This window comes from Phaseolus vulgaris, chromosome 8 (assembly GCF_051622355.1).
Source record: "Phaseolus vulgaris cultivar YP4 chromosome 8, ASM5162235v1, whole genome shotgun sequence".
Taxonomy (NCBI): Eukaryota; Viridiplantae; Streptophyta; class Magnoliopsida; order Fabales; family Fabaceae; genus Phaseolus; species Phaseolus vulgaris.
Window position 1 is genome coordinate 10563691 of NC_143505.1, and position 72089 is coordinate 10635779.

Here is a 72089-nt window from a genome sequence, read left to right on the forward strand (position 1 = left end):
AATTTGATAAATAAATATCACTATTTGAGATGATTAGAAAAATAAAGTTGCTTGGTTTTGGAAGATAGTGTTTGTTTAAAAAAAACAAAAACTATCACTTTTGCAGTTGTATTTATTAATTATTTATGTTTACAGGTGTATTTATTATTATTATTAGGTAAGTTTGGCAGTGAGAAAAAGGAAAATGGTTTTTTAATAAGTAGAGTATTACACTATTACTCTAACCTCAACATATTTTAATAGTAAGTAAAAGTTGATTGAAAACGAAAAAAGAGGAATTAATTAATTTATATATGAAATGGCGAAAACCCGAGGTTCTTGGCTCCTAAAAAACCGCATCCCCAGCCGTTACCGTACACCATCACACACCCTCCTTCCACTCACTCGCTACTCACTCACACTCATTCTCACTCTCCTACTCTTCTGCTGCTGCTGCTTCTTCTTCATCTTCTTCTTCACCTTCGTTTCAATCACACCTTCTTTTTCGAAATCACATTCTAGGGTTAGGGTTTCCGCATTATGATGTGAAAGGCTAGCACGCCTCGTCGACCATCTCCTCCCAAACCCTCCCCTCCGCCGCGATCTCCGCTTCTCCTACCATGGGAAACTGCTGCAGATCCCCGGCCGCCGTGGCCCGCGAGGACGTCAAATCGAGCTTCTCCAACGCAGACCACCATGGCAAGCGTGGTTCCGGCGCTGAAGCTGTCAAACAGAAGGCGCCGATCACGGTACTCGCCGGTGTGCCCAAGGAGAACATCGAGGACCGCTACCTCGTCGACCGCGAGCTCGGCCGCGGGGAGTTCGGCGTGACTTACCTCTGCATCGACCGCGACACGCGCGAGCTGCTCGCGTGCAAAAGCATATCCAAGAGGAAGCTCAGGACTGCCGTCGACGTCGAGGACGTCCGCCGCGAGGTAGCCATCATGCGACACCTGCCTGAGAGCCCCAGCATCGTGTCACTCCGCGAAGCCTGTGAGGACGACAATGCGGTTCACCTCGTCATGGAGCTCTGCGAGGGCGGCGAGCTCTTCGACCGGATCGTCGCTCGCGGTCACTACACCGAGCGCGCTGCTGCCGCTGTCACTAGGACGATTGTGGAGGTCGTGCAGCTCTGCCACAAGCACGGGGTCATCCACCGCGACCTGAAACCGGAGAATTTCTTGTTTGCAAACAAGAAGGAGAATTCGCCGCTCAAAGCTATTGACTTCGGGCTTTCCATATTCTTCAAGCCAGGTACGGACCGTGAATGAATTTAGATTTCCTTGAGTGCATTGGGCGAGTTTGGTTTGGAATGGGAAGGTATAGTTGAGTTTGTACTTGATTAATGAGGTTATTGTTTGGAAGACTATGTTGGTGTTTCTGATACCTGTGATGGTGTCAGTTTGAATGATTTACTCTATAAACACTCGTACGAGAAGATTTTTTTTTTTTGAATCAAAGGTTAGGGAAACTTAACCTTTTGATGTTAAACCGGAGAGCTTATATAAAAAGTAGTTGAGTGTTATAAGTTGCTTATAGCTTACCGGAGAATATCAATCAATTTATTTCTTTTTCTATTACAATTTTTAAGTATTTATAGAGAAATTTATTCAATCAAGGATTTTGTTTAGTGTACTTGAAGTTGGTACGGTTAGGTTTTGTACCGTCTACATTACATTCTGCGCCTGCAGAAAGGAGAACTAAGATGGTTGTTTTGTTGGTACTCTGTGAACGGCATTTATGTTAATGAGGGTGCTTTGATTAAGTGCCTGGTTATTTATGTTTTCTCTCACGGTGATTGGATTTAACAATGTGATTTTGAGTGAAAGATGAGAGGGCGCATAACAAGTGGTCAATTTGTTGTATAATGTTGAAATTGTGGAGTTTGTTGCAGTAATGGTAGATCAGCTAACTCTAAGTTTGACAGTTGCTTTGTTTGTGTTGGATTAGACCATGGCTATTTCATTTTAGTCCCATTTGTGAATCCTTTTATTTTCCCTTTCTTCTAAACCCTATTGCCAAATGTGGGATGAAGTGTAGGCTTTATTGCAACTGTGCTGGGAGCTGCCACACTTCATTTGGATAAGAAATAAGTACTCTAACACTAAGGTGGTCTTTTTCTGTGGCTTTTGTATGGTTCTGTTCAAACAACACATAGTGATTTTGGTTCTGTTTTCATGGTTATTTTTGAAATATATGAAGGTTACTGGTTGTAGGCTTGGGCTAGTACATCAGGACTAGTAAGTAGTAGTAGGAGCACTAAGTTTATGTATTAGACCACATTACTTCCTATAAATTAAATTCAGGGTTATTAGTTAGTTCTCTCTCTCTCTCTCTCTCTCGGTTCCTATCTCTTAACACGGTATTAGACCAGTATCATTCTTTATGAAAAAGGAGGTCTTTCTTGTTGTGTTGAGTTCACCAAACTTGGTTGTACTTGTAGATTCGCACATCTGTTTCTAAGTTGGAATTTATTCTCGAAGAAGTGGCTGTTGGTTGAATCTGTTCTGAAATCAGAGTAGAGTCACTTCTGCTTGTGGTGTTTATAGATTCATTAATAATAGATGGTTCTCTTGATGACCTCTGGGTGAGATCTTAACATATCCTGTGTAGAAGTTTTGATTTTCTGTTGACTGGAACACATCCTGTAGGGTATTATTGTAATGTGACAAGTGGCAATATCCCAAAATCTGAGCGCATGTGGACTCTGGAGCATGTGTACTTTCGGACATACTTAATTTTGTGGTGTCTGTGTGTGGTGTGGTGGAGGTGTGTAGATGGAGCTGCCTGACTATGGGTGGAGACTGCCCTGGTGTCATGGGTGGCTATGAAAATGGTGATTGGCTGGAGCTCTGGCAAGTTCAGTTAATATCACTTTTAGATTCAATTTTTACTTGTTGTTTTCTGTCTCAGATTTGGCCTTTTTTCAAGTTCTTTGGATATTTAGGTTATATTAGGGCATTGTGTCAATCAGTGTTTGAGAGAACTTGTCATTGCTGACTGCATTTGTGTTGTCATTGGTGTCAATTTTGGCAATGCAAGAGTGGCAGGACCTTGGGACTTTCTATGCAGTTATGTCTGGCAGTGTGTGGTCAGTGACATGTTCTGCCTAGATTTGGCCTGTAATTGATATATTTGGTTGGTGAACTGCTGCTCTGGTCCTTTTTGGCATGTTTGGTTGTTCTTTCTTTATTTGATTATTTTGTCTATTTGGTATTTCTTTGATTTTTTTAAGCTGTTTGGCGTTGAACTATACCGGTTGAAGGATTGGAGTAATTTTGTGTAGTCTAGCTTGTTAATGATATTCATTTTGAACTTTGAAGACTTTGCACCCTAAGGATTCCCCTTCCCTGGTTCTTTTATGCTTTTGGATGGTGTGGTACCTGTGACACTGTTTTGGAGATCAATTGGGAGGTTGAGAAACTGCTGAAGGGAAAGGCCTAAGACTCCAGAAACCATCTCATTTTCTTGTGATGTGTAGTATGGAGACGCCAGGAGCTTTCCTGCCAATTACACTGCCATGTTTTGTGATTTGGTGGCGTTGTAGGGTTAGGGATGTGTACTGCTTTTCCTATTTTTGTTATGGAGACCAGATGCTGCTCTTTGTTTTTGGCTTATGTGTTATAACTTGTATCAAGCTTAATGCTTAGTAAGAAGTAGCTTGAGGGAAGTGCTCTTTACTTTGGTGCCTAACCTAATTAGTCATATAAATAAAACATTAGGTTATTCTTTTAGTGTAACGCATTATATCTTACCAATAATATTCAGTTTTATTATAGTTATTATTTTGTTTCTTGCTTTCTCTCCTTCCCTAACGATAAGCCTGTAATTCTTGACAGTTATAACTTATAAACTTGAAAAGGGCATGTAATACGAAATCCATTTGGCATATTTAGCTCAAATTATACATTACCTGTTTGTCAATCTTTAAGAAAGATTTTATTTAGGCATTAAGGATGCTCTCTCTGCGATCACAATTGGACACAGTAGTGGATCATGTTGCACTTCAGTTACTAAGAGGGTGTCTGATATGTTTTCTTATTTTCATTTTTTCATTAAAATGACTATAATACCAAGTTATGTTCATTTTGATTTCTATTTCAAAATTTTGGAAGGAAATGCTGAAACAATCAAATATTGGGTTGTTTGGTTTCAATTCTTTAAAATAATATATTATAAATAAACAAACCTATCTCTTCCGATTGTCTTTTTATCTGCAACAAGGAATTTCTCTTCCAGTTGAAAGAGGTCCACATCATCCCGCTTCCTCCATTTCCCTTTTCTTCCAAACAGAGGACCCTTTTCCCAATGCTTACCTTCTTGGTTTTGTGAAAGCACTATGGTGCCACATTGTATCAGAGTATCTTTTAGGGTGTTTTGCCAATGGTGAGTGGATTGGTGCAGGAATTTCAACAAATATGAATTTGTGTAGTGGTGCACTGTTGCTTCCTTTACTCATCTTTGTATGTCCACCAACAAAGTTCAGGAGAGGGTCTTGTCCTATATTTCCACATTTCCAAAAAGAAGTCTAATTGGTGAAGGAATTTCAACAAATATGAATTTGTGTAGTGGTGCACTGCTGCTTCCTTTACTCATCTTTGTAGGTCCACCAACAAAGTTCAGGAGAGGGTCTTGTCCTATATTTTCACATTTCCAAAAAGAAGTCTAATTAAATTAACTTTTGGGTTCGAATGTGATTATGTTCTGTAATTTGTTCAATTGTCTGCAAAAATGTTGCACAATTTTTCTCCATTATATTGCTGTCTCATTTGACGTGTTAAAATAATACTAATTTCTAAGACGATACAAGATAAAACCTACTTTATTTGTTATTGTAATGGGGACATGCTGTAAATGAAAACAAAAACAATTTTAACGCCCTTTAATGTTGGCTTACTTTCTTAGGAAACACACACCCTGTTTGTATAGAGCAGCACTATATAGAGTATAGACATTAATCTTAGGGTTGACCATACATCATCTCTTGTTAACAGTTTACCGTCATATGGCACATTTTATTGCTATCTACTCATGTTTCAATGTGTGTATTTTATTTTTCATTCTTGCCATATCTGACTTATTTTCTATAATCTATTGTGGTAATATAAAAATTTCCAGGCGAGAGGTTCTCAGAAATTGTTGGAAGTCCATATTATATGGCGCCAGAAGTTCTCAAGCGGAATTATGGACCAGAAATAGATATATGGAGTGCAGGAGTAATTCTCTACATCTTACTGTGTGGTGTTCCCCCGTTTTGGGCTGGTATAAGTCGTTATATTCTTACAATACTCCTTATGTATGCCTTCTTTTTTATGTGCATTAGCGTCTATAAGCATTCACGTGCTAATACTTGCATGCTTAGACTTTTTGTTCTTTTTCTAAGGTTTGTGACACATACTAATTTTTTCTGGCAAGGTTTTAATCTGCTAGTTGTATTTTCTTTTGGTTCAAGCATATCATGAGTTTTGTGCTTTTTTAGCTTAGATCTTTTTATTATTTCATCAGCTCGTAAAAGTTCTTCTTATTTTCTTTCCTTGATGTTGATCCTATGCAGAATCTGAGCAAGGAGTTGCACAGGCCATTCTTCGAGGACTTATAGATTTCAAAAGGGAACCTTGGCCAAGTATTTCTGAAGGTGCTAAAAGTCTTGTTAGGCAAATGTTAGAACCAGACCCTAAGCTTCGATTAACTGCCAAACAAGTGCTTGGTATGTTTATCTCCTTCCATGTTCATTTCATATTACTTTTAAGAGCATTTTTAAAATCTCAATTAAATGTCAAAAGTTTTAGCACATGTATGATTATGAAATCAAGTGAAGAAAAAAATTTGGTGGAACCTATCTCCTTTAATGGGAAATCAATGCATATCTCATTAATTGATTCTACAATAAATCAAGACTATAGAATGAAATTAGCAGTTAATATATTTGGAAGTGATCCTTGTTTCTTATAATTAGGACCAAAAATTTGTTCTATATATACGACGAAAGGTAGTATAAATATGGGAAAATGTTCCAAGTTCTATTAATATATTATTGTTTGTCTCTCTTCCTCGCTCTATACCTCCCATAATTTCAACATGGTATTATAATGGTGTCATCCTTTGTGAACTGTCCTGTCACCACCACTGTCCAGGTCCCTAAAGTTTGGAGTACTAATTTAATTGCATGATTCTTCCTTCAAGTTAATTGTCAGTCCCCTTGCATTTTCACTCCCTTTTACGGTGATGTTCCTTCTAGTAAGTTCATCTAGCTTTGTGTCAGGATCCAATTGCAAGGTATGAGTCCCTCATGGAAGCATGAGATTCTGGTGTGGGTTTTATAAGGCCTTGGACTCTCTACTACAATAGCTAGGTTTTTTGTTGTGGTCCTCCCAAGGTTCTTATTCTTTGATATTAAAGTTGGTTGTTGATGTTTCGGCAAAGGCTACCTGTGGAGAATTCTTACTAGTGAAAGGTTTTGACCAATGAGAAATTTGAGTGAGTGAAATATTGTAGAATCTGAGCCATCAAGATGTTGGCACTTAAAGGAAGTCCTATGATGGGCTTGGATATTATGAGATGCTGAGGTCCCTCATCAAGTAGTCTGAGATGCTTGGTGGAATATTTAACTACGTGATTCTCCCCCCTTAACAACTAGTTTTAAGGCTGGTTTCCCCAATTGTTTTGGTGCTAATCAATTGGTATCACTCCTGCTTCCTTCTTCAACTTAGCCTCTATTTTCTGACACATTTCTGACAGTTCTTTGGGTGTCATGTCCTCTTTCTGGCAATTTCTCAATTGTTATTTATTTTGGTCATCTCCTTCATTGATTTGTTCTACCATCATCAGGACGTGTTTGGTATCTTAGATAATATCAACTCAATCTCAGTTAATATCTTAACCCCTTAATTTCAACATAAACGTTACTTCTTCTAAGTATGTTGATGACTTTTCAGAACAGATAACAAGTTTCATCTTTTTTTTCTTGCCTTGCAGAGCATCCCTGGCTCCAAAATGCTAAGAAGGCTCCTAATGTTCCACTTGGAGATGTTGTCAAGTCAAGGCTTAAGCAATTTTCAATGATGAACAGATTCAAAAGAAAAGCCCTTAGGGTTAGTTCGTGACATTTCTGGTGATAAGTGATAACTTAAGCTATTGCTTGTATAACTTGTCAGATCTAAGATTGCACATTTGAAAACAGGTCATTGCTGATTTCTTATCCAATGAAGAAGTTGAAGACATCAAAGATATGTTCAAGAAGATGGATAATGATAATGACGGCATTGTTTCCATAGAAGAACTGAAAGCTGGATTTCGAAACTTTGGGTCTCAACTTGCTGAGTCTGAAATTCAGTTGCTTATTGAAGCTGTAAGTATGGCTAATTTCCCCTTGTTCCTCTAAATTATTGTGACTGAACACTAATGTTGTTACTTGTTACCTGCCACATCATAAATTGGCCAACAAAAGTTTATATTGTCAATTGAAATCCATGGGGTACAATTGTTATATATTTTCCATTACAATTTTGGTTGGGTTTGTTCAGTTACATTTTGAACCGGACAAAATATTTTAGCTTTAAATTGTTCTTGTTTTGTATTTTAATCATTGTATGTTGATAACAGGTAGATAGTAATGGTAAGGGAACGCTAGACTACGGAGAATTTGTTGCTGTTTCCCTTCATTTAAAAAGGATGGCTAATGACGAGCATCTTCGTAAGGCCTTCTCCTATTTTGACAAAGATGGGAATGGATATATTGAACCAGATGAGCTACGGAATGCCTTGATGGAAGATGGAGCAGATGATTGTACAGATGTAGCAAATGATATTTTCCTAGAAGTAGACACGGATAAGGTGATATTCGGGAGTTATTTCTTTAGATATGGTATTGATTAGGGAATTGTACCCTCAAATTCTTGAATAATTGCAGGATGGACGTATCAGCTACGATGAATTTGTTGCTATGATGAAAACTGGAACGGATTGGAGAAAGGCATCAAGGCATTATTCACGTGGGAGATTCAATAGCTTGAGCTTAAAGTTGATGAAAGACGGTTCTTTAAACTTAGGAAATGAGTAGTTGTCTGAGTGTTTGCCTATATTCAATCTGGCTTTCCAAATAGTGTAATATTCCTCCTACAATATGGACTTGGCTTCTTTGTGATGATTATTTGGTTCCACTTTTAGAAGGGTTCCTTTCCACCTGGTGCTGTGCGAGTTACGAAGGATTGGGTGCGCCAATTATACACGCACTTTGTTACTTGTGTAAAACATGGTGCCTTGGAGCCACTGGTGTGACATGACATGTATGATTCCACTCGTTTTAACCACTCCTGCCTTCTCTTCTGGTGTGACAATGTTGAATCAAAACTGTTTAGTGCAGTCAGAATATGTTTATCAAAGTGCGAATATCTTGTAGTTCGAATTCTGGACTGTTTTGGTCATTCTATCCCTCCTACCTTTGTTTTCTCCAAGCTGCTTACTCTGGGATATTGCTTGTCTCGTAGCATCAGCTTGTAAGATATTCTGATTCTGGCACTGTGCAGACATGGAACCGTTGCTGTTGAATTTGTGGGTACACTGTGTTGGCTAGGAAATACAAGTTGTATCGTTAGACCTGCTCTGTGAATGCAACTGCGTAGGGAATAGGAAGACCATTAAAACAATTAGAGCAAAAATTGTGGGAAGCATGTTTTACCAATGCATTTGCAACACTCTTGTGTCACTGAAGTCTTTCCAGAGTTTAGGGTTTTTAAGCTATCCTTCATTAAGAGAGGCTTATCTAAAGATCTTCAGGTGTTTCATCCATAGCAACGATAACCTCTGTAATGGGCCTAAAAGATTTTAACTTTAATGTCACAGTATTATATTTCATATTCACATTTTAGTTTTTGCTTTTCCGTTTGCACCTACCTTTAAACCCCTTCTTCCCATTTTTTAATTTATAATGAATTAAGCCAGTAAATTAAGAAATGCTTATAAATTAATTGACTTGTGACATTTTAGAAACTGTTAACTTCTCCATAAATCGATAATAACTTTATGTTCTTGATTTTACTATATTTGAATTTCAGTTTTGTATGTGAACTCTAATCACATTTTAATGTTAATGTATTTATAATTTATATCTATAATAACTAATTGGGTAAATAGATGGTTTAGTACAATCGTTTATGTAATTTGTTTTCAGTAAAATAGAAAGAACAATATTGATGTATTTGTTTTTAGTAGAATTAAAAAAACAACAGTTTTAATGCAAAATAGGTATTGATATGTTTTTTTTTAGTAGTACAATTTATTAAGAAAAATTAAGTTAATGTGAAATTAAGAATTATTATATTATAAAAATTAATAAAAAAATATACTAATTCCTTTGTATCGGTTTTTTTATACTCATTCTTTTACTCTCAGAAAATTATAAGTGCTCTTATTGTAGAATTATAATATTATAAAACTTAATGAAAAAAAATTATAATTATTTTTTATGTGTATAATTTTTATAGCTTCAATATAAATTTTAATAATTACTTTTTTATTACAATTCTTTTTTTATTCTAGTAAGAAGAAAAGAGAGACGGGCCTAATAAACACCTGTGCTTTATTACAAGGAAAACAAAAACATTACAAGAATAACCATCAAATTAAAGAATTTGACATGCTTCGTTAAGCACGACTAAATAACCATATTAGCACTAAACTATGGACAGTTTGGTTTTGCTTATTTTTTTCTTAAAAGTGTTTTTATGATATAAACAGACTTTTAATTTCTTTTTACAAGTATTTGTCTTACTTGTTTATTTTAAAAATAGACGGTTATAAACTTATTTTGATAAACAAATCTCATCTGCTTTTAATAAGTGATATTTTTGCAAAATATTAGGTAAAGGTAGGTGTTCTTTAAGCATAATTGACTAAGATTAATGTAGTTAATTCTGATGTATACCTTTTTTTCCCCAAGTTCAATGTTTAATAACCAATATCTTTAGACCTAAAAAAACCTTCTTATGTATATCTAATAAATTAAACATGAACGAATTCAGCGTATGGTTGTAGTCTTGAGTCAAAATAATTGTAGCCACCAAATAATTAGGGATAGGGCACCTCAAAACTTATCTTAATCTTCAGGTTAACTAAAACATAGTGGCCACCACATCCAAAACTCACCGTCCTACGAAAAATATTAATACAAGAAGAAATTATATTTTTTAAATACTATTTCCATCATAGTTTTTTTTATTCTTAAACACGTTTATAAACTACTCTTAATCTTAATTTTTAAATATATGGATTTTATTTAAAAATCAAGCAAATTTCACAATTAATCTTCTACAGTTCTCATCTTTCCTGTTCTGTCATCTTTTCCATTTTTATATATATTATATTTTGATATTATTTCTAATTAAAATTAAAGTAAAGTTATTTTTTTGTTCGACTATTATATTTAAAAAAGTAAAGTTAGTTTTTAAAGTCAACTATTGTGCATCGTGAGTGTATGATGCATGCTAAGAAAACTAGTCATTAAGGTAATCTATTTTCTAGATTAACATAAACCACTGGCTTCTGGTTAGCTCTATTGCGCAACAAAAGATTCGAAATTTAAAGTTGGATTAAAGTAATTATAAAATTTTAAAGTAAATAATTTGTTTGGTTAATATCGAATAAAAAGATTTTTTCTAAATGTCGTAAAGACATTTTGATTCCATTTTTAAATTATAATTAGAGCTGGATAATAATGAAAAAGTTCGTTTAAAATTTTATTGGTAAATTTGTAGTGTGAGTTTTGTTTAAGAAATCAAATATTTTTTTTTCTATTTTCTATTGGTTATGAACTATTTAATAGATGTAAATGAGTCTAAAAATCTAAATATATCTAAATTATTATTTATTATAATTATTGTACTAAGTTAACCTTCTCATTTTTTATTTTAACAAGCTTTTACATCTAAGCTACCAGGACTTCGGTCGTACTCCAATAACCTAAATATTAAATGAATTAAGCATCCAACCAGTAAAGTTCTAAGGTTTTAATTAATTAATTATAGTAGCAAGCATATGCTATAAAGATTATGTATCTATAAAGGGTGAGGGATCCCGATTGTACCTTTGACTGGACGTACAATTGTTGATGTGTTGGTGATCTCCTAATTACTTCAAGTCTCTTTCTTCAAATGTTGATGCTTGGTTGGTCGGGGGTTACCTGCAAAAGGTACTTCGCGCTCAAGTAAATGTTATGATTTGAGTGTGTTCTAGTTAAAAATGAGAAAAACGTAATCCTAATGCCAAGAATCCTCAACATGTAGAGTCCACTTGGAATCCTCCTGCTCAATCGGTCGAGGGCTGAGCTTAGCTGTAAAATCAGCTAAAGCTTGTGATATAATTGGCCCTCTAGGTTGATATTGAATATAGAATTCTGATAATTTCACCGCCCATCCTATTATTCGTCCATCCAAATCTGGTTTTGCCAGTATCTTCATTATGGGATAGTCGGTTCTTACTATAATGCGATGATTATGAAAATACATACTAATTCGTCGTGCGATTATTACCAAGGCCAAGGCGACCTTCTCAATCATCTAGTACGGACTTCGGCATCGTGGAGTACTCGGCTGATGAAGTAGACTTGGTCTTTCTTCTTTCTCCACCTCTTGAACCAATACTGATTTGATTGCGTCTTACTAGACAACAAGGTAGATATTTATAGGTTTCTTGGCATTCGGCTTTTGTATGACTGGGGGAGATGCCAAGAAAGCTTTCAACTGAAGGAATATTCCTTTGTATTCGCCTGTTCATTGAAATTTAGATGCCTTTTGTAACAATTGTATGATGGGCTTAGCCTTTTCTGCAAGTTTTGGCACGAATATGGAAATTGCAGTAAGTCGGTCGATCAGCCACTAAATTTCCTTAACATTTTCGGGGTTTTGCATTGTAGTGATTGTCGTACATTTCTCGGGGTTTGCTTCTATGCCACGATGAGTTAGCATGGAGCCTAAGAACTTTGCTCATTCCACTCCGAACGTACAATTGTCGGGATTAAGCCTCATGCCATGGTTGCGAAGGGCTTGAAATACATCTTGTAAGTCTTTAATATAAATGTTCACATGAGTAAGATTTGATGACAATGTTGTCCACATAAACATCAACATTTCGTCCAAGCATGTCCTTGAAGATGTAGTCCATCAGCCGTACGTAGGTGGCCCCAACATTTTTGAGGCCGAATGGCATGACCTCATAATAAAAATTATTGGAGTTAGTCATAAAAGCTGTTTTTTCTTTGTCTCTTGGATGCATATGGATTTGATTGTATCCTAGTATGCATATAGAAAACTCAGGATAGTGTGACATGCTGCTTCGTCTATGAGCCGATCAATGTTCGCCAAGGGATAAGAGTCTTTAGGGCATGCTTTGTTAAGATCAATGTAATCTACACACATCCTCCACTTACCATTTGATTTCTTGACCATGACCACGTTGACCAACCATGTTGTATAATGTGCTTTTCTGATGAAGCCGACCTTCATTAATTGCCCAGTTTCTTCTCGTGGCATCGCGCTTTTCTTCGCCCATCTTTTGTTTTTTCTGTGCTACTGACCTGACCTCTTTGTAAATGGAGAGGCGATGTGTAATGATATCCGGGCTTACCATGGACATATCAACAGTTGTCTAAGCAAATAGGTATGCATTATCAATGAAAGTTTGACTTACCAATATGTTGTCGTCCGGTTTCAAAGACGTTCTAATATGCGTCTTATGTTCATCATATCGAAGGGGCATAGGACAAAGGTCCTCGCCTAGCTCCATTCGTGCTTCGTCAAGCCGAGGGTCTAAGTTAACGAGTGCGACCATGTGTTCTCCAGTTCTTTTGTCATGGGAATGCCTCTCGGTCGATTCCCTATATGCGAATGATTGCCCCCTCCTTTCACGAGACCAACCGTGTGGTGAGTATGCATCTAGAAAACTCAGAATAGTGTGACATGCTGCTCCGTCTATGAGCCGATCAATGTTCGCTAAGGCATAAGAGTCTTTAGGGCATGCTTTGTTAAGATCAATGTAATCTACACACATCCTCCACTTACCATTTGATTTCTTGACCATGACCACGTTGGCCAACCATGTTGTATAATGTGCTTTTCTGATGAAGCTGACCTTCATTAATTGCCAGTTTCTTCTCGTGTGGCATCGCGCTTTTCTTCGCCCATATTTTGTTTTTTCTGAGCTACTGACCTGACCTCTTTGTAAATGGAAAGGCGATGTGTAATGATATCCGGGCTTACCATGGACATATCAATAGTTGTCTAAGCAAATAGGTCTGCATTATCAACGAAAGTTTGACTTATCAATATGTTGTCGTCCGGTTTCAAAGACGTTCTAATATGCATCTTATGTTCATCATATCGAAGGGGCATAGGACAAAGGTCCTCGCCTAGCTCCATTCGGGCTTCGTCAAGCCGAAGGTCTAAGTCAACGAGTGCGACCATGTGTTCTCCAGTTCTTTTGTCATGGGAATGCCTCTCGGTTGATTCCCTATATGCGAATGATTGCCCCCTCCTTTCACGAGATCGACCGTGTGGTGAGTATGCATCTAGAAAACTCAGGATAGTGTGACATGCTGCTCCGTCTATGAGCCGATCAATGTTCGCCAAGGCATAAGAGTCTTTAGGGCATGCTTTCTTAAGATCAATGTAATCTACACACATCCTCACTTACCATTTGATTTCTTGATCATGACCACGTTGGCCAACCATGTTGTATAATGTGCTTTTCTGATGAAGCCGACCTTCATTAATTGCCCAGTTTCTTCTCGTGTGGCATCGCGCTTTTCTTCGCCCATCTTTTGTTTTTTCTGAGCTACTGACCTGACCTCTTTGTAAATGGAGAGGCGATGTGTAATGATATCCGGGCTTACCATGGACATATCAACAGTTGTCTAAGCAAATAGGTATGCATTATCAATGAAAGTTTGACTTACCAATATGTTGTCGTCCGGTTTCAAAGACGTTCTAATATGCGTCTTATGTTCATCATATCGAAGGGGCATAGGACAAAGGTCCTCGCCTAGCTCCATTCGGGCTTCGTCAAGCCGAGGGTCTAAGTCAACGAGTGCGACCATGTGTTCTCCAGTTCTTTTGTCATGGGAATGTCTCTCGGTCGATTCCCTATATGCGAATGATTGCCCCCTCCTTTCATGAGACCGACCGTGTGGTGAGGCTCGATATAAGTGTCTGGTAGACTCAACCTTTAAACTTGCGACATAACATTCACGAGCGATTTTTTGATCCACATGGATTGTAACAATGCCGTTAGTCGTTGACAGAAACTTCATCGCTAGGTGAGGGGTGGACACTGTCGCCTTTAGACGATTTATGGATGGTCATCCAAGCAGTATATTATTGGAGGTATTTGCGTTAATGAATAAATATATGATTTTTGTAGTTCTACTAACACCCCTCTTCTCCAAACGTAGTGTATAGGTCGATGAAACCTCTGGTATCTAGTCGCTTGCCTTAGAATCCAACAATTTTTTCATCATAAGATTGAATTTTTGTTTCGGGAATTCTCATTTTCCTGAAAGTCTTCCAATAAAGGATGTCCACCGACCTGCCCTAATCCACCAAGACCTTAGTAATTGCAAACTTATCTATTTCCACGATAATCACCATGGGATCGTCTTACGATGGGTTTATTGCAGTGAAGTTGTCGTTGGTAAAAGTGATTGGGGGCATCCTCGGTCGATTTCGGATGGAGGTGGAATGGGCTGACTGAATAGCCCGAAGATGTTTCTTCTAGCTAAGTTAGAACATCCACCTCCAAAACACCTCTAGCTATTGTATTGACTTCTCGTCCGGGAATGCCGAGTGACACTGGCCCGACAATAGTATTAATAACCTCTTGGACCTTACGTCTGGTCCGGTTACTCCTCTCAGGACTTTCACTTCGTGGTTGAGTCCTTCTTACTGGACTTTCGCTTTGTCTTTGTCTCATCGGATGCTAGTTGTCATTACGTCGACGTGAATCCCCTCACCGTGGTCGATCGTAGTATTCTCTTTGTCCTCTAGGTGGGTACTGATCCCTTTGTGGAGATTGGTATGAGCTGGTGTCAGTCTTAATGAATTTGTGGAAATGGCCAACTTGGATAAGTTCTTCTATTTTATCTTTCAATGTTTGGAAGCCTTCGGTCGTGTGGCCATAATTGCGATGATATTGGCAGTGTTTAGATGTATCCGCGTTCCTTGAAGTCTGTGATTGCTTTAAGGTCGGGATTAACTCGGCTTGCAATGCCTCGTCCAAAGCTCTTCCCCTTGGAATAGTCAATGGTGTGTAACTAAGAAATCGAGGACCCCGGTTTTCTCTAAAATGGTCAGACCAACCCAATACAGGTCGGTTGCCCTTGCCCTTGTCCTTTTCTTTCCCTTATCGACACCTTCAGATTGACGACTCCTATGATAGTCGATGTGTTCTTCTATCTGTATAAATTTGGTTGCATGGTTCCTCAATTCATGATGTTTTTAGTCGATCTCTTGATTAAGCTTTCGGTGAATCGGCCCGATCGGATTTCCCAGACAAGATGATGCATGGCTATCTCCAGCATCAAGTTTCTGATACCCATGCAAACTTTGTTGAATCTGTGTATAAATGCTCACAAGGATTCTCCTTTTTCTTGTTTCACGTTAAGGAGAGACATGGATGAGCTGTGACATGGTCAGCTTGTTGCATATTGTATGATGAACTTTGTTGTCAGAACTTTAAAGTTTCCCACAAAGTTAGGAGGGAGTCCAGTGAACCAACTGAGCGGTCCCTCTTGGAGGGAGGCGGGGAAGACCTTACACCATATTTCCTTGTTGGTTGTGTAAAGAGTCATTTGTGTCTTGAAGACATTTAGGTCCTCGTTTGGATCGGTGGAACCATCATAGAGTTTGATAATTAATCCTTTCCACTTGGGAGGGAGTGGTGTATCAATTATCTTGTCTGTGAATGAATGTCCTCTCAGGTTCCCCTCGTCGTTCGGGGGAGGAGTATTTCTTGAACTTTGGTGAGTTTGATGAGTGGGATTAATTTGATGAGTTTGATGGGTTTGATGCGTTGGTGGTGGTGCTCGGGATTGTTCTTCCCGTTCACGCCCATCAAGACGCTGCTCTAGGTTTTTATTTTGCTTCTTCAAAAGGGACATCTCCTCCTCATGTTGACGTTGATCCTCTTCATTCCATAACTGGTCTGCGATGCCTTTTTGTCGTAACTCCTCTATTTGTGCCTGGAGAACCTAGATCATAGTTATCTGCTCATTCATCATGTGGTTGTTGTTAGCATTATTCCTTGTTGACACCATCATTGTCGGTTGTGGCTTGTTACTAAAAATTGAATACTACCTCAGCCCCACGGTGGGCACCAATTGTACCTGTATAGGCTGAGGGGTCCATATAGTACCTTTGACTGAACGTTCAATTGTTGACGTGTCGGTGATCTCTTAATTACTTCAAGTCTCCTTCTTCAAATGTTGATGCTCGGTTGGTCGGGGGGTTACATGGACAAGGTACTCTGGTGAACAAGTAAGTGTTATGGTTTGAGTGTGTTTAAGTTAAAAATGAGAAAAATGTACCTTACTACTTCATAGAGGACTCTATTTATAGTATTGGCTTATGGGCCTTGACCTTGATGGGTCGACATCAGTTATTAACTGATATGCATAGTAGTTCATTGATACTAGGAATGTGTGTGTATCTTTCAGTTAATCAGTTATTCTCGCATATTTCGGCATGTACATTGACTCATTCAACGCTACTTGTAACCATTGCTACTTATTGTATTTCCTATGTTTTTTTACTTGGGCAGTTGGTCATTGAGACCAAGACTGACTCGTCTGGTACCGACCAGTACAAATTATGATATATCACAAAAGTATTTTTATATAGTGCAAATTTATTCTCTTTATCTTAATGGGATCCAAACTACCAGACAAATTATGTGAAACTTATAAAGTAAACACACTTTTATTCTATTGTATTAATCAGTGCTATAATCTGACTTTGACTAGCAAAAGGAACCAAACAATTTGTGCAGTTGATTAATGCAATTCCCCCATCCCAAAAGTCACAATTCCCCCATCCCAAAAGTCACTTATTGTGTTTTTCCTCTTTTCAAAGGTTTTCTAAAGCTTTAACCTATACTTTTTAATATACTTTATGTATAATTAATTCTTAGTATCCAAATATTTGTGACTATAGTTTCTTTGATAAAAATACTGCTATAAACATATGAAAATAACTTTGGTAAATTGCATGACATCATAAGTCTCTTACACATCATTTGTTGTTGTGAGATCTCCAACACACTTTTCTTATATTGAGACCTATCAATTCGTATGTGAGAGTGAGACTATATATTTATCGATAGTCTAATAATAAGCCCAAAAAGCTTTTATTAGATATGTTATAAATGACTTTAATACTATATTAAAAATTGAACTTTAAGTTTAACTTAACCTTATAAAACTAACTAATAAAGTAAGGTTTACATCTACTTTATATACTATAAAATGTCTCTATTTCTAATTGTAAGATATCTAACAAAGTTCTAAGCTTTTAAGAACATGAAAAAGGAAGGTCAACAAACAAATAAGATATAAATTTCTAACCTTACCTTTATATCTTACAAAACTCTATTTCACAAGTTTAAGTAAAATCGGTAAGAACACATTTCAAAACTAAAAAATCATTTAATCCAAGAAATTTACATTTTCTTTACCAATTTGTAAAATAAAAATATTTTATGTACAATTTAACATTTTTTTGACAAATGGTAACAAACTTATATAATTTCGGTATAAAAGGTATCAACTCAAACAAATATACCTACATTCTATGTAAATAGTATTTAACATCTAATCCTCATTCCACACTAATCCCAATTTTAACATAAAAAGTTATATAAAAGAGTCTTTAATAACATCTATTTAAGATACTCACTTGGGTATCTTATTTTTTTATTAAAACGATTTAATGTAGATGTATTTCAACATATTATAAATCTTAAGATTCCACATAAAAGCACTAGAACATAATTGCCCTAAGCACTTGTTAATGAAGTGGCTTTCGATTGTTGAACAGAAGAATGAAAGAAAAGTAATTGTTTTTATCCCAATTGAATATATACCAAGGACTTACCAATTCAGTAGAGGAAAAATAAATTCGATTTCATCTTCATTACATTGTGTGAAGAAATGGACAAAAACAACGTATATGGACTGATTAATTTAATTGGAATGGAAGGTGAAGATTTAAAAAATATAAAATGTTTCTCCAAATTATCACAACTAATATATTTCATTATTTGGAACCACGGGCAATTGGAATAAAAGGACAATTTGCATAAAATTATAACAGATGCATGGATAATTAATTAAATTGGAATATAGCATATACTTCAAAGATTGAAATTAAACAAATAAAGAACATATGTATAAGTGTCACAATAATAAAAAATCATTTTATCCCATTTAGCGTTGTACAATCTATCCTATACTTAAACTTATATAATAATTAAAAAGATATAATAAAAATAAAATCATAAATAATTATGCATCATAATTCAACAATAAAATAAAAAATTATTTTTTAGTGTCCACCAATGCTATTCATTCCAAATAATTAAAAAGATATCATATTCTTCTAGTCTGATACTATTTGTGTCTCGTTCTCAGTAAATATTTATTGTAGTTTTAAGATGAAAAATTTAAAATTATAAATCAATTTCATGTTATTTTAACATATATGTTCTAGTCATTTTATACATTGATCCAAATAAGCTATAATTTTATTTTTGTTTAACTTATAACCCAATGTTATAAAGTTAAAGAAACATAACTCCTACATTTCTTGCAAGAAGGTATTTTACGCTATTTTTATAAGCTCATTCAAATACAATATTCGTGGAATTTTATTTTTAAAATTTATTTCATTAAAATGACTTTGAACACGAGATATTTTTTAGGGATTCGACCCACATTTCTATTTGAACCAACATATTCATTAAATATATGTATATTTAACTCAATATTTTTAATTTAAAATTTTAGAAAAAAGAGAAGTTATAGAAAAAAAACTTTTTATTGTTAAAGAAAGATTGGAAGTCATGTATTATAAGGACCTATTTTTTTCTTTCAATTCCAACGATACAATTTTAGAAACTTATGATTGGGTATTATGAATCACAATTAATGATGATTAATATTATTCTCACTTTTAGGATCTATGATTTAACATTTGGTCTAAAGTTAATTTTTTTATTGATATTTGGAAACTATTGTATTAGTTTTAGATAATATACTAGTAACTATTATTTTAATTTGAAAAAAAAAATATAACAACTCTTTTATAATAATATAATTTGAATATTCTATTTTTATAATAAAATTGAAATAATTATATAAAAATAAAAATTGTGAAAATATCATTATTTTTCCACTTTAAATATTAAGAGTTGGGTCAATAGAAGTGTAAGTTATTTTAAGGTGTCAAATGATTAGTACTTAATGTATCCACACGATCGAGCAAAATCTCGGTATCTGGTTCAGGTCGATCGACTTGACTAATAACAAAATTAATAAATGACTCAACATTAGTTAATCTATTTTTATTAGGCTCATTAATGCAAATGATCCACGATAATTATATAAATAAGCACAAATCCCAAATAAGTACAAAATGAGGAGTGGTTCAATAGTTCTCTTGGTTCCAACTTCGTTCAAGAACACTTTACAATACAAATCATTCTAAACAATGTGTCTTAAAAAACCATTTATCCTTCTGAAAACATTCTATCATCCTCGTTTTTAGTTAGTTAGTTAATAATTTTGTCCCAAAGTATTTATATCATCTCCAATGCAAATATTATGTTATAAATTTTGATTTTATGTACATTACAAGAAATAATGATGGTAGAGTTCCCAAAAGAGTGACGCAAAGAGTAAAAGAGAGACACTACATGGGGCTAGTGTGGGCTTAGGGTCCCAATAGAAATGGAAACTAATATTTTGGTGGCTATGCATTAGAGACGTCCTCCAATGGAACACAAATTTACAAGGTAGTGTTGTCTAAGCCTACGTAAAGAAAAAAATATATTATTTAACTATAGCGTAGGTTTGGGGGATACTAAAATAGATATAAAATTAAATAATTATTAAGAAATGGGTTTTAAGCCTAAGTCAACTTCATAAAATCGATTTATATACTGTGAAATGTTCTAATCTCTACTCTATGTGAGATCTCCAATACACACCTCTCACACCGAGGCTACCAACTCGTGCATGAGATTATATATTATGGGTGGTCTGATAACAGACCGATAGCAAGTGACTTGATAAACCTAACAAACAATCACTAAGATATGGTTGAAATGACTCTGATACGATATTAAGAAGTGTATTTTAAACCTAACTTAACCTCATAAAACCAGCTTATAAGGTGAGGCTTGCACCCACTTACATACTATGAAATGTCATAATCTCTAGTCGACGTAGGATCTCCAACAATAATTAAACTTAGTGTCGTTGTTAGGAACACTATGTGAGAAAGAAAATGTGAGTAAATTGTCGTCATTGGGAACACTACCTGGGAAACAAATATTAGTGTCGCCTAAACCTATACTAAATGTAATAAAATATAAACTTGCATCCACTTTGTGTCCATATTCTTGACACAGTATCATTTTGTCTGCAACTTATTTTTTGATTGCATCTACTTTGTGTCCACATCCTAAACGTTAACTTATTATTATTTTAATAATTTTAACTTGCGTCCACTTTGTGTTTCCATTTTAGACTCAATATTATTTTGTCACTTAATTTTTGTCATTGCATCTACTTGTGTCCCATTCTAAATGCTAACTTATTATTATTATTTTAATAATTTTTAGTGTGAGATAAAAGTCTTCATTGTGGACACAATATTTGACATTTATTTTTGTGTTCAACTTGAGTTGACTTCACCCTTATTTATGGCTTCTTTTTTATACTCTCACCTTTTGTCGGTAACTAAAATGAATTTTTCTTGTAGTGTTAGATTTTGTTGTGTCCTGTTTCTTTCCATGAGATATTTTTACATTTTGTCTTCAATATAAAATTTCTATAAAATTCGCACTTTAATAAACAAAATCACATTTTAAATTTTCAAAACTTAAAAATATTTTCTTATTTATATGTTTTAAAACCTAATTTAAGGTTTAAAACCATAAGTTTCATACCAAATCAGTATCTCTTATAAAACCAAAATCCAAAACTTGTGAAGTATTTAAACCTTTTGCATTGAATTATATATAAAAAAATACTAAAAAAAGTACAAGAGAAGCCTTCCTAGCCTGTTCTTATCACAAGTGACAAAAAGTAATCTAGCAACAATCTTGCATCTCAAAAGACGTGTTCAACACAAAAGCAATTTGACAAATAATACTTTAAAAAAGAGAACATACTTTAAGCATAAACATATGTTTACGATCCTTAAACATTTAAAATGTTTTTAATAGGAAACAGCCAAACATAGTGATTTTACAGATTCAGATAAGTTCAATTGGAAATATAAAAGTGATACTAATTGAAGTTTATAAAGTCCATGTAGGCAACTTGCCTTCTTTATTTTATGTCGTATATTTCATAAACATATCATATGAAATGTTTTTTCTTAAAAAACATCATTCTTTAATCATTTTAATGGAAGAAAATTTATGTTAAGTATGATGCAATATTTATAAATAATTATCAAAATAAATTATATTTCTATTATCTATATATGAACTAATAATTGTTTATATAGTATTTTTTCCTTTTTTATTTCACAAACATTTTTTTACCTGTATTATTTGCTGATTATTCTTAAAAATTGCTATATAGAAAATAAAGTTTGGCTAATTGATTTAAGGTTTAATTATTTATTTTAGTTCCATTATTTATTTATTTTATTCAATTTAATATAAATATTAATAAAAAAAATCAATCAAAGTTTCTCAATTTTTATAAATATAAAAATATTATTATTTTATTGACTTTTGTCTAATTAAAAGTAAAATAATATATTGATAATTTTAATTTATATGTACTCAATTTATAACCAATAATGGAAATTTGTAAATTAACCGTACTAATTTTAATAGATACAAAGTTCACATTGTTTGTTCCTAAAATTGGGAAACTCTATTCGTTTGTTTTAAATTAAGAAATTTGATTAAATTTTTTTATCAGTAAAAAGACTAAATTAAACAAAAATAAATAAATAACGTTAATGAATAGAGATCCCACAGATCTTAGAAACTAAACATTAATTTATTATGAGTTGTAATAAAAATAAATTTAAAATATCAAATGTAAATAAACGTATATGCATATTTAAATTATTTAAAATTATAACTTGATTTTCATTGTAAAAAGCTAAACACTACTATAGTAGTAGTTGTTTTCACATCACATTCACTAAATAAGAAAAACAGCTAGTCCCAACAAACAAAAAAACACCAACTAAATAACATTTTAATTCATTTATTTTATTTTATAAATATAGTAAACTACAATACAATCATTAAATAGAAACCAATTTTAGTGACAAAAAATAATTAGTTACTATATTAACTAAATTAGATACCATTTTAGAAACTAAAACAAAATTGGTTTCTAAACTAGTTTCCATTATTATTAAATAGTTTTTAAATTAGTATCTAATCAACAACTAATGTTTTTGCTACCAAATTTAGAATCTAAATATTTGATAGTTAAAATCTGGTAACTAATTAGATACAAATTTAGAAATTATTTAACAATAATATAAACTAATTTAGTAACCAAAATTTTTTTAGTTTTTAAAATGGTCTCTAATTTAGTTAATATAGCAACTAATTATTTTTTTGTTTCTAAAATTGGTTTCTATTTGATGATTTTCTTGTAGTGGTAGGTTCAATTCCATTTTGAATGCCAATTATTTTTGTTTAAACTAGAAATATCTCTTGTTCCTTACTATGTTCTGAGATCTCGATTTTCGATTGAAATGTTGAAAAAAATACTTGTAAAAGGTCATCCAACAGATTAAGTTAATGCCCAATCTTGGATAAAAGTAATATATACTTAATAAATGCATATTTTGGTATGATATTGGTCAATCTATTTATAGGGATAAATTAGGTCTGTATCAACATTATTTTTATAATCTTATCACACTATCTACAATTTTATATCTAATTCCCTCTAATCTTGTTGTTAGGGGTGTTAGACTGAGATTTGGTCAATTTAATTGTTAGTGACCATCTCAACCCCTTGTGATAAAAAATATTATTATATTAATATTTTATATTATTAAAAGGAGTATTAAAGTAGATGAATTCTCTTAGGAATATGATAGGAAAATATTCCTTGTCAAAAGCATAAAGTAACTTAATTTAGACACACCATTGAAAGCAATTGAGTTAGAAAGTTGATAGGGAGAAGTATAATTTAAAAATGTGAGATTATTAATGGTTGATAGGGAGGGCTTTTTAGAACGTGAGTAAAGTAATTAATGATTATAATAAGTTTGTTAGTTGAAACGTGCATGAATGGAAAGGTGGGAACTTAGATGGAAGTTGTGTGGTGGTACTAATTGGAAAAATGATGTCCCATCCATCCATGGTGCTGTCTTTTTTCCTTTCTTGTGACCCTTAATAGTCAGCATTCCACTAGGACAACCAGGGAGAAAGTTGCTAAAATATGCTCTCATCTACCCTATCATTTACCATTATTCAATTCTTTCCCCATTTGGCCTAGGCAACAACACCTCACTTTCATATATGAATCCACATCAACCCAATTTTTTGGCATGTGATTCAACCTCTTCCTTTCATTTTCAACTATTGCACCCCAAAACAAAACATCATAAAAACTTATCTATCTATCCATCTAATACCTGCAAACACTGCCATCTCATATATCATCATCTTCTCATACCATGTTTGGATACACTTAAGAAAACACAAGAAATTACATTTAACAAGTACAAAATTACAACTATTAACTTCATAAAATAACTTCTTAATTAAACATGGAAAATACTGAACACACTATTTTAACACTGTTTTAACCTTGCAATGACGATTTGGAAGTGAGTGATTCAACTTGAGCCTTCCCACATGTTCCATTTAGCCTTATGTAAAGTCTATATTCATCATATGTCATTGGTGAGTACAAAGCTGGTCTCTCCTTTGTCACAAGCTCCTTGGCTGGTTGAATAAGTAAATCACTCCTTGGGTTATAGAACATGGCCAATGACACTCGATCTTGGTTTGAGTTCACAATCACTCTGTGTTCTACACTCTTGTAAGTTGCATTACTCAGCACCTGAAATTAAACATGCCATTGAACATTTATTAATAAGTAACAACTACCAATTCTTGATATTTAAATCTAATGAGTTTTTGTTTGGAAGTTTGATTATTTCCTCCGAATAATGTCAAAATACATGTGTAAGATATGACTAGATCCAAAGAGTAATCAAAGGTAAATTAGTCATGAAACAACAGCTTGACTGGTAAAAGGTTTGAACAATCCAGAGAGAATTAGGACCTGAATTTGGTCACCAATGTTGATGATGAAGGCATTTGGGACAGGCTTAACTGTGATCCATTCATCTCCTTTGCGTACTTGAAGACCAGAAACAAAATCATCTGGGAGGAGAATGGTCATGCCACCAGGGTCTGAATGAGGGGAGAGTCCTAAAGTGAGATCAGGTTGAGGGCACTTTGGATAGAAATTCACCCTTAGGCATGCACCAACCTCACTTTCACCCCCAAATGCATTAAGCAGAAAATCCTCTTTCAAACCAAGGTTTACAGATATAATTTGGAGTATCCTTCCTCCTAGCTTAACCACTCCCTCTCCATATTCAGCAATCACTTTCCTATCACCACAAAAACAGAATTAGTGGGGGTGAAATAAGGTATTGTTTTCATTATTTTCTTTCACCTCAGAAAGTGACAACAGAATGAATCATCAATATAAAGAGATTCAAGAAAATGGTCCTACATGTATTTATTATCAAACAAAGATATCAAACAACTTAACCAAGTATGTTTCTTGATTACATACTATTACCATACTTAGAAAACAAAAGGGTCCCAATTAATCCTGTCTAAAATTACACTATGCTGCTTCTCGTGAGCTAGCTCCAAAGAAGCAAACAATGTTATTGACATCTCTGTGCATGTATAAAAGAAGAAAAAAAAAGCACAATTGAATACAGTGGCTATTATTACAGTGTCCTTACAGATATTACTTTCAGAAGACTTATTTTATTGGTTCTTGGTAGTTGAGCTCGAATGATTTGGGTACTCAGTCTAATATTTTGTGGTGAAACATAAATTTGTGATGCAAAGATAAAGACAATTAAATGAATTATTTGGCACAGTATGTATTAAACATTGGACCGAAATGGTAGCTAATTAGAGTTTGGTCCAGCCAATTTACACAGCACCCGTGAATCTTCAGTGTCTTTAATCGGTGCATTCAGATGCACACACAGTACCACGTTTTCCAACCATTATCTATTCGCATTTTTCAATGTTGAGATAGTTTTGCCACACGTTTTACATGCAAAAGGTCAAGTTTACTACGTGTTTACGCTTGAGAACGGTGTTCAACAATTTATTTCTAGACATTTTTGTGCAGTGTTTTTAAAATTTAAAATATAATATTTTAAAATTAATATATTTTGAGTTCACAGTAAAGAGATAACACAAATTGGATAGAGTCAAAATTCCCACAAAGCTGAACTTATCAAAAAAGCTTTTCTTGTATGAAAAAACAAAACTTTACTTCAAATTAATAAATACAAGTTCAATTTTCACTGGATAATTATTTTTAATAAAGTTAAATTCACTCGTGTCTAACACGGCTCTGTCCAACACTCTCCAAATTGACATGTACAAATATTATTTTTCACTAAACCACTTTTGTTTATGCCTACAAAGTAGTACCCTCTTTCCAACCTCCACGAGACCTTAATATTATGAAAACACCACCACTTTAATTAGTTGGGTACACCTTCATTTTAACAACTAACATTAAGCAAACATAAGTAGCCACGTCCCATCTTACCAAACAAACAACAACTTTATATCTTGAAAAAAAAAACACAAAAAAGACATGATAGCAATAAAATATAAATTCTTAATTTGAGTCTAGGGTGTTTGAACAAGCAACCTATCACTTGCTACCAATAAATTCCAGTCACTATGTCTGGGATAGTTTGGCAATGAGTTTTTTCTGGGTTATTTTTAAGTAGACATGATCTATTGTTTAAGAAAGAGAGAGAAGACAAACATGTAAAAAAAAGTATATATTCTAAATATAAGTACATCTTTAAAATCACTCGTACAACTTACATGTTTCAAAATAATTTCGGTGCTTATAATAAACAACTTAGATATTTTTTTTAATGTTGACATCTAAGTTATATCTAATTGACAAGGACCGCACCAACATTATAATGAAGTAAATTTATACTACATATCTTTTTTCAACACATATTAAGTATTTTGTTATTTTCTTTTTCTAGCCAAAAAAAGCTTGAAGCACAGAGATCCTACACATTTTAAGACTGTTCTTTATAATTTTACTTCTGACAAACAGAAACAGAAAGAGAAGTAAGTAACTTGAGATGAGAGAACTGAAGTTGAAAAGAGAGTTTTTCATTTCTTCCTTTTACTTGAAAGTGTGCATGATACTTTATCTAACATGCTAGAGGTAAACTGTGAGACAATTAAAGTGATCAAACAAATAAAAAGATTGAATGATATTTTGTTTTTCACACTAAAAAATCTCTGAGATAGATTATGTTATTATGAAAAGGAGAAAATTTGAATAGGGATAAGAGAAGCATACCTCAAGGATGGTGGACATGCAGGCCACTTAGCTTGGTTCCTAACAGAGGAAGGCATGTAATGAAGAAAGAAGTAGTCACTCCAATCTAAGGTGGCACCCTTCTGCACTCCCAAACGACTTCCATAGCCTTCATAGGTGGTGGGGGAGTTTGCATACTCCTCCTTCACCTCGAGTGGCTGGTTGAAGAACTCGCGCCACAGTTCCCTGACACTCTTCATCAACTCATGGCTAACTCCATGGTTCACCACGTGAAAGAAACCCCACTCACTACAAGCCTCTGCCATCTTCTTCAGCCCCTCTTTTCGAACACTCTCATTCTTGGAAAAGAGTTGTTCTAGATCAATGACAGGGATGTTAGCATACTGATGAGCAGATATGTGATCGTGAAGAGGCTCATGATGAGTTTGAGAAGATTGATGAGGAGTGAAAGAAAAAGTGTTGTTGGAGGGTCTTTGAGAGAGTGGCTTAATGTAGCGTGAGGGGATAGAGCTAAGGCCACTTTCAGCTAAGGCTTGGACTCGAACCACGGGTTCTGGCCATGCTTGGCAACTCAGCATGTTTTCAGAAACTAGGAAAGCACAAAAACAAAGACAGAGGTTGGAGAGAATATATGAACTAGTGAGTTCAAGTATGTGTTTTGCTTGTAGCTTATGTTGTAGTGTGGTTGAGAGCATCTAAGAGAACCCTATATATACAGATAAGAGCATGAGATTTCACCATATGTATAATTTCGGCGCCGTGAAGAAATTGAGTTGGCTTCTAATGTGGGTTCTGCCTCTTTATCTCACTCTCATGCCTTTCTGTCCATACACATATAAATTCTTTTATGTTATTATAAGGGTCGTGACCACGGACATACTAATCATATAATAATGATATAATCATATGTTGATAACTCAATTTTTTTTATGTAATTACAATATAATTTCTAATATTATTTAATTTTAAATTTATTTTATATATATATATATATTTTTAAATCTATCGCATCAAAATTATATAAAACTATAAAGATTTAGTATATTTTTTCAGTAAAATACATTTATTCCATATATTAATAAATTATTATTCTAATTATATATTTTTTTAATTTAAAATATTATTATATTATTATAATTGGGTGTGTAATTTTTATTTTTTTCTTTTATAAGTATAGTTCTATTTAATCATGATTGTTGTGTTTCAATTTAAGCAGTGTTTAAAAATTTAATTTTGAATTTATAATAAATTATTGGAGAAAAGAGTTTTGTTATTGATATGATATATAGTGGTCCTATGAATAAGACAACATAAATTTTTTTTTGGAGGTTCATTTTTCTATTGAAAATTTGATACCGCTTGTATGTGGAAAAACTGTGTACTAGAACTAGATTGCTAAACCCCAACCATACAGTGCCCAAAATACATATGATTTCTGAAAAACAAAAAATAAGAATATCTTTGGTTGATTAATCTTGTGTCTAACAACATATGGAAAACATGTTATATAACATGACGGCATTTAGTATAAAACATAGTATACAAGTTTTTTGTTCTGTATTATAACTAAAACTATTTTATACTTTTTAAGATACCGTGGAACTACACGCTTCTTATTCTAATTAAACATGGTGAAATGATGAAAACAAAGCATAAACAAATTATGGTATTATCTTAGTGTGTTGTCACCTAACTATTGTTAATAACAAAATTGATGACGTCCTAATAAGTCAAAAACTGTACTTTATACATGTTGATCGCAGTGGAATTTTTCATTTTCAACTCACAGATAAATTATTATTATTATTATTATTATTATTATTATTAATAATAATAATAATAATAATAATAATAATAATAATAATAATAATAATAATAATAATAATAATAATAATAATAATAATAATAATAATAATAATAATAATAATAATAATAAGAAGGATAAGGATAACCTTTTATTGGTTTCAATAAATAGTTATCCATTTTAATTAAGTTTTAGTTATTATTATTATGATAAAAGACTGCAGTATGACCGTCAAAAAATGATTTGTAGTATTTTGCTAAAAGGGTTTCAATCATATTTTTAATAGGGAGAAAAAACTATTTTATATGTATTTGTCAAGATTAAAACTAACATATTATATATATATATATATATATATACTAAAAATTCAAAATATAAACTATTATACAGACGAAATGAACAATTGATAATATATAATAGGTTTGATTTCAGAAACATAATTTAACAAAGTTACAGTAATGATATTTTTTATATTTTATTTTACTTTAAGACATTAATAGTCACGAAAGGTGTGAATTAAATAACAGGTGTTCTGAATGAATATATGATCTGGAGTTTAAATAAGAAATAGAAAAATGTGTTAAATATGCTGGGACACGAAGTTTACCTGTAATTTCAGTCTTATCAAGCTTATTTAGAATTGTCTTCCATAATAATGAGACCTAACACCAAAGAAAGTCATGGAATTATGTTTGACAAAAATTGAAATTTTGATTATTTTTGCTTCCTCTATTTTTTTTTCACGATTTAGTTATTGTATTTAAAAATTTCAGAATTTTGATTGAAGTTTTTTCAAAATTGTTGTTATTATTTGATAAATTGACAATGTGACAAGGGGTGTCCAATAATGTACTTGGGATTGTTTTGTCGACATAGGATAAATATGACAGAATTAACATGCCACCTCAAGTGTCTCCTTCATCACTTTTATCTATTTTTCTCTTCTCTTTTGTCCTCAGTTTTAACAATACTTATTTTTACAATTTTCATCAATAAAAATTTGGGATCACAGTGCATGGCTCTATTACGAGGGAATGTTGGTAGAATGTGGAACATAGTTAAAGAGATAGGTTTTATCATCAGTGTAAATAACGCATATTATACCGATTCTAGAAGATATATTACATTGATTCTACTACCGATGTAATTTTTATTGTTGTAAAAACTAATATAAAGCACCAAAATTTAATTAAAATAATTCAAAATAATAACAATCACAAGGGACATATTACACTGGTTATGGGTCCATCATATTTATAAGGGCGGCTATTTCTGGTAGCTGCACTTGTATATGCTTCTGAATGAGGGTTGTTGAACCCTAAACCTATCATCGTCACCACGTGACTCTTCCACACTTGAATCCGCGCAAGGCTCATCACTCTCTGTGTCTAGTACTATCACTTCCTTCCACTTCTCCACCATATACCTATACTTCACCAACACCAAACGCTTCGCCTTCTCGTACTTCATGATCAGAACATTCTCCATGACGTCGCCCCCACGAGTGCTAACTCTAGCAGCGAGTGGAAATTTTGTCGGCAGAGACTTATGTATTTTTTAAATCTTTTTTTAGGGGTTTGAACTAATATATTACACCAGTTGGATGGACCAACCGATGTAATATGTCTTTTTAAACTTTTTTTTAATTCTGAAAGAAATATTACATCGATTGGAAGGACGAATCGATGTAATATGTCTAGCTCCGCACATATGTTTTTTTTATACTTTTTTTTACTCTGAAAGACGTATTACACCAGCAGGAAGGACCAACTAGTGTAATATGTCATGCTCCCAACTATATTTTTAGTTAAACTTTTTTTCTACTCTAAAAATAACATTTTACACCGATTGGTCCTTCCAACCGGTATAATACGTGTCAAATATTTACAAAAATGTCATTGCATTTTTGTTTACACCGACTCTCAATTAACCGACCTAATATGTCATTGTAGAATGCGTTATTTGCACTAGTGTATATTTGATGGGGGTGAGGAGGTTATTGTTAGTAGAATCCAATCTCTAAAGGATATGGATAATAAAATAAACTAACGAAAAAGGGAAAGGGAGTTTACATTGTTGAATCATGAGGATAATTAAGGTAAATATAACAGGAACAAGGGGAGACATTAAAAGAAAATACCTACAAAAATTAATAAAAAAAATAGGTATTGATCATATGCATAAAAGCTAGGAAGGGTTGTTCTTTGTTTTGCAGTCATAAAGGGGGTGGGAAGTCTCTACAAAATAAATGAAAGAATTATGGGAAAATGAAACAATGGGAAGGAAAGGCATAATGAGGTAGGAACGAAGCAAAATCTTAGTGTGAACCTGTAATAGAATGGTAGCCTTCACATATTGACTAGCATAAATGGATAATAAAGGAAAATGTTAGTAAGGATGGAAAGCACTTTGAGAAGTAACATAAATCACTGTGAGGATTTATTTTTGGCTTTATCTAATTGCTGCAGATTGGAGGTAGTAATTTTCCCAAAGAAGGCCTACCTATCCAGTTTGAATGTGTTGTAGGGGTATATTATCTTAGATGATTCATTTTGTTATTTTGTTTTTTGAATATGGTTATGTGTGGCTAGTGGGATTTTTATCTATCAGGTGGAAATAGCCTGATTTTGAGGTGGAAATAGCCTGATTTTGAATTGTTAATGTATAAGGGTTGAGACACTCCTATTGTGTCACATTTTAATTCAATTTATCATTGCTGATAAAAAAACCAAAATCACAAAAATTAGTGATGAACATGTTTATGCTATGTATGACACTCGTGATGACTATTACACACAAGAAAAGCATGAAAAGAATATCCAAGATGTTTCTCCTTGATGAGTACCTCCTCTAATGTTTCTCACACCTCCTATTCTCCCAATTGGGTTACAAGTCACTTAATGGTGTTTTCCTCTCAAACTTACACACTAGGGTTGTGCCTCAAACCCCCTATTTAACCCAATTTTCATGGGCGCTTGAGTGAGCAAAACGACGTCCAGCCCAACTTCACTGGTGTTATCTCACTCAAGCGAGATATAGATCACTTGAGCGGGCTCCCCCGATGATGACATGACTCTTTTGAACATTTGGGAAGCTTTGGTGAGTGTTGATGCATTCCAACTTTCTCTTTTTGGCTTTGTATATTTTCCTTTTGCCCAATCATCTTCATTCTTCCCTAAAATCCTGAAATTAACACAAAATTTGGGAATAAATCGTTCTTATTCAATTCCACATCACACAAAATATGTAAAAAGCTATAAATTAATAAATTATGGGTTATTTTATACTTATTTCAGCAATTAATACTCATAAGTGTCTATATTTTAATATGAAATCTTACTGAAATTTGACACTTATCACCACCGCTCTGATACCATTAAATGTAACACCCAATAAATACATATATTTATTACAATAGAAATCCTACAAGTTTATATACAAGCTTAGAGTTTTTCAAAACATTCATAATACATGATTAGGACTTATAGAAATACAAATATTTACAATATAAGTTTCAAAACAACATCCTAAAGCCTTCCAGACCCTTCGACTCCTGTATGGTCATTTGCTCGTGTAAATAGTATGGTCATTGTAGTTCACAACTCAACAAGAAAAGAAAGGGTGACCTAGTGAAAATAAAATTTTATAATATACACAATTAAATCAAAAGAGAAAACCAAATTACATGATCAATTTCTCAATTATTCAATCTTCTTCAAATCCCAACATAAAACAATCACATTGATCTCACATGGATCTACACATCTAAGATATTTAACAAACATAATAACAATTGACGGCCTTCCAGAAGACCCGTATTAAGTAAATTACATTATCAATTTCTCAATTATTCAATCTTCTTCAAATCCCAACATAAAACAATCACATTGATCTCACATGGATCTACACATCTAACAGTGAGGATGTGTGTATCCTAACAGTTGGGCCTTCGTTAAAGCCTTTGACTTCGTAGGATGTGCACCCTCTGTAGACATCTTCGTTCACTTTTTTGAGGTGAAGAGGCAGAGAAACAACCTTTGGGTGACTCTCAGCAACGTCCCCGGTAGGATTCTTTTGACCCCTTTCCAGCAAACCTTCACAGGGTGGAAAGGCAGGTTCTTCAAGGTGTGCTGTTCCAGCCTGGTGCCTTCCGCTCTGGATGGCTTTCCTTTGTATTGGACGAAGGATGCCAGAGCCTTGAAATCTAAGCCTCTCAAGAAGTTGTCCCCGAGGGATCAGGAGTCTTGCAAGATCCTGGCGGGTGCTGGAGGCTTCGACGCGGCTGCCTTGATAAGCCTAGAATATAACGTCGAGTTACTGGAAAAATACATATGTGCGGGAGATTTCCCTTATGACCTTCCTATTCCTTGTTTTCATTGGATTCCTGTATGGTTTTGTTTTGAAGTGCTTTGTTTTGTGCCCGTCTCTTACCATGCCTGTCTCTTTTGCATAGGTTCGAAGTTAAACAATCGGCAAAGGTCGCTGCTGGCCCAAGCCTTGAGATTCGGGGACGGAGCTTCTTCGTCGCATCGCTCAACTCTGGGGGCCACTGACGAGTGACCTGTTTTTGCTTCCTACACAAATGTTAGAACGTGTATAGGATTATATTTTCACCCTGCTTGCAACTGTTATGAACTCTTATTTGTAATCATAACTCTGGATCTGTGCTTTTCTTTATGTTAAACGCTATCCGATTTATTTTTGCTTGGTCGCGTCCGCTTCCGTTTTCTTTGTTATACCGCGTGCGTCGCCCTTTGCACTTGCCTTTCCCGTGTTCGACCTTAACTCTTTAAGTAGCGTGTGCCCTTCTCCTTTATCCTCCGTTCTTTCCCCTTGAGTCGTGACGCACATTCTCCTCCTGATTCCCTTTCTTACAACCTCGTTTACCTTTAGTACCTGCGAGGGATGCCCATATCCCTGAGCTTTCTCACCTGATCCCTTAACGGTATTGGAAAAATAAGCGGTGTGCATTTTTGGGCGATGCCTTACATGGACGATGACCCGAGCTGTCTTTTTGGACGACGCCTTACTTAGGCGATGCCTTCACGGCGATGGGGACCCGAGCAGTCTTCTTGGGCGATGCCATACTTAGGCGATGCTTTCACGACGATGACTTTAGCAGTCTTTTTGGGCGACGCCATACTTGGGCGATGCCTTCACGACGATGACTTTAGCAATCTTCTTGGGCGACGCCATACTTGGGCGATGCCTTCACGACGATGACTTGAGCAGTCTTCTTGTTGACTCTGATCTTTGGTCAACGAAAAGAGAAATGCCTCGCCCCCACTACCTACGTGGCATTCCCTGTTGACGTGACATTCCTTTGTTCTGTTTGATTTGACACTCTCGGGACATCTGACGCGACGTCCTCCGTGTTCGACGTTTAAGTTATGCTTTAATCTCTTGACACGTGGTGCGATCCAACGACTGAGGACGAGCTTCGCTTGCGCTTCCAAGTTAATGTTACATCTTTCGAAAACGCGCGTTTCAATCCACTGTTTCATTCACCTCTTGCGTTTTCCCTACTGTTCATCTTACACAAACTCTTTCTGCAATCTTCGTTTTCTTGCTCGCGTTTTCGATCTTTGAATCTCCAAATACTAAAAAAGGTATGATCTTTCTCCATCATTGGCCCTCGTTTTAACCTTCGTACTGATACAACTGCCTGAGACTGTTTATTTTCCTCGAATCTCTTGTATTCTCTTTTGCATTTCTCTGTTCCTTTTCCCCTTCCCCTTTTCTGAGTTTCTTCGCACGGGTAGGGATTCTCGTAAGGTTTTTATATCTTCGCCCTTCCTATCCTTTTTTGCTAAAACTTTTTCTCATCTTTATTCTTCAGCCTCTTTGCCAATGGCTCGTACTAAAACAACAGCCAATCCTCCACCCCTCAACGTTAACTATAGAGACCTTTACTTGTGGGCTCCAGTCGAACTGCTCGACGAGTGTTCAAGCTTAGTATCTACTAAAGCCTGGAGGGACCACGTAGAGGAACCACGTACCTACGACCATCGTGCCTTTGGGAAGAGGCATGATGATGACATTGCAGTGTTCCCTTGCACGCTAGGAGAGCCTGTTTGTGGGGATGAGCGGGCCAATAATGGGGTCCCCTTCTTTTATTTCTACCAAATCGTTTTTAAGCGTATCGGGATGCGCCTGCCCTTCTCCCGATTTGAGAGGGAACTGTTGACGGAGATTAACATCGCCCCAGCCCAACTGCACCCCAATAGTTGGGCCTTCGTCGGGGTTTTGTGCGGCTTCTTCGGGGGCACTCCTTCCGTTGACATCTTCCTGTATTTTTTTGAAGTGAAGAAACAGGGAAAAAGCCTTTGGGTGAGCCTCAGCAATATCCCTGGAAAGGTGCTCCTATCTCTCTTCCAACAATCCTTCAAGGGGTGTAAGGGGAAATTCTTCAAAGTTTGCTGCTCTGCCTACGACCCTTCTACCCTTGATGGTTTTCTCCTATATTGGGTGAATGAGGTCAAAACCATGAAGTCCAAGTCTCTGGATGAATTGCCCTCGAATGATCGAGAGGCTTGCAAGAACTTGACCAGTGTGGGGGGCTTCGATACCGCCACTCTGATAAGCCTGGAGTTCAACGCCGATGCTGACCCCCATTCTCCACCTGCAACTATACCAACGAATATAACGACCCCAACTTCTCCCCATCCACTTCCAAGTTCTCCACCTCCCATCGCAGCCGTCCCCCTCGCGCAGGTTGAGGCCGGTGCTTCCTCAGCCCCCCTTGACAAGGGTAAGTGGGTGGTGGAGGTTGTTTCTGATGATGAGGACTCTGCTGAGGGGCAAGTCTTCAAACGACAAAGGACCCAACATGCCCCTCAGATGGTCGCCTTCGCCACTTCCTCCTCTCATGGGACAGAGTCTTTAAGGGATGATCCACCGAGCGCCACCTTCCCTCCCCAATCAGTGCATCAGGAGAGGGGGTGCAAAGCTGAACCAGTGGTCATTCTTCCTCCTGCCCCAGAAATCCCTCTTCCCATGCAGAGTCATTGAGGGTGTTCCTGAGCTTGGGATCTGCTAGTGGCCAAGCTGAAGAGCCTCAGAGGGAGAGCCTGTACTATTACATGGGCCTCTTCATGTGTTGTGCCTACACTTGGCACAAACAGTCCAGGGCCAAGACCGCCCAAGCTTCTGCCTTCCAAGCTCTGGAGAAGGAAGTCGCTTCTCTGAAAGAGGGGCAGGAGAAGCTCAAAGAGGAGAAAGAGAGGTTGGTCGTCCACTGAGGGCGTCAAGAGGGTGCATATAAAGAGTCCTTGAGGTTGGCACAAAAGGCCAGGGAAGATGCCAATAAACGACTGCACGAGGTGGCCCAAAGCCAAGCAGAGCTTTTTAATGAAGTGGTCCCTCTTCGCACAAGAATCGCTGATCTTGAAGCGGTTGTAGAAACTTCGAAAGCCTACCAGAAAAAACTCGAGAACCAGTGCGTGGATCGGGAGCAAAAACTGGGAAAAACTGAGGTTGTGCTCGAATCCAAAACTGACGAATGCGCCCGGTTAACCACTGCAAATGTCACCCTCCAGGCCAAAGATCAAGAGTTGTCGGCTGCCTTGGCCTCAAAGAACCAGGAAATGACTACCCAAGCTGCCAATTTCAAGGCTAAGGAGGAAAAACTGCTTAGGGAGTCCGCTACTAGTTTTGCTGATGGGTTTGTTGAGGCTCTCGTCCAAGCGGCATGTGTGAACCCAGGCATCGACGTCACTGGGTGCAGCCCTTTGAACAAAGTGGTCGATGGTAAGCTCGTGCCTTTGGGGGCCCCTGAAGAATAGCCTCATCTTGCATTTCGACTTAATGTCTGGTGTGCATACGATTGATTCTTGCTTAATTTACAACTCTTGCAAACTTTGTCTGTAATTATTACTCTTGATCTTTGCCTATTTTAAACTTTTTCTTCACATTCTTGTCCGCTTCTAACTTCTTTTGCACTCTTATCCGTTTCTGCCTTCTTTTCTATAACGAAGGCTCAACTGGTACTTGCCTCAATGCATTTCTCGGTTGTTTCGCCTTCACTCTATTGTGTAATCATCTGTTACAGCTGACTAACTCTTGCCTTAAAGAAATCAACTTAGCACCCATTGGTGCTTAACCCTGTGAAAATCAACTTAACTGAACAAACTATTAGTTCGTAGCGATAACACTTAATGCAAGATCACTTACTGGGCAGTGGCTTGGGTCAATCTTAATATCTGAAATGTCGCTCGCCTGAACTGCTAAGTGTCATGCACATTTCTATGCTAACGCCTAAAACTTCGTTGGCCTGGTTCTGCACTGAGGACTTTCAATCTTGCCTCCATTTGCTTAAGCAAAGAGGTCTTCTAATCTGTTCTCGCCTGAACTCACTCGAGGGTGAGGAGGGCTTTCTCTGGTGCCTCCACATTGCCCAGGGGTACTCCCCTTTCTCCGGATGCACTGAGGACTTTAAACTGTTCTGAACATCAGACGCTGGAGCTAGCTGTTCATACTTGAGGAGGGGGTGTCCTGAAGGAATCCATTCACCCCTGATCAAGGACTAGGCACCCAGATTTAACTTGTATTTATCATCTGACACCGGGGCTAGTTATTCCTACTTGAGGAGGGGGCGTCCCGAAGGAATCTCTTAACCCCTATTCAAGGACAAGGCGCCCAGATTTTAACTTATCTGGTACCGGGGCTAGCTATTCCTACTTGATGAGGGGGCGTCCCGAAGGAATCCCTTAACCCCTGCTCAAGAATTAGGCGCCCAGATTTAACTTATATCTATCATCGGATACCGGGGCTAGTTATTCCTACTTGAGGAGGGGGCGTCCCGAAGGAATCCCTTAACCCTTATTCAAGGACTAGACGCCCGGATTTTAACTTATCTGGTATCGGGGCTGGCTATTCCTACTTGAGGAGGAAGCGTCCCGAAGGAATCCCTTAACCCCTATTCAAGGACTAAGCGCCCGGACTTTAACTTATACTGGCATACCTGTTATCTTACCCTGGACTTGACTTCTGCTTGACTGTTTGGTGGCGACGCCTGTTTCTGGCGATGCCTTATGTTCCGACAACGCCCTCTCTTGGCGACGTCTTATCTTGGCGACGCCTTACAGTGGTGACGCCTCATTTTTGTCTTTGTTTCTTTGACCTTTGATCCTAAATCGTATGAAAAGGAAAAAGCTAGAATGGGAATATCTTTGAACTTTTCTTTTCTTTATTTGGGTGACCTCGTTAAAAAACCCCCGAGAAGGAAAAAGAGTGTCCCCTTTACAAAATTTCAACTAAAATAAAACTTTAAATTCGTCGCATTCCAACTGCGTGGGATGGGGCCCCCTTCTAGAGTTTCTAACTTGTACGACCCATTCCCTTTGGCTTTGGTTACTCTGAACGGTCCTGTCCACTTAGGAGACAACTTGTTCTCTAATTCGTAGGGGTGAGCCTTCCTCATGACCAGATCGCCAATCTGGAATTGTTGCAACTTCACTTTGGAGCTGTACTGACGTTCCACTCTTCTCTTCACGACCTCGGCCTTAATTTTCGCTTCTTCCTTAGCTTCGTCTATCAAGTCCAGATTCACCCTCCTTTCTTCGTTGGATTCTTCTGCTACGAAACCTAGGAAACGGAGCGAGCTCTCGTGTATCTCCACAGGGATCATGGCGTCCGATCCGTACACTTGGCTGAAAGGTGTCTCCATAGTGGAGGATTGAGGCGTAGTGTGGTAAGCCCATACAATCCTTGGTACTTCTTCTGCCCATGCCCTTTTAGCCTTCTCTAGTCTGCGCTTCAATCCTCTCAACAAAACTCTGTTTGTTGATTCGACCTGCCCGTTCGTCTGGGGGTGTTCGACTGACGCGAACACCTGCTTGATTCCTACTTCTGTACATAACTTTCCCAACTGCTGGCTCACGAACTGGGTGGCATTGTCTGAAATGAAACGCCTTGGCACCCCAAACTGACACACAATGTTCTTCCAAACAAAGTGTTGAACCTTGTGCGCGGTGATTTGTGCCACTGGCTCGGCTTCTATCCACTTGGTGAAGTACTCGATGGCGACGATCAAATACTTCATTTGCCTTATCGCTAATGGGAATGGACCTAGGATGTCAATCCCCCACGTATGGAAAGGCCACAGGCTGTATATGGATCTCATCTCCTCTGGCGGCGCCTTGTGCCAATCAGCGTGCATCTGACACTGCTTGCAATGCTGGGCGTATCGCACGCAATCCTCTCTTACTGTTGGCCAGAAAAACCCTGCGCGTATCATCTTGGATGCCAAGGATCTTCCTCCCACATGGCTCCCACAAATGCTTCGTGGAGCTCAGCCATTATCCTGGTGCACTCATCGCCGCTTACACACGTCAAGATAAGGTGCGTAAACCCATGTCTGAACAATATCCCATCTACTAGGGTGTACCTGGTGGCGTTCCTCTTAATCTTCTTACCCTCTTCTGGCTCCGCTGGGAGGATTCCATCCGCTAGGTATCGCCTGTAAGGGGTCATCCACGTGTCGCCTTCCTCCACAACACACACCTGTATACTTCTTTCTTCACCTGGCGAGGCTACGTAAGTACGGATGCAAGGTGCCCTCGCCGTATCTTGAATTAACGAGCGATGACTCCTTAGTTTTCCTCTTGTTGTACTAACATGAAGGACGTCCACCCTATTATCTGCAACGAATTTTCGCGGCGTTTTGAGAGTCTCCTGTATTACGGTCCTCTGCCTTCCCCCCTTGCCTGAGTTGGCCAGCTTGGCGAGCAGGTCAGCTTTGGCATTTTGTTCCCTGGGAACATACACTAGCTCAAACGCAACGAAGGCTTTTTTCAACACCCCGACGTACCTCAGATATGCTGTCATCTGGGGGTCCTTTGTTTGGTATCCTTCTATTACTTGTCCTGTGACCAATTGTGAGTCACTCTTTGCCAAGAGGCTCTGAGCACCCATTTCTTTAGCCAAAAGCATCCCCGCAATCAACACCTCATACTCCGCCTGATTGTTGCTTGGCTTGAAGGCGAAGCGTAAAACTTGCTCGATTAAGACCCCATTGGGCCCCTCGAGGATTCTTCCGGCGCCACTCCCTTGCTGGTTGGAGGATCCATCCACAAAGAGCACTCATTGTGCCCCTAACTCTAACTCTTGAGGATCTCCTCCTGGTGAAAGTTCCGCTACAAAGTCAGCATAAACCTGGCCTTTGATGGATCCTCGGGGCTCGTACTGAATGTCAAATTCTGACAACTCCACTGCCCAGCGTACCATCCTTCTGGCCACGTCTGGCTTTTGGAGTACCTTCTGGATGGGAAGGTTCGTCATTACTACCACCGTAAAACTGTGGAAATAGTGGCGAAACCTTCGTGCTGAGAATACCACTGCTAGTGCTGCCTTTTCTAGCGATTGGTACCTTGACTCTGGGCCTTGCAAGGCCTTGCTTACGAAGTATATGGGCTTCTGTACCTGGTTTTGTTCCTGGACCAGTACAGAGCTAATAGCCCACTCTGTTACTGCAAAGTATAGGCGGAGGGGGACGCCCACCCGTGGCTTGCAGAGCACGGTTGGCGTCGCCAAGTACTCCTTCAGTTTGATAAACGCTGTCTCGCACTCGTCTGTCCACGTAAAACGACTATTCCTCTTGAAGCATTGAAAGTAGTGGTGGCCCTTTTCCCCACCAGCTGATACGAATCTCGATAATGCTGCCATTCGTCCTGTCAGTTGTTGAACTTCCTTCACTGAGGTTGGGCTCCTCATAGCGATGATGGCTGCACATTTGTCAGGATTCGCTTCTATCCCTCTTTCATTGAGCATGAATCCTAGGAACTTTCCCACCTCTACTCCGAAGACGCACTTCTCTGGATTTAACTTCAGGTGGTATTTTGATACGGTGGCGAACAATTCTTCCAGATCAGCCGCGTGTCGCCCTTTCTCGGTCGAGGTTACCACCATGTCGTCTACGTAGGCCTGCACGTTTCTTCCTAGCATTGGTGCGAGGATTTTGTCCATCAATCTCTGGTAGGTGGCGCCTGCATTTTTCAAACCAAACGGCATTACTTTGTAACAGTAGCTACATGTGTCTGTTATAAATGTCGTTTTGCTCTCGTCCCGGGGATGCATTTTGATCTGATTGTAACTTGAAAACGCATCTAGGAAACTCATCATCTTGTAGCCCGAGGCACTGTCTACCAACGTGTCAATGTTGGGGAGTGGGTACAAATCCTTCGGGCATGCCTTGTTTAGATCCGTGAAGTCTACGCACATTCTCCACTTCCCATTTGCTTTCTTGATTAGGACTACGTTGGCTAGCCACTCAGGGTATTGTATCTCCCTGATGTGCCCCGCGTTTAGTAGCTTTTGAGTTTCTTGCTTCACGACGAGGCATCGCTCCTCATTGAACTTCCTCCACAGGGCGGACCTTAGTGTCCATGGTAAGGCGATGGCACAAGAAATCTGGGTCGATGCCAAACATGCCTGCCGCGGTCCACGCAAACGCGTCGAGGTGTCATGAGATCACTGTCGTTACCTCTCTTCATTCTTCCCGGCTCAAGTGGCGCCCTAATTTGAACATCTTTCCTCCTATTTGGTTTTCCACCACGTTGTCCTCGGGTTGGGTTTGTTCACACTGCGCATTTACCGGGCGAGACTCGTTCATGGAGTCCTCTTCTATAGGCGTCGCATCGTCGGGCATCGCCTCTTCTGCCTCTTCTTCCATAGGCGAGGCGTCAAGGCGTCTTCCATTTGTGCATGCGTCATCCCCAGGCATCGCTTCTTCCATGGATTCTGGCTCTGCTAATGAACATGAGGCGGGTGGTCGTTCAATTACCATGACCACGCCTCTCTTTGTCTTTAAGCTGTTCTCATAGCACTTTCGGGCTTCTACCTGGTCCGACTTGATGACTATCACTTTGCCGTTGAGGGCTGGCAGCTTCATCTTCATGTGGCGAGTGGAAGGTACCGCCCTCAACCTGTTTAGGACGGGCCTGCCCAACAAAATGTTATAGGCCGAGTTGACGTTAACCACCAGGTATCGGATGCTTTTGGTACGTGACGCCATTCCATCAGTGAACGTCGTCCTCAGCTCCAAGTACCCACGTACTTCCACTGGGTTATCTGCAAATCCATACAAGCATCTGGTGTAGGGTCTCAAGAGGTCCGGGGACAACTGTAGCTTGTTAAAGGTCGTCCAGAACATGACATGCAGAACTCCCCTGGTCGACGAAAACCCTATGTACCTTCCTTCCTATTGTAACTACTGAGATGACCACGGGGTCATTGTCGTGCGGGACGACATCCCGTAGGTCAGCCCTTGTGAACACGAGGTCTGATTCCCAAGGGTCGTCCGAGAATTCTTTTGCAACTGAACTTACTGACCTCACATACTTCTTTCGTTGAGAGGTCGTGGGCCCTCCTCTAGAAAATCCACCAGAAATGGTGTGAACCTCCCCATGGATTGGCATCTCGTGTGCCTGGCCCTCCTCTTGTACTGCCGTGGCTGCCGTCGTAGGGGATCCTACGAGGTAATCCTTTAGGAAGCCACTCTTCACAAGCTCATCCAACTGATAGCCCAGCGCCAAACATTTGTTAATATGATGTCCAAATGCTTCGTGAAATTTGCACCACGACTCCTTGTGGGGCCCTAGAATTTTGTCAGACTTCGCTGGTGGCCTCAACCTGTCTGCTATGTTGGGCACAACGATGAGGTTTTTGAGCTTCACCACAAAGTTGTGCCTCAGCGGTCTACCCTCCTCTCTTCTTCCTTCAATTCGGGTCCTTGGCAGGGCCCTCCTTGCCTCGTAGGTGCGCTTTTTGTCTGGGTTCTGTCTCTCTGTGGCAGCTTCGTGGACCCTAGCAGGTTGCGTGCGTATCTGCGCCCTTGGTCGTGCAGGTGCAGCAGGTATGCACTTCTCGTACGCCTCGCCCTCTGAGGCAATGTGCTCCAACGCTCGTCGCCTTACTTCAGCAAAGGTCTTGGGAAGCCTGCAGTTAAACGACTTACCAAAAGACCCGGGTCGCACTCCCTTCCTGAATGCGTATACAATCATGGGTTCATCTGTAGTACCCACCTTTACCACTTGTGCTCCAAAGCGACTTATGTACTCCTTCAGGGTCTCCCCTTGGAATTGTTTCACGTCGAAAAGGTCGTACGAGACCGGGGCTGGGGCCCTGTTGGCTAAGTACTGCTCTCTAAATAGTCGTGAGAGTTGAGCAAAGGTCGTGACGTGACCCTCTGGAAGGCTGACGAACCAATCCAGGGCCATTCTGATTAAAGTGCTCATAAAGAGCTTGCATTTTACGGCATCAGAGCCTCCGACCAACATCATTTGTGTGTGGAACGCCGCGAGGTGTGCCTCAGGATCCTCCTTTCCTGTAAAGGTCACCTTAGGCCCTATGAACGTGTTGGGGATTGCTGCTCCTAAGATCGCTTGTGAGAACGATGTGGTGAATTCCCTAAGTGGGGAGGCAGTCTCAGGCTCGTCTACATCGCGCCGATCGCGACGTAGCTCTTCGTTGGTACGGTGGAGCTCCTCGTTTCTCGCCAGAGAGGCTGTGAAATCCGCCTGCATGCGTTCCTGATCTGCTATGGAGGCCGCCATTGCTTCTTGCAGCCCTTGCACCATGCCCACAAGTTGTTGCATGGTCATCTCTTCGCTCCTTGAGCGCGGAGGTCTGGTGGTCATGGCTTTCTGGAAATTTTCTCAACTTGACCGGGTTTGGGAATTGGAACTGAAAAACGTGTGTGGTGGGACTGTTGTTTTATATCAGCCCCACGGTGGGCGCCAAATGTTTCGTCCGGCTGACCAGGGTCGTCTTTGTGCGTGGCTTGTCCTCGCGAGCTAGGGCACCTTTGTCTTGCTCCATCTGTGAGTACCTGAAAGAAGTGAACAAAGGGGTGCCCTCGCGGCCGTTTGCACTCCGACGATCAAGTCAGCTAGCGAGAAACATCAAAGTGACACACCCTTGGGAGGTGGTCGAAGAAACTGTACTGAGTGACAAAAAACTGTGAACTAGAATGGTGTTGCCCTAATTGCCTTGTGCTCACAGTGGGTGCGCAGCGAAAACAACTAGGGTTTGCTTTGTGTAAAACTGCAAGAATTAGGTTAAAACTCGGATCCTTTTTCAAATGCCCCAAGGTCCCTTTTTATACACCTCTAATCTTTAAAGCGTGTTAAAGCGCATTGAAGGCGTATCCAAACATTCCTTGGAACATTCGAATCTTAACTGAATTAACGCGTACCTTGGCAAACTTTCCCTGAAACTTTTAATGAGCATGTGGGTATTGCCACGTGCCTCTTTGACTTGATCGTTTATTCTGTGCAGAGGGTCCTACAGCGCCGCCACCCAACTTAGGGTTTTTTCCATCGTGTGAGCCCTCTTTTCTGCGAAGTGCATTTGTCACGTGGATTGACTTTTTGGGTGCCAACTCATGCGCCCCAATCACTAGTCACTCACCCTGGGGGTGTATCTACCTTTCTCTCGTATCATGCACATGGTTCTCCCCTGGTCATGGCCCTTTCATGGGTCGTATCTGTTCAGGGCCTCCCAGCAGTGGCGTGGATACTTCACGAGTCAGGTTTACCCCCTACTGGTACTAGAATTTAGGGCCTTGAAGCCACCTTTCTCTTCCCCTTGCTACTGTTTTGAACTATCGAGGCCCGAAGTCTCCTTGCGATGTCTTAGCTTAACGATGCTTTAACCTGGCGGTACCCTTGCTTGGAGATGCCTCTCTTGGGCGACGCCTTACTTAGGCGATGCCTCAGCGAGGCGATGACTCGAGCGGTCAACCTGTTGACCTTCTTCCATGGGTCCCCGGAGGGGTTCCACCATGCGTTGAAAAAATTGTTATTGCATTTGGAAATAAATAGAAATGAGAATTAATTATTTGGAAAATAAATAGAGAATTGTGAGGAGTTTCAAGCTATACGTTTGTCTTGCTCACGTGTAATTGTTGTTTGCTCATTTTGTCATTTACAACTAACGACATTTATCGTCCCAGTGTACAGTCTCCACAATATTTCCAAGCTTATGAGGTCTAATTTAATCCATGAAATAGATTACTCAATTCTAAATAAACAAAAAAAATGTTCATATTGCATAACCGAAGGTCACAATAGAAGCATTTGTCTGCACAAACAAGCTTGATAATAAAATTCAATTTCAAGTTTGATTATTAATTTCCTCATTTTCTTTACCTACGTATTTATTCCTTCTTAAAAAATTTATTTATCAAATTAATTTCAAATATTACATAACTTATAATTTTAATTTTAATTAAATAATTATAATATATATTTATTTAAAATAAGAAAATTTAAAAAAAAAAAATATGATATGGCAGAAGTCGTGCCAAGTTGGCACGACTTGCCCCAGATTTGTAATTTTTTTGACAGCGATCCTATTTTGGTAAAAAAACAAAAAAAATAACCCATGATGGTCAAAAAACCTTGATTAACCCTAGCGATGTTATCTCTCGGACTTGAGGTCAGAACATTGACATCGTATGTGGGGATCGTAAATTCTTTTCCTTAACCTCGATTGGGAGCTATTGTTCTGGTAAGACCAAAATATAGTCTCACATCACTTAGGAGTCGAGGTCAATAACAGTTTAAATACATTCCTTCTTTAACCCACGGAAGTTATCTCTCAGGCTTGAGGTCAGAACATTTAGGTATTTATTTTTAAAATTTATTTATAATTTTATAAAAGAATTATTTATTTTCTATATATTCTTTCTATGATTCTAAAGTTGTATGTAATTCTTTTCTAAATAGAACTTTTGAATAAAAACGTGGTTTTTTCTTTTATAAAATTTAGGATTTAAAATTTAAGATGAATATTTTAAGACTTCACATGATCTAATACTTGAGAATATTATTCTCTTAGTTAGTCTAGGTTAGCCTTTTATTTAGTTTATTTTAAATTTAATTCATTATTTGAAAACTCAAGAAAAACTTATAAATATAAATTTATTTTTATTTTATTATTAATTATTTATTTAAATGTGTTTTTCTCAGGTTTAAAATGGGGTCAGAATTCGGTATAAGAAAATCAAATCCCAATCGACTTTTCGATTTCGTAGTGATTTTTGAACGTCGGAATTTTGTTTCGCGTGAATCCAATTCTTGCCAATATAAGTCTATTTCTGAAAATAAAAAGATATTTACTTTATTTTGATAAAGAAGGTTTATGGGAGAAAAATATTTGTTACTAGAACGTAACCGTCATCAGCGTAAAATTAGTTTTCTACGTAAAATATTTTATGTTAAATTTTAAAAAAATAACAAAAAAAGATAGTAATATTTTTTAAAATAATTAGAATTTATTTATGTCGAATCTTGTTAAATTTGAACTAAAACTTGATATTTATGTCGAAGTGTATGTTAATTACACGTAATGTTAAGTTTTACGTAAGATTTCTAATAATAAGATTTAAAATTATTTAAATTAGGACTCTTAATTTCTTTTTTTATTGTGATTTCCATCGATTGTAAGTAAAAGTATCTCAATTAATTAAAAATATTCTAAAAATAATGACTAATATACCAAAGTGTTATAATAAGAGACCACTAATTTTCTAAAAAAAGTTATAAATAAAATATATGGAAGTATTTATATTGAAAATAATTAGAAGTTTTATCTCTTTATTTGTGGAGAGAGAGGACTAAACAAACATCACAACTTGTTTGGATCAATTTATCAACAGAGTAAAAACACGTAATCATGACCATATTAATATATACAAATATATTCTACATGTTGCAATTTTATAGGTGTTTTTGAACGGGGTTGAAACTAAAAGAACTATTGAACCACTTATTGGTTGGTCGGTTTGCACCTCACTCTTTTTTCTCGAACGAATTCTTGTCACTCTCCACTCCTCGTCTCCTTAAACTCCGTGCTCTCGGATGGTATCTGTAAAAGATACTTCGACACTTAAGTTAAACTTTAACACTTGACAATTGACATTCAGTGTTTAATACTAGATGATCACGTACCGGATCCTTTGTGATTTATGCTTATTTATATAATTATCATGGTTCCTTTGTAATTATTGAATCTAATAAAAACAGATTAACTAATGTTAGATAATTATTAGTTTCGTTATTAGTCATGTCAGTCGACGGTTTTAACTGGATGCTATATAAAGTATTATCAGTATATTGAAGATCATATGCAATAACACTTTATTGATAGATAAAATGATAAAAAAAATTAAAATTTCTAAAAATGATTATTAGAATATACCTATAGGTAGTTTAATGAGTTTTTAGAGTAGAAAATGCATTGAAAAATTTGTTTCGTATTCATCCTAATACAGTGGCTAATGAGATAAGAAATAGAATCTTGCTACTTGAGAAATGTATGTTAAAGGAAAAAAGGCATTTGGGAATATTACAAATGTCTTCTAGGCATGTGATTGTAACTGACAAAGCTGAAATTTATAGATTCAAGGGTTGAATGAAATCAAAATCTGAAAGGAGAGTACAAGTACTATCCAGTTTTGTAAATATATGGAAGAATTAAGAAAAAAAAATGAATTTAAATTATTTTTAATTTTAATTTTTAAAAGATATAAAATTATTGTGTATATAAGAATAAATCTAATGTAAGTATTATTCAGTTTTGTAAATATATCAAAGAATTAAGAAAAAAATATGTATTTAAATTATTCTTGATTTTAATTTTAAAATAAATCTAGTGATGATCTCTTTATAATAAAATAATATATTTATAAAATTTATGCATATCAAATATCAATTAAGATAAATTAGTTAATTTAAGAAGTTTTACACAATTTTTTTTAAATGGATTATAAAGTAATTTGTTGGAGATTTTATGCCGTCAAAAGATAATGCTAAATTTCAGTATATAAATTGATTTTAAAAATGAATTAACCTTAAACTCATTTATTAATATATTTAAAAAAAATACAAAGTTAAGAATTCTTTAGAATGTAACCTAAGATAGTGTTTTAGATTAAACTTTAAAGATTATTTGATATAAAAGGTCTTTTAAATTTTAAAACGAAAAAATATAATGACTTGACATGATTTAAAAAAAATCATAATCAAGATTTCTAGTTTGGATCTTAATTAATTTCTATATCATGAGAATTTTGAAAAAATTAAAAATACTCCATGATTTTATTTTACAAAATATTCAAGATTATATATAAAAGTTCATAAAAAAATAGAACAAAGAAATTATAAGTTTGGTTAAAGAAAAGTACAATTTTAAATCTTTTAAAAGTTGTTTCAAGTTTATCAAAATATCATTATTTTTTTCAAATATGTAAATAATAATTCATAAAAAATATGCGGTTTAAAATACCATAAAAAATTTCTCTAAAATTATAAAAAAAAACTTTAGTGAGTACGGTTCTCATTAAGAATGAACTGAGAGAACTCCTACCGGTTGAACAATTCACTCATTTGCCTTGGGTCGGTCGTTACGCGTTCCTTCTCTCACTTCTCACTTCTCAGACTTGTTCAACTTGTCCTTTCTTCCTCTACTTTAGTCTTGCTCTACGTTCAGTCAAGTGAGTATGTAGTATTCGATATTCGGTACAATAAATACATAATAATGACGTACCATTTTTTTTTAAGTTGTGCTTATTTATATGTTTATAATGTGTCCTGGATCCTGTTAATCTTGGACTGAGATTAACTTATAAATTGTGATTAAAGGTGTATTACTAGTTCTTCGTACAGTTTAACCTTATTAATAATCTTTTGACCTTAATACATATTGAAAATGTTGGTCGCCAAAATCGGATACCAAGACTTGTGGAATTCGTCCGGTGATTCCAATTGGTAAAAGTACAATTATATTTTTGTTGTCATCCTTAAAAATAACCTAACAATCCTAGCTAATATCATATCATTTTTCTAATTATTTAAAAATCTTGATATATACCACAGTTTATTTATTTATTTATTTTTCTTAAATCTCAATCCACTCATGAGTCTAAAACAGTTGTGACAGAAATGGGAAAAACTAGTGGCTATTTATTAAACTTTCTAAGGCACAAAATTTGGTTTTATTAAGAAGTAAACAAAATTCATTTCATGAACATGTAAATATGATACATTATGAGTAGTATTCCAGATCATAATATCAATTTCTTTCATGCAGTCAAGCACTTGAAATAAATACATGATAATTATAGCCAAGCCCAAACTTTTATTTTGTCCAACACCATATTACAGATAAACCAAACATTATAGTAAGATCAACACCATCAATCTTTTATTAAGCAAACACATCTTCTAAACAAACCAAACTCAAAATAAGAAACTGGGATCCAAAGTTGATTGGCATGCTGCTGCAAGCTGACTCCAAGGAACATTCCATGTTTGGTTGTAGAATTCTGGTGGGGTGGATGATGCATGTTCAAAACTTGTTGGAAAAACACCCTCTTCTGAAATCCTTTGCTTTTTTACTGATTCATGCTCTTTCTCAGTTTGTGATTCCAATGATTCGGATTCCTCAGAAAGAGAAGGCAGAGGTGCAGTTGTAGAAGAAGCAAAAGACTTGCATGCTTTTCCAATTATTGTTTTGCTATGACTACTTTGTCCAAATCTCTCCAAGAACCTTCCTTGTGCTTCAATTTTTACCTTCAAACTTCTCTGAACCTTTAAACCAGTTAAACAAAATAAAATAAAAACCCTGAAGAAATCCTCTCTATCTTTGTTTTTATTCGAGGAAAATGAATGTTTTTCCTTTTTCATTACTATATATAATTGAAGATTTCACATCAAAAATTAAAAAATTTCATAATATATAAATGGTGTAATATAATATTAGAATTATTTTGAGTTTATTGTAACGAGAGTTTGTTGGTCTTATAGACTATCCGTTATCAAACGATATATATCTATAATATATAGTCACAGGTAAACCGAGAGATTGAGGTAAGCATACCTCTGTTTTATCACTCAAGCGATTTTGCATCTCTGTCTGTATTTGAAGGAGTTCCTTCAGTTGATGAGCACTGTTGATTACAAACATTAATAGTAAAAACATAGTTGAAATGTTGAAGCATGCAAAAAAGTTGGAAGGTGAGAAAAAGAAAATATTGTTGTTGAACTAAAATTAGTGACTCACGATATAGAACTAAAATTTGGAAGTATATCTGATATGCTTCTCTTCTCAAGTTTTCCTCCTTCATAGATAATTAAGGAACTTGTTATGAATTCAAATGAATTTGGTGTTATTGGAGCTAAATTAGCATCAATACTTGCTCAAGTAAGAAACTTACTTGTGGGGGACTCTGGAATCAGTTTGGAGATCCTGTATTTCTGAAAAAATCCATGTTGAACTTGTTAGATTTCTGAAGCTGATAATCTTTATTGTGAATTTTCAACTTAATTACTCTGTTTCATGTTCTACATATGAATAATGGCTTTGAAGTTGGAAATTTTCTAAACATAGATGTGTTATTCAAGACTCTGAACAATTTTATGTGATTTATATTTCTATACTATACAATGAAACATTATTTTTTTTTATTCTTAATGAAACATCCACATCCTATTCAACATTGATTTTCCAATTTAAAAAAATATAACCAAGTTAAAATTGTGAATAGATCTCAATCATTCGAAGAAGTAAAAGTAAATAAATATAATTTTTTTAAAATATTTCTCTTACTTTCCAATTTCAAATTGTATTAAACATTTGCAAGGTGAAATTGATTTGACAACATGGGTGATAATTAATTGAAAAAACTACTTTAAAAGTACTTATTAATATTATATAACATTAAATATATCATGTCTTGAATTTATTAATTTCAGTTGAAAACTAAAATTAACTTTAAGACATTGATATAAACTAATTCAAACATGATACGTGTGTAACCTTAATTTTAAAATAAATTTATTTAAAAAACTAAGTTGAAAAATTAAATTAGCATTAAAATATTTATATAAATTGATTCAAACATGATTTGTGTGTACCCTTAATTTTTTTTAAGAAAATATTTAAAGCTTATAATAACAAAGTAAATAAATGAAAAATATTTAAAATTAATAAAATGGAAAAATAAAGAATAGTTGGAATCAAAATTCCATATATTTTCATGTCGTAAAAGATAAATTACAATTTTATAATAAATGAAATTATCACTTTCTTTTAACTCTATACAATGTACATGTGAGTATTGAATTATAAATATAAATATGCATAGTTATATCTCAATAATACATTTGCCATAAAAAATATATATGATAAAATAAATAAATAGTTATTAAAATTTAAATCAGTGATTAAAAAATTGAGAATATAAATGCGTTAAAGTAAACTCTATCTAAGTATTATTTAGAATATATATACCAATTTTTAAGAAGAGTAATTCACATGGGTCCTTCTCAGTGAGACCTTAGGCCCAAATGAATTTATGGGTCCATTCTGGTGAATAATGTAAGGCAAATTCTCCCTGCACCGTATCAATTCCAACATGCACCAAATTTGCTGTTGAAAATGATAAAAATGTTCCTAAAAATATAAAAAAAAAAATCTTAAATAAAAAAAAGGATATAGATAAAAATTATTTCTGGAAATTTTTTTATGAAAATATTTCGAATTTGGATTTCGAGAACACATTTTTTAACTCTAATTTTTTTTATCTAGAATGTATTTTCAATTTTGTGTTCCAGATTTTTTTTTCCAGAATAATTTTTTTAGTTTTGAATTATATTTATTATTTCAAATTTTTAAATCCGGAATAAGAGTATTTTAAATTTTTTTAAAAATGATAGGGTGCAAGTTAAATTGATATGATGCAGGAAGAAGTTGCCATAATGTAAACTATGTTTGTTAAGTTTCACATTTTTTTTTTGTGTGGTTTTTCATTTTCATATCATTTCACATCTTTGACCAAGAAAAGATCTCTACCACAAAATTGAAAGTAAGAGAAGAGAGAGAAACCTGCAAGTGGCTTTTGACATGATAAATGTTTAGCTGAGAATTACCCAAAGCCTTCATTCCTTTCAATATACCTTTTGGTGTTGCCCCTACACAAACAAATCAAATTACTGCCAATAAAACTTATTCCTTATTAGTTTCTTCAAATATTTGATGTTAATTTATATATAAGTAAATTTTGTACATTAATAAACTTTATTTTTTTTAATTTTTTTCCTCTTTCAAAAATATTTATGGAAAAGTGTTTTTCAAACATATTGTTGATGTTTAACATTACTAGAAATCAAACACTCATAACTATCAATTTCTCTCCAACTAAATCTTTCATCTCACTATTTTTATGGGTTATCACTAAATGATATGCTATTGAGTTTGTTTAAATTTAAAATAAGTGTTTTTTTTAAAGGTAATTTTAAGAAATCACTTATTTAAGAAAACAAATATGATTTGCTTCTTAAAAATGATTTTTTTATAAAAAATACATGAAAAAAAAACTCTTTTGAAAACGAAAAAGAAGGGTATATTATCTTATATACGTAATAAATTTCCCGTGTTTAAACACAATGGCAAAACACTAGAATCATGATATTAATACCCCACAAAAACAAAGATTTAAAAAAAAAAACGTGTAATCTAAAGAAGTTTGATAAATTCCTTTCTGTAAATAATCCAAACACAGGAAAATCAATCAGAGATTTTACAATATTGCACGAAAACTTGAAGTTGAGACTTTAATCAACAATAAAAGTTAAGGTTAATTATATAATTAACAGGATTATTTATTGAGGTTGGTTAAAGATCAAAAGTGTTTCACAGTTTGGTCTAAGATAATCTGGTTCCACAGGGAAGGAAGTAAAGTTTGATTGAAGATTATTTTGTGGAAGAATCATAGTTGAAGAATGCCCTAGAGATTGAATGTTAAATTTAGCATATTATGAGGTTGTTGGATGAAGTTCCAGAGTTATGCAGCATTATTAGATGATGATTATGCATGGGATAATTGTGAGTAGTGATGGAAAGAAGGGCTTACTATCAGGGCCCCCTAGTCTATTTACAGCCACCACAAAGCGATCATGGAGTTCTTGTGTCCAACGTAGGCGTTCTTTGGCAGTGGCAGAGCCACGTGAGCGAGAGGAACCCATGGCTCAACTTTTGGGGTCTGAGAGGCCCAAGCCATGGGCTTGTAAAGAGGAGGATTATAGCAGAGAAGGGTGCAAGAAGGACAAAACACAGAGAATTAACCAAGGTGGCGATGTCAACTAAGCTGCATTGCCTTTCCTTAGATTCTGCTAACTGTCTATAGTTGTCCAAAAACTCCAACTCTCAAACTTAACTTTTGATGTTCATGTCTTCTGCTTTATTTCTTTGTCCCTATGGGAATTATTGGTTTGGTGGCGAGAATGCCTATGGTTCAGTCAATGTCCTTCATTACCTATGCCACACGTAGTTTCCTTGTCAATTTGATTTTCATTACTCCGTGATTTGGCATTAGTCAACTTGCATAGGAGTGAAGTAATAGTAGAATTTAAAAGTTATGAATGTGTTTGGATAGAGATGGTTTAGAATGAGTTACATGACATTATTTAATAAATTTTTTCATGAAATAGAAAATAGTAATCTTTTGGTTGAAAATTTAGAAATTATTTTAATAAATACTAAAATTATATCATCGTTTTTACGTTCTTATAAAAGGACTAAGATAATATCTTTTTCTGGTTTAATTGGTAGTTTCTTTTTAGTTGTAATGATCATTCATTTCTTTCATTTCTCCTTTAATTTCGAATTGGAAAGTGTATCTATAAAAGGTTTATTAATGTTCAAATAAGTGTTCAACATGGAGACGTAATAAATACAGTAACAATGACGTATCTTTACCTTATTTGTTGTACCAATTTATAAAATCTTATTGGATCTTTTTCTGTTGGATCGAAGTTAAAATATATAAAATGTTTTTAATGTTCAAACTAGTTTTCAACATGCAGATGTACTAAATATGATGTACTAAATATGGTAACAATAACATATCTTTATCTTATTTATTATACCAATTTATAAGATTTTATTGAGACATTTTATTGTTGGATCGAAATTAAGATATATAACATGTCGAAGATGTACATTAAAGTGATTTAATCTATGTTAATGTACATTTATTTTAATATAGTTTTCTTATGGGATTGTCGATATCAAATACTCAATATATTTTTGGTATGGGATCAGATACGGGTATCTCTTAGCACAGTTCGGCCCCTCAATGTACATATTGAGAACAGAAAGAGATAGAACAATTGCTTCCTGCACTCAACACAATTTCAAAAAATTTTAACCTTTATTCTGAAAATGAAAATCCAAAATTGAAAATAATGCATTCTGGAAAAAGTAGATCCGGAAAAGGTTATTGTGTTCTGGATATAAAAATCCGGAAATAAAAAATCAAAATCTCATTCTGGATAAAAAAAATTCAAAATTGAAAATAATACATTTCAGAAAAATTTATCCTAAAAAAGATTATTATATTCTAAAAAAGAAAGTCCAGAATGTAATTTTATATGTACCCATTTTTTAAGAGTATTTTTTTTTGTCTTTTTCCCCTTTAATTGGGTAGCAATTGCCTAGAGATGGATATGAAAAGATGGTAACAATGGTTGTAAATTATCTGATCCTTTTTTTTTCTTTTCTCTTTGCTACACATGGATCTCTCTACTCTCAACCATTTCAGTTTGATCTATAAATTTTTGTCTACTTTCATTTTTTTATAACTTTTTCTCTATTGGCAGGTTTCTACTCTTTTTCCAACAAGAGTCAACATAATATTTTTGAATATTTATGGCAAATTATAAGATAGATTGAATTATATGTATTCTTCAAATCATCTTCGTAAATCAATTAAAGAATATTTTTAATCAAAAACACATTTGGAAAATCAATTAAAAACTTAGTAACATATTTGTACATCCATGAAAAAAATACTTTCAACGTGGCAGAGACGAGGCCACGACAGTTCCGTTTTTGCGTTTCTCTCAAAGGACGCCACATTAATATTAATAAAAATGTAATAAAAATATGTTAACTCATTTTAAATAAAATTAAAACTAATTTAAGATCTTTCAAGCACAACATTAAAAAAAATGTTCAAAATATAAGAACCAAAAAGCTTATTATATTTTATTCCAGAACAATATTCATTCTACACTGAAATCTCAAAATCAGTCAAATCTAAGATCACAGGCTTAAGAAATCAAACAATACCCACACGATAAATTTAACAAAAAGCATTTCGGGATGTTAAAATAAGCTCATATCAGAAACAGAAAAACTAAAAGTCCCATAGAAATTCATTTAACCTTCAAGTTCACTACTCATGAAATTCACACATAATTCATTTTTTTCTTCGTTGAAGTCCTCTATGATAGAAGCATTCCACAAACATGATCTTTCCATTTACCCATCATGCAATACAATGAAAGTTGGATTAGAAGAAACTGTGGATAAGAAAATGTTGTTTTCTCTGTGATAAAAATTAAAAAAAAAATTACAATATAAACTCAAGCAAATATTCAACTAAATATAAACTAATCATCAAATTAAAATTTGTCATGTCCTATTCTGTACTGTGTATCATACACCAATAGTTCATCTTGGTAAAAAGAAAGTTGATCCCTAATAAATTTGGCCATTACATGAACTTCTGTAAGTGATGTAACAAAATTACACTATCTTGTAAGCCACGAAACAACACTCACCTCACATGCACCCTTTCCACTGTCTTCACTTTAGGGCCTGCCACGCCTCAGGCTGCATGATGGACATTTATACTGCTTTATGCTCTCAGCCTTTGCAGGGGTGATCTTAACGCACTTCCCATGGAACCACCTCTCACATATGTCGCAGCAAATCCAAAACTCGTCGGCATTGTAATTTCCACCACAGCTTCCACACAGTGTTTCGTTGTGCTCATCTTCATCCTCCTCGTAACCCTCGTCCGCAGCAAACTTTGGGGTGCTTTTAACTTGCCCATCATTGGCTCTCTGCATATAAATGTACAGGAATGGCATCAGATATGGAATATGCAACATGGCCTCACATGGTTTTGCATACACTAGAAGACCGCAGCTTCAACTAGTTGTGCAATAACATACAAAAACAGATATCATGGTACAGATAGCTTAGAATACTATTTGTTTTCAATTTTCTTTATCTTCTTATGAAATAGCAAAAGTAACAGATAAGGTGTCCGAACTTAAAAAATTCCATCAAGCTTACGCCAAACACACTCTTTACTATTTGTTATATTGGAAACTATTAAGTCTTGAGTAAGAAATCATTAAATAAGAAAGTGACATACAAAATTTTTAGATTTCTAATATATTTGAGCTAAAAAAAAAGTGTCCGTAAAAGAGAGTGCTGCTACTCAAGAAACAATTATCACTAGAAAAGAAATACACTAACCTTGGTGCTTCCCCGAGACTTGCTTCCGCTATCCACAGTGGGCTTGTCCTTAACTGGTTTCCTTTCAGTCACAACTTCAAAAACGGATGGAAGATCATTGATCAAACTAAACAAGCGTTTCCTGCCATGGAAAAATGGGTTAACCATCAATAGAAGGAATCATAAGCAGCAAATGCAATGAAAAAAAAATACCACAATAAAGAAATTCAATAGAACAGCTCTTGTAATAAGTAATTGCAGAAATTTCTAGTTGAAGGGAAAGCCATTAGCGAAAAACCATAGTAGTTAATCCCAGATAGCAGAGCAAAAAGCAGCCAAACCACAGAATACTACCAACCGAAAGTGCTATAACAGTATAGCAGTTCACAGGGCAGCTACTATTTTCAAGATAGCTGATTGGCAAACACCCTATATACAAAAGATAGCAGAAATTATATAAGCAATTTATATGTGATGGGGTATTTACATATATTAATAGGTGTAATATCAATTGGTATTCTGTCAATATGACAGACTTACAAGTGCTCAAAAATCAAAAGCCACTCAAAATTTAGGACATGTTCATCATTAATAGCCAGGAGTCATACTTTAAAGATACAAACATTATTAATCTATGTCTGGAAAAATATCCAAGGTCATAAACATACAAATTGAAACTAAAATGAATCAAAATCAAACAACTTCAAATTCTGACAAAATAATGTGTTAAGTGTAAGTGTGTGCGTGTGTGTGATCAAAAGGTAATTCAAACTGCCGATGTCATCATATTTTAGATATGTTGACAAGCATAAACTTTTATGAGGATATGCAGAGCCGTCAACATGGCACTCACTGACAACTTCAATTAATTTTATTTTATTTTTTAAAAAAAGTTGCTGGATGGACACATAAGCTGATCTTGCTGGTCACATAAGATTGTATTAAAAAACTTACTGCAAAACAAGGAAAGCGTGTGTAAATCTATCAGGCATCAGATGACAACAGACATTTGAGAAATTCGAATGTTGATAATTGCTTGAGACATTCATCAACCATAGTGATATAGATGAATGCTGAGCACCAAAAACAATTGTAAGCCATAAATTCAACATTAAACAAGGATAGAGAGCCACAATGAACTTAAATTATCACCACATACATGCATATCCATCATACTAGATCTTACCTTTCATTGCGATTAAGACGAGCCCCAAGGTAGAAGGCCACAGAAACCAACCACGAGTCACTGTGCACAGCAACCAGAGAAAGCCAGTCCCTGCGATTCATACCATCCCTAGCGAAATTGATTCCAAGCGCCGGCTCAGGGAGCTCTGGTGGAACTTCCTCTGCTGGCAGAGTAACTTCCCAGGCCTCATTCGGGTGTCCATAGAGGCACAAGTTATCCTTATCTTAAAGAAACACCAGAGACTTTAAATTTAATGGAAGGCCACAACACATTATTCAATCATTACAAAACCTGAATTTAATGGGAATCAAAACCCAGCATGAATGAGGTTGCTGCCATCTAACCAGACTCAAACATCAGAACATACCAATACTATCTCATTCAATATTTCCTCAACAACTAAGCGCGTGTTTGGATTCACATTGAATAATCTAAAATCCCAAATCAAAATTAAAATACCAGTGAACAGCAAGAGATTTTGAGACTCAAAAAAATCAATCTTGAGTTTTTACTCAATTTTAAAAAGTTCCACTACTAACTTGTTTCTAAAATAAAAACATCTCAGCATAAATGAATTCACTGTAAAATCAATATTAACCAAGACCAATTCCATGCCAAACCAGTTCTGCAAAAATACTCACCCACACGCACAAGAACTCACATTCCTCTCATTACTGCAGACCCGTGTCGTTTTACTCAAATTCCAAGCGTAAAAAACTAACTTACTCACTCCAACCAAAAAACTAATTTTGCAAATTCACAAACAAGACGAATCCCACGAAAACAGCCAAATAAAATGAACACGTAAGAAAAACAAAAGTATAGAACGAAGCCGAGAAAACCCAGATCCTAGTGACCCTCTACCTGGATCGCAGAGTCCGTAAAATTCATCAACGTCTGAAAGAAGAAAAGGGCAAAAAGGTGATTAGCAAGTGGGAGAGGAAATGAAAGAAAAAGAAAGAGGCATTGGAGAGAGAAGAGTAGTACCATGAGTGAGAGCGCGAATAACAGCGGTTCTTCTGGCGCTATAGTCCTTGAAGATCTCTTCAACGGTGCGCGGACTGGAAGCCATATCCATAACCCAATTGAGATCTAAGCGAAAGGGCTTGGGATTTGTTGAAGCTAGATGGAATTGGAGAGAAAGACCATGGGAATTGATCAAAGAGGGTGGAGAAAGAGAGTAAAAATACAAACTTGAAGAATGTGTGTATATGTATTAGTATAAGTAGTGCTCAATAAGGCTAAATTGCCTCATCCTCAACCATGTCTCACACTACTCACCCTTTCTTTCCACTAATAAAATAGGTTTGGTGAGAAATTAGGTCTAAAATAATTAATAGCTATCGGATCGATTTTCGGTCGTACAAATTACGATCATTTTTATGGAGCCACTTCAGGTGGTAAACATTAGGATCACTTTTATGAATTAGATAACCTTAAATATTTTTTTTTTCATAAATTTAAGAATAATCTTTTATGTATGATACCATAAAACAACATTGATGCCATGGAGGTTAGAATAATCTCTAACATTCGTATTGGAGACGATTCAGTTTTTACGGAGCGAGTTCGGGTTTTAATTTCTCAGTGAGTTAAACCATGTCTCTCATATATATTATATTATACTCTTTTTTTTAATTTATGATATCACTTATATTTTTTTATGTTTTTATACCACTATTTTCATGTTTATATATTTACAAAATTATTGCAGAATTTTATACTTATTTATGAAATATATTTAGTTAAAAATATATAATGATTCATAAATGAGACTTTAAATTTTGTATATTACCATTTATTTAGTATTTTTGTTAAAGAAAAAATCGAAAATTGATCTATCCAAGTCAATTAAGATTCCAATTTCAAATTTATATAAGATTGATTGGATAATGAATTAAGAAAACTAAATTGATTGGATGGAATGGTTTTTCTCTTTAAAATTGATCCAATTTAATTCGTATAACCATTATCAGATTTTACTATATATGTTCATGTTTCTATTAATGGTGTAACGTGAGTGTAGAAAATTATCACATATCCTCTCTATAAATAAATATAATAGTTATTTTGAGAGTGTTGTGGGAAGGAACAACTACTTATTGAATGTTATTAGAAGTTTTTATTTTCATTTATAGCATTTTTAGAAATTTTTCTTAAATTTTTATTTTTATTTCAAATTAAATTTCAGTTTTTCGAAAATGTTAGTGATTAAAAGATAACATCATATAATATAATAATATGCATTGTTCATAAATATAATCTATATTTATTTTATACATGTTAATTAGATTTAAAACACTCTTAAATTGTAAATAATCTCTCAAATTTACTTAGAAGTTTAATAATAAAATGTAACTTCACCAAGGAGTATATTGATGTTGACAGATATAAGTTATTAGGCATCATTTAATTTACAAATTTTAAATAAATGTTAACAAAATTTGTGTCCAACTTCTTTCGAACAACTCATATTTATTTATTTATGTTTACATATTTACTGATAGAAAAAATTACATCCAAACTCAGTTTTCATTAAAAGTGGATTTTGCATATGACTTATCTAAGTCATTGAATTTATTTTTCTTATTTATATTTTTCTTCTTTATACATCTTTAAAGAGAAGTTCATTCAAATATGATCTAATATAATATATTTCAAACATCTTAGTTTTGCATTGTCAATTCTCATATTTGTTCTGTCTTATTTAAGGGTTCAATGAAACAAAAAGTAATGTCACCCAACAACTCTCATACTTACACGAAACTATGTTTGTTGCAAATTTGAACATTCATTCTGATAGAGAGTAACAACATGATAGAAGAAAGAAAAGTATTTTGTATGAAACCAAAAGCCAAACAGGAAAAAAGTTTCTATGTTTCAATAAAGATAACTCGTCAAAAGCAAAATTTTGTTTTATTCAAAAAGAATAAATTTTATATGATAATGTCCATTATTTTTAGTGTTATGTAAAAGAAGACTTCGAAGATCAAGTTACAAGCCACACACGAATATAGAATGAAGTGAAAAGAAAGAAAAGAGAAGCAAAGAAAAGCTCTACATTTTCGAATACCTTATACTCTATATTGTTTTCGAATATCTTATGCATCCAATAACTTTGAATGAAAATTCATTCCATTAAAAAAAATCATTAAATAATAATTAATTTTAAAAATAAAAAATAATTAATTTATAAGCTTCAAGATTCATGAAAAAGAACAAATCAAATCAATCATTTATAAACATTTCTTTAAATGTTGTCATATAAAATTTTAATATCAATCTCATTATTTATATAGACAACACATGGATCTATTTTCAATCACAATCATTGGATTTAATTTCAATCTCATCGTCTTCTGAAAGACTCATTAAGTATGTCCCTACTAGAGACTAACACTTGATCCAAAGATTACCAACGAATCCAATAGAAAAGATCGGATAAGTTCAAACATCAAATACCAAGTATCTACAGCGGGACCCAGTGTGTATGAACTCTCTCTTAACTTCTCACCGCCTGATATATTAGTCTACATGACTTAGATCATCAGTGAAGCTAGAGGATCTCCATTAAACATAGGTTTTTCATATACTTATTGTACCATCAAACAACAACTCATACATTATCCCAAATGTATGACATCAATTTCATACAATTTTCATCATTCATATATAATACATATCATTCAATCACAACATTTTAAAAATTTATACCATTCAATAACCTTTTTCAACATAAAAAAATAATATGTAACTTTCAAACTATCAAAATATAATATTTATATATGTTTACACAACATAAAATCAAATAATTTTATCAAATAACATCCCTACAAGAGAAATTGCAACTTGGGACCACGTCCCCTTCATATTCAATTCTTCTAGCCTAGCGAACTATTGAAAGTTAAAGTTAGCTTCCCTTAAATTCCAATGATGGAAATTCTACCTCAAACAGGGAACAACTCCAAAATTTAGGAACTTATAGCAAGTTATCCAAATATTACCAAATTTTAGTACGAGCTTCATCAAGTTGAGAAAAACACTTTTCTCAATTAGCTCCACTAAGATTGATGACTAAATCATAGAGGAAAACAGAGAATAAAGGATCTTTAGAGTAAAAATGAACTTACTCTGTTTGAAAATTTGATCGGGTAGAAATGTAGTCTGACTCCTCATCTATAACATGGTGTGATCAGATTTTGGAATAAATGAGGTATGGGAGAGAAATTGAAAATAGAAGGGAGAGGGAGAGGGAGGAAAGAGAAAGGATCAACAGGGGTTCTCTTCTGTGACTTTTCTTTTAAGGGGGTTACAATGTTAATGCAAGATATGATTTACTTTAATAGTTATGAACTTTCATGATCTTTGAAATCATATTTCTCAAAGTATGTCAATGTAAGACGAGTTCTAAGTCACGTTGTGATACATGTGTGGTTATGGTTAGGAAATTACAATTTGGTATGTTCCAAGATGAAAGATAGGGATCACAATGTGATATAAGAAAATACTTATCATAATGATGAATATTTATATAATTTAATGTAGTTTCTTGTATGACGATATTCACAAGTTAAACTTATGATTATTCGATATCTACTCAACATCGTCAATGTTAGATAGAGAACATATCTCTTTTTATGTGGGTTGAAAAAAGAGTTGATAAATAACTTACTGTAAATTTTAATTAAAAAATAAATATCTTTTAATATTCGGGATATGTTATAATAAAAACAAGACCTCCAAGTTCATTAAATCTTGATTGGAGAAGTTGATCATGGTGTGGGTGTTGGGTACCCAAATAACGCATTACTTGTGAAGATAAAGGGGTGGGTGTTGGGTACCCAAACAACCACAATTATTATAATAATTATTTATTATCACTGAGTTAACCACCCTTCCATAATATTTGTTTTTAAAAGATATCACTAATTAGGTATTTTGCATTAATATAGATTATTGATTTGAATACCCATTATTTCTATATTTCCATACATTGGTTGTTAATGATGTAGAGTATTGAGTTCTGAAGTGAAAATATCAATCTTAACAATAGAATAAAAATATCATTTTTAACTATAGAATCAAATGTTTCAATATTATAATTTTTATAAACTCTAACAAATTAAATTTTCACATTTTTAATTTTTAAATTAATTAGTTCTTTAAATAACTACCTTTTTTAATAATTATTTTTTAAATTATAATATTTTTAAATAATTATTTATTAATATAATTAATTTTTTATATTATTCTTCAATATATTTAACTTTTTTTAAAGAAAGAAAATATATTTTAAAATTTTAAATAAAAATATTATCTTAATATAAATATTTTTAAAAATAAATATTTGAATAAAATTGTAGAAAAAAAAGAAATTTTTAATCTCTTTTTATTCTATTAAAACCTAAAAAAATAGATGAATTAAGCGAAAACAAAAAGTATTCAACCATTTGTAAGAATAATCCAATGATTTATGAAGTAACCATTAATAAAGTCAAGAAATTTCTTATTGAAAAAAATAGAAAGGATATGAATACTAAAAGAAAAATAAGAAAAATAGTTATAAAGAAATACAAAAAAAAAAGTGAAAAAAAAGAGGACTTGTAATTTCGAAGACAAATATTGATTCGAACAAAACAATGTAAAAGAATAGAATTGGAAAAAGAAATTGCAAAACGAAAAAATCACATCATTTTTTTTTAACTTTTTCATAAAAAAAAAAATACATAAATATCTTTCTATATTCATTTGTATTCCAAAGATCCATATACAACATTTTATTATATAAAAAAAATTAAATAAATGGATTTACGATTAAACAAATACAAAAAAAACTTATAAAACAAATCAAAGTATAGACAAACAAAATCGCAAATGCAGAAAGAACTTATAAAACAAATAAGTTCAGATTCGAATGAAAGTGTTAAAGTAAACAATATTATTTGGTAATTATTTCACATAATATATATTTTTGTAAATATTTAAGACATTAGAGGAAATAAAATAAAGACTTGAATTATGTTATTTTAGTAAAAAAAATCAAAACTTATTTCAATTTCCATTTCTTCAACTACCAATGCCCAGAACCTAAACTGAAGAGTAAAAGTTTTAAGTGCTTTTATATATTAAAAAAAAACAGAAAACAGACTAAGAATAACGTGTTTTTAATAATTAAAAAGAAGAAAACAGAAAAAAAAAAAAAAACAAACTTCCCTCACCTTTTTAAGAGTAGATACATAAATCTACCAATTAATTACTTCCCTTACCTTTAAAAACTAGATACATAAATGAGAAAAAACATGAAAGATATTTAAAAAAAAAAATACTCTATAAAGAAGGTGAGAAATAGAAATTGTTGCAGGCAATTTTCACACAAACAAGTGGAGAAGTGGTGTTAAGAAAATTCTGACCAGGAAAAACTAAAGAAGAAATGAAACAATAAATAAATACCATGGTTAAGAAAATTCTGACTATGAAAGAAACTAAAGAAATGAAACAATAAACATGAAAGAAACTAAAGAAATGAAACAATAAACAAATACCATCATCCTCTATTAAACTGTTGTTGTAGTTGCATTTGAAAGTAAAGAAAACAAGTAAGGAATAAGTGACATCTTCCTATGTTAGCTAAATGGTACCACCATTGCTTAAGGAGAAGTCAATAATCGTTTGATGCCACTTTTCTGTTCTGAGGTAAGCCTGGAGGGAAACTTGATATTGAACTTGATTCTCAAGTTCCCTTTCTTGGAAGGCTCTTTGGGAATTGGCATGCCCTCTCCTTTCACAACTTCTTCGTATGTAGGACTAACTGTGTTGTTGATAGGGATTGTCAGATTCCGACCATCAAGAGTTGTCAGCTGAACTGAGCAACCTGTCAAGGCTTCTACCAGAGATATTTTCTGGCTGATAACAAGATCATTGCCATCCCTCTTGAACAAACTATGAGGCTTCTCATCGATTATGAATACAAGATCAGCAGGGATAACTCCTCTTTGTTCATTTCCCTTTTCGGGAAATGTTATTTTTGTCCCTTTCTTCCAACCTGGCCTGATCTCAATTGCCAGGATTTCCTCTACTGTGGAGGGTCTCCTGCAAATAACCAAACACATTGCTACATTTCACAACACAATTTCACACTTCATCATACATTCTTATGTCTCCTAACTTCACACCAAATTCCTACAAGATGATTGATTCTGTGATACACAGAGAAAGGTACCAAGAATGAATGTTCACACAAATCATGGCACAAAATCAGCATTATCATTCCGCAACTGACTATGAAAAACCATCTCTCATAAAAGATGCTACTCAATGTCATTGTAGTCAATGTAATGACATTGTGGAGTGAGACTAGGCCATGATAGGATTCAAATAGAGAACAATCTTCATGACTGCCGTGATGGCTAAAAGCCACAGCACTTTGTGAGATAAAGCAGTGAAATGGAACTATGATGAGTTTCAGAAACTCATTTCACACACCTGTAACAGTGACTCATTTCATAAATGTTACTCGTCAAAGATATGATGAATCAACAGAATCTAACCTACCACTTTAACAGTAGAAATGGATAACTCTAAGCCTAAAACACGTGAACATAGGGTTAAATTTCAAAGCTATCATCAAACAATCGACCCAACTGATCAGATTAAAGAAAATCATGAAACTTTGTACATGAAATTTGATAATATGATTCCTTGCAATAACAGACTAACATAAACAAACTCAGGTCTTCAGGAAGAAACTATAAAGTAAGAGATGCAATGCAAGTGAGTAAAAGTGGAGAACTCACCCACTGGCATCGTTAACATCCCTTGAAATCTTCATTTTCTTGGTAGTCCCTTTATACAAATCCTCCAAACTACAATGCAATGTTCTCTCAATTGGTGCCCCTTTCCTAGGCATATGGACAGAGCCCTCTCCAGCTGCATTCCGAAATTGAGCAAAAATATCTTCACTAAACGGGCCACCCCTGGGAAATCCAGGTCGACCACCCATGTCCCCTGTTCCACCACGACCAACGGGGCTCTTAAACCCGAAAAACTCCGAAAATATATCATCAGCACTTCTGGGATTGTACTGGAATGTTGTCGACCCACCGTGGCTGCCACCAGGAAAACCACCGCCACCCGGAAAACCACCGCCACCCGGCGGCACACTATTCAACGCCTCCTCACCGTACTGATCATACAGGGCTCGCTTCTGTGGATCACCCAAGACCTGTTTCACGATTCAAATTAGGAAAAGAAAAACCTACCAAACCCCACTTCAAAAAAAATGAAAAATTGGAAACTTTTAATTATCAATCAAATTACCAATTGTCGTTCTAAACCAAAACCTATTTTAGATTCAATCTAGAACAGCCCACGAACTCAAAATTGAAAAACCTCCAAACAAAAATGACAAACCTCCAAAAAAATGACAACTTTGCACAAAACAATAGAACATCAAATTTGAAAAATAGTTTTCATCCAAACCCATCATCAAAATTACAACTTTCAAGGGAAACAAACCAACAAAAAACTGAAATTACTTCAAAATACCATAACATTTGAAAAGGATACTAAATTGACATACATCATATGCTTCCGAGATTTGCTTGAAGTTAGTTTCAGCGTCTTTCTTGTTGTTGGGGTTCTTATCAGGGTGCCACTTCATGGCCAAACTTCGATATGCTTTCTTAATATCATCATCTTTGGCGTTCCTATCTACTTTAAGGATCTTGTAGTAGTCTAAGCCCATATTTCCTGTGATCTTTGTTCTCTGCTAGGAAGAAAGAAGAAGAAAAGGGATTATCTGGTATTCTATTATACAGAAGAAAACAGCATAATCATGATATCACATCCATTCCTTCAAATCTTCAAATATAATACAGAGAGATACGGGGAAGAATAGATGTCAATATTCTTGCTAGTTACAAACAATCCCAGATGTGTCATCTACTTATCATTTATTTACTTTAAGTTTAATTTAACCTACAGTTGCTTCTTTTGAAAATAATAATGATATGTTTCACATTATAAAAATATTGTTGTAATCTTTTAAATTAAATGATAGTTAATTTGGTTTTACTTTCGATATGAAATATTCAAATGTTCCTTCACATTTTTATTCTATTAAAAATATATAATTTATAACTTTTGCAATTTTTTATTTTTATATGCAATTCTATAATAATACAATTTAATAATAATCCAACAATGATCAAATAAATAACTAAATAATTATATATTATATAAAAATGTACAGTGAATGATTTATTTTATTTTTTGAAACGTCTTTTATAATTATAACTATTTAATTTAATAATTATTGTAACATTCTTTATAAATATAATAATAATTTCTGTAGGTTTAGTAATAGTATATGAATATATATATTTATATATATATTATATAATTTTTGTTACGTATATAAATATTTGTAAAGTTAAATAGTGTTTTAGTCTATACAAAAATTACAATATTTATTATAATAATGGAAATATTAATTTTATGAAGATATGATGTTGAAAAGTTTTATTTCCTGATCTATGTTTAAAAAAAATATTCTTATATCTATCCTATTATGTCGATTTTGTATCTTCGTCCATCTATAATTACTGGACACTCAACAACACACATAGAAGAAGTTACTATAATATCTTTTGTTGGTGTAAATACCTCTAACAAAGCTATCAGATTGTGAAGCCTCAGTTACACTAATGACAAAAACTGTCTGCTGCTCTGGGTTTTTGGTTACTATTTTGTTGTACTTGCGACATTCCGCCAGATTTTGGAGCTCCCAATTGGACACGACACTCTTTTGTTACATGACCATACCTGTGACATTGATCACATGTCACATTTGACACTGGATCAGGGCAAAATCTAACAACATGTGGCCCACCGCATCTAAAATATTTCAAACTAGGTGGTCATTGAGAATTGGGTCTTCCACTACTATAAGATTGAGGTCTGAAATAAGGTTTCTTTCTATCTTCATATTTATGCATGCTTTTATAAGGTCCTCCCACTTGAGGCTTAGCAAGTTTGTTACTACTTTTCAAACTCTCCACTACTTTTGTTTTCTTCACTAGAGTAGGGAAATCTCTAATGGACATAGGGATCACCACTTCTGTAAGCTCTTGATTCAATCCAAACTCAAATTTTCTATATCTCCGAGCCTCAGTCATGGTTTGGGTGTAGAATCTAGCTAAGTGTTTGAACCTAGTAGCATATTCAGTGACTGAAAGATTTCCTTGTTCCAGCTGCATGAATTCAATTCCTCTTGCATATTTGACAATATCAAGAAAATACTCCTACAAAAATGTTACTTTGAAACTCTTCCAAGTGACAATTTCTTCTTTGTCTTCCATCATCTGCTTCATACCTATCCACCAAAACTCAGCTTCTTCAATAAACATATAGATGGCATAAGATAACTTTCTCTCTTCAGGGCATTGAGTAGCTTCAAATATTCTATAAAACATATCTACCGGTGGAGGAGGAGTAGGTGGTCTACATGTCATCTACTAAGCACATAAAGAATTGGGTTAGAAATTACTAAAATTCCCAACTACATCTTTAAGACAAATTAACTTAAAATAAATAATCACACAAAATATATACAAAACCAATCAAGACTTATCTCTAAAATGTACTCTAATTATTTAGAATTAAGATAGAAAATAATCCTGATCCAATTATTTCCAAAAGATTCGTATTAAGTAAGTCATACCAAAGACTAACACATAATCCAAAGATTACCAACTAATTCAATAGAAAGAATTCGGGTAAGTTCAACCTAAGTCGTGTATGAATTCCCCCATTTGCTTCTCACCATCTGATATCTTAGTTTCTCACCATCTGATATCTTAGTCTATGTGACTTAGATCATCAGTGAAACTCAGAGATCTATATTACCACATATGCATCAATACTTAATACACAACAAACATCATTCCATACCATACATTATCCTAAATGTATGAATTCAATTTCATACCATTTTCATCATACAATATCATTCAAAATATCCTATCTAACATAAAAAAAACAACACTTAAATATTAAACCATCAAAATCTAATATTTCAATAAGTTTAAATAATATATAAACAAACAACACAATATATAAATGCGTAACATCCCGGCAAGAGAAATTGAATATTGGGACCAAGTCCCTCCACAACCAGATCTTCTAGCTTAGGGTGTTATTAAAAATTAAATTTAGCTTCCCTTATCTTAATTGCTTGTTTTCCAAGTAACTTATAGAATTTTATTCCCTCAGTCGAGATAAGTTTCAAGATTTAAGGGTTTAATGCAAGTTATCCAAACAAAACAAAAATTTAGTATATAGTAAAATAAGTTGAGAGGATTACTCTTCTTAATTGACCTTACCAAAATTGATGACTAAATATTAAGAAAAACAGATAACAAAGAATCTTTACAGTAAAAATAACTTACTCTGTTTGAATAAATTTGATTCACTCCTTAGCGCGATCAGATTCTAAAATAAATGATGTATGGAGTGAGAAATAATAATAAAAAAAAAAAAAGTTAAAAGAGAGATGGAGAGAAAGAGAAAAAAAAATGGAAAGAAACTCTAGCCGTGGGTATGTGACTTTTAAAAGATTTGACGTTGTTACAAAATTATCTTATCTTCAATCAATTAAAATCTCTCTCCACCTCAATCGTATAAACTTTTTAATAATAATAAAATTCTTATCCTTTCAACTAATATTGTTACTTAATTATTTTACTAACAGATTTGGGTGTTACATATTTAGTTATTAGTGGTGTAATTCTTTTATATTTATAATATTATAAACATAATAGATTTTCCTAATAAACATTTGAAGGTGTGCACAAATTTTTATGACAATATATAATCATAATTCTATTTGTAACCTCTTTATAACCGATGTTCACATTTTTTTTATTTTTTATTTTACTCTTATACTAATATTTTATTTTATCATTTTGTATTGGACATTGTGTTGTTTTATTATTATTATTTGTATTATAAATTTTCATTGGAATCTGAGAGCGGTTACTAAATAAGGAACAAATTTGAATCTATGTTGGTCAGTTTTTTTTTTAAAAAAACGTTTTCTTTGTTTTTAAAACTATAATACACAACACTTTATCTTCAAAATTTCAAAATCTAATTGTTCGTGTTCCTCATTTTTTTTTCCATTGTTATGCTGTGTTGGAATTGAGGTGAGAATTTGTGGAAGAAGGAAGAAATTATTTGTGAAAATTAGTGAGGATGTGTGAGGTTGTTTGGATTAAGGGATGATAGAGTAGATTTGTGATGATGATTTATTGAAATTTGTGAGTTATATGATAGTTAGAAAAGAATTTAGAAATTATAGTTAGAAGAGAATTTAGAAATTATTTTAAAGGTATTTACAAATTTATCCTTATTATTAAAAAAATATTTAAATAATGCGTTATGGTATATATTTTTTAGGTTTGAGTCAGTTATTTTTTTCTAATATATAATATTCATAGTTACTTTTATTTTGTAATAAAAATTAAAAAAATATAATAAAAAATAATTCAGTGTTAAATTGAAATAAATTTATTAAATATATTAAAATTTATGAAAATAACATTTATTATTATATACATTTGTTATTTTATATAATTATATATATATTTTATTCATATTATCTTTTTAATTTTTAATTATATATTGTTATTAATAGTATAATTAAATATTTTTATTACATAAATTTTAATAAACATACTCACCTACAATAATAAAAGCTAAACTAATTTTGAAATCGATTTTCGTAACCATGTGCATATCAAAATCAATTTTGGGCTACTAGACACCATTATAAGTCAAAATCGATTTTCCCATCTTTATCACAAGTCTCAAAATTGATTTTCATACTAAACATATAAATAGAATCGATTATATTGTCCTACAAAGGATATTAAAATCGATTTTTTTGTAAAAAAATGTCACATAAAATTGATTTTTATTCTCTATACACTCTATGTAAAATCGATTTTACCTTCTATCTTTCAACATGTTGTACTCATGCAGGGTGTAGTGTTAGGGAGATATAGGCATAAAATAGCATTAGTCTTATGTGTAATCACCGTTAATCCTTCTATATGAGAGGAGAAACGAGTATTCATCCCACCTGCTCAGTCATCCTGAGCATTTAGTTGTGTGAAAAGTGGGCTCCATGGGGATGTTGTGGAGAAGTGGGGTTGTTTTCCATGCTGCTGTGCTGAGAAAGTGGACATAGGTTTCTACTCTATTATATGTATTTTGTCTCCTATTTTCACTTAGAAGTTTACGCTTGGTTAGTTGTTTTATAGGGTTTTTATGTGCACTTTCTCTACCTTGTTTTTTTAAAGTTTTTTAGGCTAGATTGTGATGGTTTTGTATAAGGGTTGGGATATCCCTGAAGTATCCCTTTAATTTACTTAATTCTTTGCTGATAAAAAAAAATCCTGAACATCCTCATAATTACCCTCAAACTAATGGAACCAAATAAGTAACTAACTCACTCGCGAATCGAGACTTCAACCCGATCGTTAGTGTTTTATTTTCTTTTACTTCAAAATCAAAGTTCTGTTTCACCATATATTCCTTTTCATGCTTCAACTTTACTACCTTAAAAAATGTCTCTTATTTTCCATTGTTCATTGTTGGATTCTTTGAATTTAATTTATTTCCTTCTATTATTTTATGTCAAAAATGTTTCGCAATGAGGAATTGAATTTTGTGCAGAGTTTATGTTTCTGATGACATAGGCAATTGACTTTGCTTTGGTGTTTGATTTATAATACCTTTTTGTAAGTTCCATCTCACTCAATCGTGGTGGGATAATTTGTCTTTGTTTGTCCACTCAATTATAAGATTAATTTTAACAAAATTAACTCTAAATTATTGAAGATAACCACCACATTTATTTAAATTCACTTATAAAATTATATTGAATTTTGTCTTTTTTCTTAAAGAAGTGCACAAATTTATTTCTTAACAATTAAAATCATACTTGAACAAATTGTCTAATTAAAAATAAATATAAATAATTTTTATAATTTTTTAAATAATTGTTTCTAACGTTTATAATTTTTTTCATTTTAATAAATTATATAATAAAATGGAAAATATAAGTTATAAATAATCATTGAACAAAGAGAAATATGTAAACTAAATATTACAAATAAAACAAAAAAAATCATTGAACAAATGAACTATCTAAAAATGAACTATCTAGAAGAAGAATAAGAATTTATAGAGATTAATCATATATAACTATTATGCTGAATATATTTATATAAATTTTAATAATAAATATATGATAATATTTAAAAAATCAGATACATGTAAATTTATAAGTAATTAGAATAGTACAATATAATATAAGTTTATAATAATATATTTAAAAAATTATATAGATATACATAAGTTTTTAATAAATTAGAATATTACAGTATAAATTTATAATAATATTTAGAAAAAACTTGTGTTCCAGTAACAATAATATACATACACATAATGTATATTAATATTTTTTTATTTATTCACAAACTAAAAAATATTTTAAAATAATACATACTCATCCAAAGAAAATATCTATAAAACTTTTTATAGATTCAACTTTTGAATCTATAATTTTATATAGTGGTGTATAAAGTACAACAATAAATTTCAAATAATAATAGAAGATATTTAAGTATTAAATAAATATATAAAAGAATATTAACGAATATTTTTTAGAATCCTTTTATTAAGTATGTCTAATAAGATTAAAAAATTGGCTAATTTATAACTTTGATCTACACAATTATAGAGTGGGTAATTTCAAGACTTTGAATACCCAAACACATGCATGTGTTTTATGTGTGCAATACATTTCTTAATCTATACTATTTAAACACTTAATTAAATTGTTAAGATCCTTATGATCAAACTTGCAACTTAATGAAAAAAATCCTAAAAATGAAATGTTATCA

The 72089-nt window shown here is 34.2% G+C and overlaps 5 protein-coding genes across 6 annotated transcripts; 1 reads left to right on the plus strand and 4 right to left on the minus strand.

The window, feature by feature from the left end:
• Positions 1-268: 268 nt before the first annotated feature.
• CPK13 (calcium-dependent protein kinase 13) lies at positions 269-8838 on the plus strand. Its single transcript, XM_068628950.1, has 7 exons — positions 269-1233; positions 5098-5241; positions 5534-5686; positions 6955-7070; positions 7160-7327; positions 7582-7812; positions 7889-8838. Exons 1-7 carry the CDS (start codon positions 600-602, stop codon positions 8036-8038), a joined length of 1596 nt encoding a protein of 531 aa, XP_068485051.1. The 5' UTR covers positions 269-599; the 3' UTR covers positions 8039-8838.
• Positions 8839-23864: 15026 nt separating this feature from the next.
• Positions 23865-27647, minus strand: LOC137824143 (jasmonate-induced oxygenase 2). The gene is made up of 3 exons (XM_068629610.2): positions 26840-27647; positions 24524-24857; positions 23865-24298 (listed from the first exon to the last, which is right to left on the minus strand). The coding sequence occupies exons 1-3, from the start codon at positions 27511-27513 to the stop codon at positions 24038-24040; spliced, it is 1269 nt and encodes a 422-aa protein (XP_068485711.1). The 5' UTR covers positions 27514-27647; the 3' UTR covers positions 23865-24037.
• Positions 27648-48675: 21028 nt separating this feature from the next.
• Positions 48676-52837, minus strand: LOC137824254 (myb family transcription factor RLI1). Its single transcript, XM_068629810.2, has 6 exons — positions 52537-52837; positions 51510-51595; positions 49840-49879; positions 49686-49743; positions 49503-49572; positions 48676-49213 (listed from the first exon to the last, which is right to left on the minus strand). The coding sequence occupies exons 1-6, from the start codon at positions 52646-52648 to the stop codon at positions 48863-48865; spliced, it is 717 nt and encodes a 238-aa protein (XP_068485911.1). The 5' UTR covers positions 52649-52837; the 3' UTR covers positions 48676-48862.
• Positions 52838-54995: 2158 nt separating this feature from the next.
• Positions 54996-58529, minus strand: LOC137823906 (PHD finger protein ALFIN-LIKE 2). The gene is made up of 5 exons (XM_068629232.2): positions 58108-58529; positions 57985-58017; positions 57121-57343; positions 55956-56076; positions 54996-55534 (listed from the first exon to the last, which is right to left on the minus strand). Exons 1-5 carry the CDS (start codon positions 58196-58198, stop codon positions 55280-55282), a joined length of 723 nt encoding a protein of 240 aa, XP_068485333.1. The 5' UTR covers positions 58199-58529; the 3' UTR covers positions 54996-55279.
• A 5114-nt stretch (positions 58530-63643) lies between these two features.
• Positions 63644-66066, minus strand: LOC137825688 (uncharacterized). Of its 2 annotated transcripts, none has more exons than XM_068631425.1 (3): positions 65699-66066; positions 64914-65341; positions 63644-64209 (listed from the first exon to the last, which is right to left on the minus strand). In XM_068631425.1, the coding sequence occupies exons 1-3, from the start codon at positions 65861-65863 to the stop codon at positions 63768-63770; spliced, it is 1035 nt and encodes a 344-aa protein (XP_068487526.1). In that variant the 5' UTR covers positions 65864-66066; the 3' UTR covers positions 63644-63767. The 2 variants fall into 2 exon arrangements, with proteins under 2 accessions (XP_068487526.1, XP_090150454.1); XM_090294328.1 differs by having other exon boundaries at positions 63644-64602; positions 65699-66055.
• Between the last annotated feature and the right edge of the window lie 6023 nt (positions 66067-72089).

Coding starts and splice junctions, on each gene's coding strand:
- CPK13 (XM_068628950.1), top strand. CDS start 600: ATGGGAAACTGCTGCAGATCCCCGGCCGCCGTGGCCCGCGAGGACGTC. Junction 5,242..5,533: donor TGTTCCCCCGTTTTGGGCTG/GTATAAGTCGTT, acceptor GATCCTATGCAG/AATCTGAGCAAGGAGTTGCA. Junction 7,813..7,888: donor TAGAAGTAGACACGGATAAG/GTGATATTCGGG, acceptor GAATAATTGCAG/GATGGACGTATCAGCTACGA.
- LOC137824143 (XM_068629610.2), bottom strand. CDS start 27,513: ATGCTCTCAACCACACTACAACATAAGCTACAAGCAAAACACATACTT. Junction 24,858..26,839: donor GCATGTCCACCATCCTTGAG/GTATGCTTCTCT, acceptor TTGTGGTGATAG/GAAAGTGATTGCTGAATATG. Junction 24,299..24,523: donor ACATTGGTGACCAAATTCAG/GTCCTAATTCTC, acceptor GTTTAATTTCAG/GTGCTGAGTAATGCAACTTA.
- LOC137824254 (XM_068629810.2), bottom strand. CDS start 52,648: ATGGGTTCCTCTCGCTCACGTGGCTCTGCCACTGCCAAAGAACGCCTA. Junction 49,573..49,685: donor CCAAATTTTAGTTCTATATC/GTGAGTCACTAA, acceptor TGTAATCAACAG/TGCTCATCAACTGAAGGAAC. Junction 49,214..49,502: donor GCTTGAGTGATAAAACAGAG/GTATGCTTACCT, acceptor ACTGGTTTAAAG/GTTCAGAGAAGTTTGAAGGT.
- LOC137823906 (XM_068629232.2), bottom strand. CDS start 58,198: ATGGATATGGCTTCCAGTCCGCGCACCGTTGAAGAGATCTTCAAGGAC. Junction 57,344..57,984: donor TTACGGACTCTGCGATCCAG/GTAGAGGGTCAC, acceptor TGTTTCTTTAAG/ATAAGGATAACTTGTGCCTC. Junction 56,077..57,120: donor CGTCTTAATCGCAATGAAAG/GTAAGATCTAGT, acceptor TTTCCATGGCAG/GAAACGCTTGTTTAGTTTGA.
- LOC137825688 (XM_068631425.1), bottom strand. CDS start 65,863: ATGGGCTTAGACTACTACAAGATCCTTAAAGTAGATAGGAACGCCAAA. Junction 65,342..65,698: donor AAATCTCGGAAGCATATGAT/GTATGTCAATTT, acceptor ATCGTGAAACAG/GTCTTGGGTGATCCACAGAA. Junction 64,210..64,913: donor GATGTTAACGATGCCAGTGG/GTGAGTTCTCCA, acceptor GGTTATTTGCAG/GAGACCCTCCACAGTAGAGG.